This window comes from Zophobas morio, unplaced genomic scaffold (assembly GCF_036711695.1).
Source record: "Zophobas morio isolate AGI-343-1 ecotype UQ-CSIRO unplaced genomic scaffold, CSIRO_AGI_Zmor_V1 ptg000332l, whole genome shotgun sequence".
NCBI classification, from domain to species: Eukaryota; Metazoa; Arthropoda; class Insecta; order Coleoptera; family Tenebrionidae; genus Zophobas; species Zophobas morio.
In genome coordinates, this window is record NW_026972436.1 from 1 (window position 1) to 72,089 (window position 72,089).

The following is a 72,089-nucleotide window of genomic DNA, read 5'->3' on the forward strand; positions in this document are numbered from 1 at the left end:
CTTTCTGCGCCCAAAGAAGTATTACTCAATTGGGGTGTTTGTTACAGTCTTAAAGGTTTACACCTTGTACCTAATTTGGCAGGCACCAGCACTTTTGTGGCTCGGAAAGGTTTATATCAAGGGGGGTTTTAGGTTTTATTACATCTTTTTATAAAGCGCCTTGTTACAATTGTTCTTGACTGTTCTGCTTAACTCTCAGTTTTTTCCTATTTGTTCTTAAAGTTTTATTTCAATATAATTACTCTTTTCATATTTTCTGCTTATCTTCATTTTTAATTCTGGTTTTCCTTAGTATTTGTATCAAGTTTCCGAATTTCTATTGCTGTACCTCCGCGCTGTTTATCCCCGTAGAACGTTATAATCTTTCTTTGGTTATAACAGTGTTTATACTTTATTTTTTAACAAAAAATTCTTGAGTGGAACTACGGCATCCCCCAAACTATCAAAAGAGAGTGGAACCGCCTTCTTAAAATACTATTAAGAGGTTATTTTTTGAAAAATTCCAGTCATTAAAGACAGACAAAATGTATGCGAGGGATTTTTTTTTTGTAAAAAAATTTGATAAACGGATTGGGGTTTATAAACGTGTGGATAGAGCATGACATTCAAGTTTTGACGCCAAATTTTGCAGAGGGCACAGTTAACACTATTCCTGTTTAAACTAAGTTGTTTTCCCTATTAACTATTTAATTTTTTATTCCAAACCGCTAAAGACAGTGTTAAAATTTTCAAGTGCAAAAAAACAATATTATATATATATATATATTTAATTATTATTATGTAAACAGTTATATAAACTCTTTTATATTAAATTCTAAGGACCGATGAAAATTATATCTTCATGCAATTTATTAGTAAGCGCAGTTTGATAGAATATGCATATATTCGCTACCCTAGAAATTTTTTTTTTGGAAAAAAAATTACTTTACAAAAAACTATAATTTCGCGTTCTGGTTATTATAAAGCCTTTTGCAAATAATTTAAAGTCAATTTACTATTTGATAGTGAATTATTTGTTATTAATCACTGATAATTGGAAAAATGTTAAATATTTTCGATGCGATTTTAAAATTGTGTCGCACCGGTTAAAAAAAATTATAAGCGAATTTGTATAACTCACCAAAAAATCACCTCTTTGCTCATATTTTATACCGATAATTTGCGGTAGAAATTGGTAATATTTTACTTTTATTGTTACTTTTTATAAAGTCATTAGTGTAATATCTATAGTAATTTTAAAATAACGAAAGTAACAATTAGTAATTTATAACAATTATGATACAATTTTATGACTTATTTATAGCAATTGATATAATAATAACAGTGATTGTAGTTTTACTAATAAATCTTACTAATAATATCTATAAAGACAGTGAAAATTTACTCAGCTAATTTAACTTTAATCTAAAGAAAAGTTTTCTTATAAATATAATTATCACTTAAAAACAATTTAGCTTCCCGAACTTTCTTAAAGGGAATGTAGATTAAGCCTAAAACACGCCAACGCAATAAATAAGTAAAAAGTCATTTTCTTGCTTGCAGTTCGTTTCTGGTCTTTTCTTATTTGTTGTAGGTTAACTGCGGTTTTATATATTTTTTCTATAAAAATAAGTTGAGCAGTGTAGCGGTTTATTTTCTATTCTGCCATTCTTTAAGGTTTTAGAATGGTTGATTATAAAGAAACTGGAACAGAGTTTATTAATTTCCTAAACTCTAGTCCTTCTCCTTTTCATGCCGGTTTTTTTTTAGTTTTTTTGCTTAAATAATTATATTTATATAAAAAATACGTTGCGAGTTTGCAGTTCAGGAAGCCAAACAACTATTAGAAAAAGCAGGATTTATTGAAATTAAAGAACATAATAAATTTATACTTAAAAGTTTAGGGTAAATTATTTCTATAGCACACTTCCCAGTATAAATACTTATTATCTTTAATATATACATAGAAAATACTTCTTGATTCGGAACGGGACTTCTATCATTGCTTTTGCCGTAAATACGAAATTATCATATAAATATAATATATTAAATCTAGCAAAGTAGTTTCCTCATCTATTACATCAATAAAAACTTTTGTTATATATATAATTTTTTTAAAAATAAGAGTAAGTGGGAATGCTTGTGGTTATATATCTTTACTTTTATTTTTTCAAACTTTATTATTATATTATAATAATAACTTTTTTGGCAAACTTTTACAAATTAATTATCTACTTTAAATAAATTTTATACTAGCGTAATATTTTGTATTCTTCTAGAGTACTAATATAGAGTTGGAAATTTTTAAAAATGATTTTTTAATAAGATAATTTTATTAATAGTTTTAAAGAATTTATTAAATTTTTTGTTTATTATATCAACTTGTTAACATTTACTTTCAAATGATTTAAACTATAAATAGAAGTTATTAGAACATTTTCTCACGTTAATATATTTTAACTTTTTTTTTTGTACTTTTAACTTTTGCTTGTTGCTACTCTTGAATAATAATTTACTCTAATTTTATAATTCATTTTTAAGTTAATTTTTTGTCAAATTTTCTTGACAATTAATTTAAATTAGTTTTTATAAATTTATTCTTTTTTTTATTTTTTTTCCGAATTACTTAGTTAGGCGGAAATTACAGTAAAGGAAGCGGATTTAACATTATTGCTGCTCACACTGATAGCCCTTGTTTAAAATTAAAACCCATTTCTAAAATTGTGAAACACAATTATTGCGCTGTTGGTATTTACCTTATAATTATGTAACTATTTACTAATTTTTTTTTTAAAATCTTTTTTTTATTTTTAGTTATTTATATGTAATAATCAATTTTCATTATTTTATTTTTCTTAATTCAAGTTTTATTCTTAACTTTTTGTAAATTAATTTAATTTTTATTTTATTTATAAGTAATTATCTTATTTTATTATTTATATTTTAATTAAGTTAATATATTTTGTTATTTTAAACTTTCTACTTTAATTTTAAAATTATTTTTTAAAAATTTGCGAATTGTTATACAACTTTCATGAAAAAATTTAAATTCTTAAAATAATAAAAAAAATAATTAAACTTTTATATTTATGTATTATCTAAATTTATTCTCTTAAACTTTTAATATAATTTTATAAATTAATTTTTTTATATTTATTAATCATTAATATCTATGAATTACTCAACTTTAAATTTTTTAACTTTATATTAAAATTTTTAAATTTTTAAAAAAAAATTATGAATAATTATTAGTTTTTGATATCTATTTAGTACATAACTTTTTCCTTCAACTTTTTATAAAAAAATATAAAAAATGTTTAATACTTTTTGAAATTTACTTGTTTAACAGATTTTTTCTTAAATTTTTTTGTTCTTATATATTAATAAACTTTAGTATTTTTGACAGTTTATAAATTTAATATTCCCTAAAAAAAATTGTAATCTTCACTATCAAATTTATTAGAAACTTTTATTATTTTTGCTTTTTATATAAATTATTTTTATTATTTATATTAATCACTTAATTTTTATTAATTTTTCAAATTTATAGAGAAATAGTAAGTCCTTTTTATGAATTATTGAGTTTTTTTAAATTTTCTAACTATTATTTTTGTTAATTAGTATTTAATATATTTTTTTTCTACTTTTTATTTTTTTTATTAAATTTTAGTTATACCTATAATCTTTTTTATAGACAATATTTTTTATTAATTAACAATATAATAATTATTTTTATATATTTTTTCAATTTTTTTTTGAAAATTATTTTTTCATAAAATTTCATTTTGAATGATTTAACTTTATATTTATATTAAAAAATTTAATTCTTTTTAAATTATTTTTAAAGTAATAATTTCTTATTTTTTCTATTTAATTTTAACGATTAAAATTTTTATAGTTAAATTTTAAGATTATTTTATAAAAAACTTGAATTTTTAAATTTCTTTATTTTTTATTAATTTATTAGTTTTTTTATAAAAAAAAAATTGATATTTTTGGTATTTAACAAAATAATTTATATTTTTTTTTAATTATAAATTTTTTTAGTCTATTTTCTATTTTCTTTAACATTTACCCTTAAAACTTTTAACTTGAATTATAAAAAAATCTTTTATTCCTTTTTATTTTAATTTAGAGTAACTACTTTTTATATTACTAATTTATCGTGTTTCAATTTTTTATAATCCAAACTTCTTAATAAAAACTATTAATAATTTTTATAAAAACTTAAATTTTTACTTTCTAACTTTTTTTTTAAAAATAGTTTTTTCTAGAATTGATATTTTCAATCACAAAATAATTTTATTCCTCTTTATAATTCTTATAATTTTTTTAAAAAATTTTTTTTTAAATTTAATTAAATTCTTCTAACTTCTATTATAGAAAATCTTATTTGTTTTTTTAATTTATTATTAAAGTAGTAATTTTATAAATAAACATTTTATATTTTCATTTTTTTCATTTATTTTTTTTAAATTAAATTTTTAACAAAATCTTAAAATTATTTATATGAAAACTTTAATTTCTGCTTTTGACTTTTTTTTTTATTTTTTTCTAAAATTATTATATAATTGTAATTTTTTTTTTGATTTTTTGTAATTCTTTACTTTAAAAATTCACAACTATTATAATTAAATTTCGCTTTACCATTTTTATTTTAGCATCACTTTTTTTTAAAGATTTTTATTCTTTTACTGTTTAATATTTTTTTAATTTAATAATTAATTATTTTTGTACTAGTTAGATTTTCACTTTTATTATGCCATTTTGGTTAAACCTAACAGTTTATATATACATATATTTAACTTTTTATTATATTTACTATAATTATTATATTTTTATTATAAAAACATAAAGCCTTATTAATTTTATGAATCTTATAATTTTGTTAATATTTTTAATATTTAATATAATTATTTCGCTTCTTATTCTAATTCTGTACTGTTTAGCTAATTTTTTTTCTTACATAATTTTTTAACTTTTTTTAACTAATATTTTTAAATTTTAAATTTTTTAATAATTTTGTGACTGGAATTTATAATACAATTTTATAAATCCTTTAATCCTTTATATTAATATTTTTATTTATTATTGTTTTATTAACTAATTACTTTTAATGAATAACGAATTTTAAAACATCTATAAATTTAAAATTTTTTAATAAATTTCGTGATATAATTTTTTATATACAATTTTATACATCTTTACTTTTCCTATTAATATTTTGCCTTATTATTGTTATATTTTCATATAAATTTTTGATGAATTATTTTTATAAATACTAAATTTTGATTTGTTTATAAATATGGAAATTTTTTAAATAAAGTAATTTTATGATTATAATTTCTTTAATAAATTTAGTTTCTAAATATTTTTAATAGAGTTTTATTAATATTTTTTTATATAAATATTTTAATTTATATAAATTTACAATGAATATTGAATTTTTGAATTGTCTATAAATTAATACTTTTTATTAAATTTCAATTTAAGATTATTAAAATTTAATTTTTTTAGTAAATTTTGTGTTATAATTTTTTTTTTCGGTACAATTTATTTAAAATATAATTTTCCATGATTTATTTTTATTGAATCAAAATTTAGTTGTTTATAACTTTTAAATTTTTTTTAACTATATTTTTTTGGTAAAATGCTTGATATTAATTTTTTAACATAATATTACAAATATTTCTACTTTTTAAATAAGTATTTTAGTTTATATTAAACATATATATTTATCGATATTTACTGTTATTAATATTTTATTTCTAAAATACTTAAACTTTTTAAATTTTCTTGTAAATCTTTTTCATTAATTGAAATTTTTTTAAATTATTTTTTATTGATTTAACTTTTTTAATACAATTTTATAAATCTTTTATATATATTATTTGATTTTATTTTTGTTTATATATAAATTTATAACGATTTATTTTAAATGAATAATAAATTTTTGGATTGTTTAAAATTTTTTAAAGTATTTTTATAAGTTCTTTTCAAGAAAAAATTTTTATATCTTATTGTGGTTTAATCTTTTACGATACAATCCATAAATCTTTTACTTTTATATATTATTTTATTATTTTTTTATTTATATTTTAATCTAACGGAAAATAAATTTGGAAAAATATTTCAAAATTTTTATATATATTTTTTTAAATACTTTTAGTTATTTATCTGAAAACTTTACTTTTTAAAAGATATTGAGTTCATTTTTTCTCTACTTTTAATTTTTTTACTTTATTGGTTTTACTTTTATCTATAGTTTAACTAATTTTATTATTTTCTATATAATCCCTTATAATAAATTTAAAAATTTTAAGTACAATAGCGTTAGTTTTATTTTTTTATGGTATACTTTTCATTATTATTACTATTTTGTTATCTGTTATTTATTGTTGTCAATAATAACTTTTATATTTAATAAGTTAATACTGTTTTTGACATCTTTTTTCTCTTTATTCTTTCTATATATTTCTATTTTTACAATAAATATTATTTACTTTATTATCAATAAATTTTGCTTTATATATTTTACTATTAATCTTTAAAATTTTATTTTAATAAAATCTTTTTTATAAAAAGTTTTATATTAATTTATAAATTTAGTAATATTATATATTTCTGTTGTATTATTAACATTATAAAAGAATATTATTTATATAATATTTATACATTTTACGTCATTTTTATTAGAAAATTGAAATTTTTTTATTCAACTAATTTTAATGATATTAAATTCTTTTCTTTACTTTTTTATTAAATTTTTTTATATTTTGTAAATATTTAAAATTTTTTGTTTTAGTTTTTTACTTTTTGTTTTTAAAACTTATAAACTTTATTTATTTTTTTATATTAAAAAACTTTTTCTGTTCTATTTTATTTGTGGTTATCTATTCTATCACTTTTCTATAAATTTACTGATTTTACATTAACGGCGTTTTTTATTAGTTTAAATGAATTTTATAATTATTTTCATCAAAAAATATTCTCGCACCATTTTTCTTCCTTTTTTTTTAAACAAAATGTTTGTACACCATTTTGAGGTTTTTTTTAAACTTTATTTAGCGATACAAATAAATTATTATTTTTATTTATTTCATTGTTACTAAATTTCGTTATTGTAGTGAAAAACGAAACTAATAAATTTTATTTGATTATTTTTTTTATTATTTTATAAATATTTCATAATTTTTTCTGATATGAATTTCTTTCCGTTCTAAAGTTTTCATCTATTATTTATTTGTTATAGGCGTTCAGACTTATGGAGGTGGTTTATGGCACACGTGGTTCGACCGAGATTTGAAGGTTTCATTGAAATAAGTTTTTATAATTATTTTTTCAGCTTTTTAGATATTTTTTGCTTTATAATTTCACTATTTTTAGCGCTTTTTATAAATAAGTTTCATTACATTTATTAAAAAAAACTTTATTTTTTTCATTATTATTGATAAAAGTTTATTAATTTTGTTTTGAAATTTTTTAACTTCCACAAAAGTATAACAAATTATTATTGTATTACTAACTTTTTTTAGCTTCATTAGCTTTATATAGTTTTATATATAACTTCAAGGGCCCTGTAAACTTTTATTTTATTTAAATTTAAAAGTTTTTATGAATTTTTATTTTTTTAAATAAAATTTTGAAATAAAAATGTTTTTTCAAAAAATAATTTTTATTTATTATTACTATAATTATTTTTTTTTGTTGTTGTTGGGCTATTTTCTAGTGGTGTGACCATTATTTTTTATTTACTTATTCCCTGTTTATCATTTTTTGTGTCCTTTTTAATTGGCTAATTTGGTTTTTATTACATTATGATTAGGTGTATGGTTTATAATGTAAAAATTCTTTATTTTATTTTTTATTTTTATTTTACTTTATATATATTGCTTTTATCTTATTGGTATTCACGGAGTTACTTTAGCCTATTGGTTTCTATTTGTGCTTCATTATTTTTTTTTCACTGCCACTTTTTTATAGTTACAACGATTTTAAGGAGACGCTTTTATCAGTGCAGCCCCTCATTTTTTTGAATTTTTTTTAGTGGGGCTCGCCGTAGTATATATATAATATACTAGTAAATAGTTCTCTTTTCTAAGAGTACCTATCGCATACATATACTACAAGCACCATTATTCACCGGCGAATCAACAGGAATATGCTAATACTATGCTATTCATATAATTTTAGCGCCATTCTATAGGTTTCCTCTTTCAATTATTACAAAGTCGACTGACCGTGCCGTTCTGTTGCATATATATTGTGTCAAATTGTCTAAAAAGGCGACTATATTATGCATTTGGTAGCTGACAGAAACATGTGTAAGGCCCTCGCTTTCCACGTGCTAGAGAAGATCACGTGGTTTAAACGTCTAGAACTTGTGAGCAAGCACGTGAAGAGTAGTCATATGGCGCGTTATTAGCAGGACACGTGTGCAAATTTAGTAAGTGAGTGATAACGTAAGCAGTTATGTGTCACGTGTTTGAATCGGAAAGGAAACGACAGTATATATATTTTTTCCGGGAAAGTCAAATGACTGGTATTAGTCACATGGATTTTGTATATTTGTCGCATTACATCTTTTCTTCAATCCACGTGGTAAACATGAGCCTCGTGATTTCTATATATGTAGTATATTGCACTTAACCTTTTTTATATAAAAGGCCCCTATAAGTATCGCCTGACCACCTCCTTTATACTACTCACGTGTCACAACGCACTGACTGTTTAATCTGCTCTAGGTGGCCGGAAGGGTTATGTGCGAGGGCAGTTCTTGGTCCATCCGACAAGCACTTGTCCATATCGACCGACCGGTTTTTCGAATTCCTACTCTCGCTATTCATATGCAGCGCAGCGTTAATCAGGTCATTTCCGTTTTTATTACCATTATAAAGTTTTCTTTTTTAATGAATATTTTATATTGTTATTATTAGTATTTATAAGTAAAAGTTTAGATTATTTGTATATTTTTATATTAAACGTTTTTTATAATTTTTTTAAATATACTAATGAATTTATAAAATAAGTTTTTGTATATTTTTAAACTCAATAATTTTTTTCATGAACTTCCCAATAACTTAAAGTTATTATTAACTGCTATTAAAGGATTTTTTATAATTTTATATTTTCTTTATATTTTTTACGCATAAAACTTTTTTAACTATAATTATTAATAGAATAAAATATAATGATAATATTTAATAATACTATTAATAATAGAAAACTTTAGTGAAAGTTGTTTATTTTTGTTAATATTTTCCACGCATAAAACTTTTTGAAATATAATTATCGATAGAAAAAAATTTAGTGAAAATTTTTGCAACATTTATTATTATATTAAACTTTAGTGAGAATATTATTATTTTTTACTTATAAAACTTTTTGCAATATTGTTATTAAAAAACTCAAGTTTTTTATACTTATAATAATATTTATTTATTTTCTAATCGTAAATTATATGGAAAAATAATTATAAGAAAGAAATTTAGTGAAAATTATTTTTTTCAATATTTTTAATAATAGAAAACTTTAGTGAAAAAAATTTTTTTTCATTAAATTTTTTGCAATTTTCTAATTAAAAAATTTTTAGTGAAGGATTTTTCTGATTAGTCATATTTTTTTATGATTAGGATGGATTTAAATTCAACCTTGAAAATCATATTATTCCCATTTTTGGAACTTCTTATAAATGGTTTTTCTATTGGCTAATATATATTTATGAAGAATTCTCTATTTTTTTGTTAAACAGTTTTTTAAAAAAAAGTTAATTAGGCGTATTTAGTTTTTCATTGGTATATTAGCTAAGTTTATTAGTATATATAAACATTTATTTGTTAAAAAGTTAATTGTAAAAAATTAAATGTATATTCACTAAAATTTTACTTGCTTATTGTATTGACCAATGGCGTTCTTCTTTTTTTTTGAGAATGATGTATTGCTTAAAAGTTATTTAATCACTGTTAACTTTTTTACAAATTAAGTAATTAACATTTATAATATTTATGAAATGCATTAAACATATATTTCTACAAATATTGACCTCATAAAAAACATGCATCATTAAAATTATTGAACATTGCAAATATATAAATTTACTGATAGAAGGTTTTTATAATAACCAATCGTAAACTTTCGCTATTACAGCAGCAAAACTAATGAAAGTTTTATAAATATTTTGTTTTATAATGAACGCTTTAACATCAAAAATAATGACACGTAAAAAAAAAATTATCTGCCAGTAAATTAAAAGTTTTAGAAATTTTATGTATTTTTATTCATTACGGTTATGGTATGCAGAAAAGATCATTAAAAACTTTTAATGAAGTAAAATATATCAAAAAATTACCTTAAAATTTTTCTTATATGAATTGCAAAAAATATAACTTTGTACGCACCAATACCAAATGACCGTATAAATACACCAACTGAATTTAAAAGTTGTAATACTTTTAATGAAACAAATAAGTAATTATTAAATAAATGCACAAGTTGACTATTTTTGCTCAAATAACAACCAATAAAATTAATAAGGATGACTTCATTGAAATCACCAATCCCTCACAATAAACTTTTCTAAGGACAATAATTTTATAGTGTAGGGCTTCAAGTTTACTAAATAAGCAATAGAAAAAAAAAATTATGCTTATTATATCATTACAAATTACCAATGAAAGCTTTTTTACATGTAAAATTTATATATAAAGAAATAATTATTTAATATTAATAAGAAGTGCAAACGCAAACAAATAAGCAAAAAAAATTATTAATTTAATTAAAAAATCATGAATGCGTTATAAATATCCACTTTTTTTAATGATTTATACTTAACAATTATCTTGTAGAATAGAAATCTTATACCAATCAGAATAGTTATTGTATACCCAACATAGGAACTTTTGAAACTTTTACAAATAAATTATTAAAATCTTACAAAAAAAACTTTTATATTTACATTATTTTTAATGAATATAAAAAACGTGCAAGCTTAATAATATTATATAAAAATTTATAGATTTATGCTTTGGAGTATATTAACAAAAAACAATATTCGTTATTTTCCCTTAAAATCTTGAACTACACAAAACACTAATTTTACTGAAATGAATTATTTTTTAGTACCAAAAAATTATATCGTCCTGTATTTTTTGGTAAAAGCGTGACGCACATTAAAATAATGAGCCCTAAAATTTTTATTTAGTTTATAAAGTTTTTGCTTTTTACAACTAATAATTAATGATTTTTATATCTTTTTAGGTTTTTTCTTTTTTTATTTATATTTTACTATTTTTTTAACTGTTTCTATTTTATATCTGAATATTTTTACTTATATAACTTTTTTTTACTAACCTTTTTTTTTATAGTTTTTTCTTTTTTTTTTTTATACTTTTCCTCTTTTATATTTTTATATTTTATAAACTTTTACTTTTTTATTTATAGTTTAATATATGTAAAACTTTTTATCTACAGCGGAGATAATAAAGATCTTCTTCCTCAAGAAGAATTATCAAAAAGTTATCAGCAGGTAAATTCTCAGTATACAGAATAATAAAATAATAATATAAATAGTAAATGTAATAAATGTTACAAGAACGAATATTGTAAGATATTATTTTTTATTACTTTTACTAATTATTATTATCTTACTTAAAAGTTTTATTTATTATTACTAATAATACACTTTTTTATACAAACACAAAATAATAAAATCAGTAAAAAATATAAAATTTTTATAAGAAAAAGGATTAACTTTATTATTTTATTAATATTTTTTTACTTAATATTATTAACCAGGAAAAGTTTTATTATTAAAAAAAAACGTAGTGATATTATATATAAACTTTTTTTATGCATTCGGATCGTTTCTTGATCCGGATGGCGCGGGTGAATAATAGTGCTTGTACTATATGTATGTAATAGTATTTGTACAGTACAGGCACTTTTTATGAATAGTTTATTAGCTAGTTTATGCCTAGGATGGCCGCGATGACAAAAATGAAAATAAAAGAATATAATATATAATAAAAAAACAATAAGGTAAATTTTAATTACAAATAATAATACTAATTAAAATTATTAGTAATAATATAAATAGTTAACATTGTATAGAGAAAACTTATTATTAAAATTTATACTAAAAAGTTTTAATATTTTGAAAGTTTTTGATATTTTTAGTGTTAATTATTATTTTTTATTTTTTTTTATGATTTGCTTTATTTTTTTTTTATTTTCATTTTAATTTTTTTAATATAATTATTGTCATACATAAAGTTATATTTATTTTATGTTTATTATGTTATAATATCATTTTATTAAAATATCTTTAATTTTATTCATTACTTAGTATAATTTTTTTTATTATATTTTATTTATTATATATATTATTTTTATTTAAATTAATATTTTTTGTTTTACTTATTATTTTTTAGTATAATTTTATATTTTTCTTATTATTTTTTAAATAATCATTTTTTATTTTGTTTTTATATTATTTATTATATTTTTTTATTTTATTATCGTTTTATTATCATTATTATACTTTCTTCTACTACTATTATTTTCTTTTTTATTTATATTATGTTAATTTTTTCATTATTTTTTTTACTTTTATAACTATTTTTAATAGAACTTTAAACATTCTGCAACGCTCCTTTCCTGCATTGCCGAGGCTCTAAACTGTGACGGTTTCTATTTATATATTTTTTATAATATAAACTTTGTTATATATAAAACTATTAATAAAGTTATTTGTATTAATATATTTTTATTTACTCAATAATAATTCTTATTCTATTTCTTATTTTTTTTATATATAAAACTTTTATAATATTTTATGTTTATATATTATATAATAATAACTTTATTATTAGAAACATTTTTATATTTATATTTTTTATTACTAAACCTTAAAACTTTTTTATTATAATTATTTTTTTTGGTTTTTATTATAATTTATATATATTTTTTTGTTTTCATAAAAAATTTGAGCAATATTTAATAGTCCAATCATTTTTTTCTATTTTGTTTATTATAATGAATAATTTTAATAAATTTTACACGTGAAAACTAAATTTCTTAGAGTTGCTCAGCACGTGTACCCGCACGATCTTTTTAAACTTTATAACCTTGTTAAGGAAGCTCCATTATATATACATATTTTTGGAGGTAAACTCGTATTAAAAATCGCATCTAACACGTGCCCTTGCCGTCATTAAAATTTTTTTTAAAGCAATGTTTTTACATGAGTAACTTTTTTGGTGGCTGCAGTATATTTTCTTAATATTCTATTGGTATTTTAGTTCATAAGAGCTCCACTAAATTCGCTGTTTATAAAGTTTTCCAAAATTTATTAAAAAAATGTCTCCAAGCACTTTGCTATAACAATTTTGCACTTTGTTGGGGTGAAATTTTATAGTAACAATATATCAACGGAAGCCGTTGATTCGTGCGCATTCTTAATATGTTGTGTATTTTTTTTCGCGCCTCTTCAACGTTAATAATCTTTTGGGGAGTCTGTTTTATTTTTAGTGAGAAAAGTCGACTTTTTTTTTCTTTACCCCAAAAGTAATTATTATTGTTGGCTTGAAAAAACTTTAAAAAAAATTAATGACTTTTATAAAAAATTTAAAAAAAAAAAATTATACATCCCACCAATATAAACTTTTAGCTCAACATGAGAGCTTATTGGATGACGCTGAATGGAGAGTAATAAATTAATGAATATATTATAATATTTCAGCCCAACAATTATTTTCTACAACCATAAATTTTGTATTATATATACTTTTATTAAGACAATATATATATAATATTATTAGATCATAAGAAAAATAAAAAAATAATTAATACAAAAAACTTTTTCTATCTTCATATATTTTTTCTTCTCTATTTCACCTGACTTTTAAAAACTGTAATAAAAGATTAACTTTAATATATTATCATATTTAAAAAATTTTTATATTTTCTTTAACTTTTAAAAAAAAACAATAAAATATATAATTATTTATTCTTTCTTATAAATATATTAACTTGTTAAAAAAGGTAATTAAAATATATTTTTTTTCCTATTAAAAGTTTTTTAAATTTTTTTATGTAGTGAAGAATATTATATATTTTTTTCTTCTATGTTTTCCAACTTTTGAAAACATGTTATAATAAAAGCTTTTTTTCTCGAATTTTTTTTGTAGTAAAGAATATTTTTTCATTTATTATACAATTTTAAAAAGTTTGAAATATGTATAATAAAATAATTTTTTATTTACTAATTAACTTTTTTTTTAAGTGTCATGAATTCTATGTAGTAAAGAATATTATCTTTTTCGTAATTTTTTTTTAACTAATTAAAAAAAAATCTTATAATATATTAGTTTTATTTTATAGACCATTCATTATTTCTTAAAAGTTTCCCGAATTTTTATGTTTTTATTTATATTGATTTATATTTATATTACCATTTCCATTAATTATATTTTTGTGTTTACTATTTTATATATTATATGTATTCTTTATTATTTACATGTAACAGTCTTTTATATATTTATACTTTTTTTTATAAATTTATTTAAAGATAATTTTTTTATTAAATAGTTTATTATATTTATATTATTTTTTTATTAATATTAAGTGAAATTCTAAACATTTAATAAATGTAATAAAATATAAAATTTTTATATTATATTTTTTTAAAAATGTTTCCCGAATTTTTATGTAGTGGAGAATATTCTCGACTTTGAACTTTGTCTCGCTGATCATCAACCCGCTACAATTGGTGGCCTTAAAGATGAATTTATATTTTCAGCTCGTCTCGATAATCTTACTGGTTGTTATACCTCTTTAAAGGTCTTCATTTTTTTAATGCTTATCACTTTTATTTGTTACTACCTTTTTTTTTTGTTTTGTTCGGTATTTTAGAACTTGAAATTAATTTTTTTCATAATACTTTTTGTTTATAATTTTTTTTATTATATTTTTGTTAATATATTTTTATATAATTTTTTTATTATTAAAATTTTATAATTTTTTATTCTTTATTTGTTTTTTTTATATTTCTTTTTAATAAATTTTATTATAAAAACTTTAAAAAATACATTTATTGTATTTATTTTGTAAATAAAATTAACTTTATAATTTTTATTTATTAATTATTATTTTTTATTAAAAATGTGCAACTTGATATTTTTCTCATTATTTTTAATGTATTATTTTTCTTCTTTTAATGAAATTTTTTTAGTATTATTATGCGTTTCTTTATATATATTTTACTGGTTTATATTTTTTTATATAGTTTTATATTATTTTTTATTGGCTAATATATTTTTAATACTAATAAGCATGACTTTTTCGTGAGTATTTTTTATATATATTTTTATTTGTACTACATACTTATTCATTATTATTAATAATGAAATTTTTTTTAAAATATTTGTTTATTATTATTTAAATTGTGTTTTTTTATATAATTATGAAACCTTTTTTCTTTAAATTGTATTTCTTATTTTACGTATTTACCATTTTTATATTTTTTATTTAAAATATATCTGTGAAATATTGTTGTTATTATTATTTTTATATTAAATTGGAATATAAATATTTTTTTATATTCCATATAAAATATTTTTACTTTTTATAATTTATTTGTTATTTGTAACATTTTAAGTACAATAATTTTTATTACTTTATTACTTTTTAATATTTTTCTTTTTATTGTTTCTATATTTATTTTTAATTATATAATAAAACTTCTTTTTAGGCTTTACTTAATGCTTCTCGAGAAGAAAATTTAAAAAACGAGTCTAATGTTTATTTACTTGCGCTTTTTGATAACGAAGTTTCGTTATTTTTTTTATTGTTCATTATTTTTCATGTCTTTCTCTTACTGTTTATAAAGTTTTGAAATTTTTTTATAAAAATTTCTTAAACACTTACTTTTGTTATTATTTTTACTGCATTTTTTTTAATATTCTTGTAAAATTTCATTAAAATTATGATGTTATTTTTATATTTTTTACTTTTATTTGAATTTTTTTATTTATTTACAATAATGTTCCATTCTATTTCCAAAGTCTTATTCTTAACTTTTATTTATTTATTTAATATATATACTCCACTATATTTCATGTAACGAATAAATTTTTTATTCGCTTATGACGTTTTGATTTTATTATCTTTTTCGTTACACTTTTTATTAAATATATTATTGTAATTTAGTTTTATTATTTTTTATATACAAACTTTTCTATTTGTTACTTTTCATTATTCACTAAAGCTTTTTTATTTTTTTGGCATTCCTATTTTTATTTATTATTTTTCTTGCTAAAAAATTGTATTTACACAATTCTTTTATTGATAGTAATAGTTATGAATTTATTAATTTTTATATTCATTATAAGTTATTTATAATAATTTTTATGAATAAATATTTATTAGTTATTTTTATATATATATTTTTATAGTTTAATTTTATTTATAATAAAAAAAATTGTAATAATCTTTATTATTATATAATTTACTTTCTACTTTCTTTTTGGTTAAAAAGTTTAATTAATAATTTCTCAAAATAATTTTTTTTTATTTCTGGTTACAATTTTTTATACAACTTTTTAGAAAAAAAATTAATAAATATTACTATTTATATAAACTTTTTCATTTTACTTTTTGTGTTCCTAACTTTTTCAGGAAAAAAATGTTTACTAATGTTTTAATTATTACTTTTTTTGTTTTCTTTAAACTTTTTTATAAATATAATAATATTGAATTTTTTATAGTAAGATGTAAATATTTTTATTGTTAATTTTCTTATTAACCTCTTTTGTTTTCCTTATTTTTCCAAAAAAAAATATTTACTTTTTTCAATGAAAATTTTAATATTACTATTATTAACTTTTCAATTTTTTTAAAAATAACAATATTTACTTTTTTATGAAGACTTCAATCTCATCAATTTTTTTAACAATATTTACTTTTTGCAGGAAAATATTAATATTATTGTAAACATTATTTACTATTTTTGAATAAAATTTAGTGAAAAACAGAAAAAATTTATAAAAAGATAATATTATTAACAATTTCATAAAATATAATAAAATATAATTACTTTTAATAAAATTTAGTAAAAACGTAAAAATAAATAATTTTTTTTTCTTTATGATGATTTCAATATTATTAATGAATGCTGAAAGAGCTACAATACCTCTTTTTTTAACCCTTCTTAAGAAAATCTCGTGGGCTTTGGGGGTTTTAGTTTTTGTCACTTGGTGCGCTGTGGATATAAGAACAATTATCGCAGTCTTGTGACCTCGCCTACTTTTATATATATATATATATTGTTTTCTTTATATTTTCTTTAAAATAATATTTACTTTTTTCATTAAAATGTTAATATTATAATTATTAAACTTTTTTTTTTATTTTTTCGTTATCTTTAAATTTTTTTTATGAAAAATGTTTGTATTTTTATTACTTTCTTGTTAATTTTATTTGTCTACTTTAAATTTTTTTAAAAATATATATATTCTTTTTTCCTATGAAAATGTTAATATTATTATTATTCTTTCTTTTTCTTTTTTTTTAAACTTTTTTTATATAAACAAGTTAATATTAATATTAACTTTATTTTTTTTTACATTTTAAAAAATTTTGTGTGCTTGTTTTTATGAAAATGTTAACATTATTATTAACTTTTTTAATTATTTTTTTTTGCTTTAAACTTTATAAAAAAAAATTATATATACTTTTTTTAATGAAAATGTTTATATTATTAACCTTTTAGTAAATTTACTTTGTTTTCCTTAATTTTTTTCTAAAAAATTTTAAGATCGTTAACTTATTTATATATTTTTTTGTTTTCATAATTTTTTTTCCTTATGAAACTGTTAATATTATTATTAATAACTTTTTTTTAAAGGAAAAATAAATGTAATATTTTTTATGACTATTAACTTTTTTTTTTTGTTAAACTTTTTTTTTTTAAAATAATATTTAGTTTATTTTTTTATTAGTATTAACTTTTCTTATAATTTTTTTTAAAAAAATAATAATGCCATATTTTTTTATGAAAGTATTTTTATATTTTATCGTTATTATTCTTTTGTTTAATTTTTAATTCTATTGACAAAAATATAGAAAATATATATTCTTTTTGTCTCGTGTCTGCTGAATATCATTAATTTTTTTTCCAAAGTCCCAACAACTTTACTTTTTTAGAATAAAGATTTATTATTTATATTTAAAAAAATTCTTTTTTATTTTTAGAAATTATTATTTTTTTTTCAATTTCTGCTATTTTTAAACTTCATTCGTTAATTTTAATTTTTCTAATGAAATTTACTTTTACTTTTAATTTTATACAAACGACTTGCTTTATATAATTATTTTTAAAAAAAATTTATTCATTATTTTTATTTCCTATTTTTTTATTCTATAATTGTTAAGACTTTCTTATCTTTATTTCATTATTGTTATTGTACTAATATGACAACTTGGCTTTTAATACATTTTCTTTCTATTAAAGTCTTCAATTTTCTTAAATGTTTTATGAAATTTACTTTATTTTATATACTTTTTCATGAAAAATATTTTTTTCCCATTATTTTTATTTATTCTTTTTTCATTCTTTATTTTTCAAGACTTTCTTATATTTATATCATTATTTTTATTGGTATTAATATGGCAATCTTTCCTGAATAGGAAATCGGATCAAATTCAGGTGATTAATATTAGCTGTAATTTTAGAACTTTTTTTTAAAAAATTTTGTATTGGTACTACTCGATTCCGAAAAATATAGGTTATTATTATTGCCTAAGAGGTAATAATAAAGAATTTGATTGGTTTATTATTAGTTATTGGGGTATAGTTTTCTTAGACCAATTAAATTAGTGAATTTTATTAATTATTTTTAGTGAATATTTTATTATAATAATTACCAATAAAACTATATCTTTTCTTATATCCTTTTACCATTCAATTTATATAGTAAACATGTTTATAATTATTAATTATTAGATAGAATATTATTTTTTAATGAAATTATTTTTATGCTTCCTCTTAACTTTTTAATTTTATAGTGATGTCCACTATTATTTACTCTTCTTGAAATGTATTAATAATTTCCAATGGAACTATAATATTTATATGTATTTCTGCACAATCCTTTTATTATCTATTATTATGAATCTACTGATTTTAATAAAACATTTATAATTACTTTTTTAATTTGTAAAAGTCCCGCTTTTATTTATAATACATTTTTTAATAGCGTACGGCGCTGCCTCCAACTTTTTACAACAAACAATTAATCGTATTGGAGGATTTTTGAATTCAGAAGAAGTAGTGAAACTTTAATTCTATATGTTAACCCTTAAATAATTTTTTTCTTCTATTTCCTTCCAAAAGTTGGGGATGTCGATTGCGCGCTCTTTTCTACTCAGTGCGGATATGGCCCACGCTGTAAGCTCTTTTGCAAATATAAAATTTTCACTCTATATTTTGAGTTTTTGGTTCTTAAAGGCTACGCGGTAATTTTATTGTCTCGTTGAACGAAATCATGAAATTTTGTAGTATTTTTTAATTTTAATTATTTTTTCAGTTCTTTTAATATTTTATTATTGATCAAAAATTTTTACTTTATATGTTTTCACGAATTATAGTGAATTATAAAAAATTATACATAAATATTTAAGAAATTTATTTATAATTATTATTATAATAATGTGCTTTACTGTGGTGCAATGAAAATCATAAATTACCAAATTAGTTATTATTGAGCCAAAAATTGCTCTCGCTATAACAAAATAATGTGCACAATAATTGTCACGCATTGGAGTGGAAGTAAATGGAAGCCTTCCTATTGGTTTTTAAGTTTATAGTCTTTTTTCCACTTCAATTGTTATTATTATTACAAATTTTACGATTTTTTTGAATATTATAAATTTTATTGAGCATTTTCACTACCTTGAATGAAGTTTTTAAACAAATAAAAGATGGTTATGCCCATTTTTTGGGTTCTTTGCTTTTCATTATTTTTAAGGCTATTTAATTTATATTGGGTAGCATGTTTTTCCCGTCTTTTTATAAGTTACAAATATTTATAATAAAAAAAGTTTTAAAAGGAAATTGAAATATTCCAACTTTTGGGTGTAAAATAATTTTGTGAATATTATTTTCACTTTGAATAAATTAAAATATTTAATTTATTTTTTATGATAAGTTTTTTTAATACGTTTTTATTTATTTCCCATGCTGCAAGTCACTACACGTTAAGCAATACTCCCGTTTTGCATAAAAAATATACAACAATCTATTACTATATATTTCTTAGAATTTTTACAAAAAAAGTCTTTATTTTTTTACTTCTGATCTAATTGTAGCTTCTTTGTATGTAATAGTTGTTTGGTAGTTAGGAAAGCTTTTATATACGTATATTAGTATATTTTTCCCACGCGTTTCAGCATTTTTTATTATACTATTATAATAATTTTTACTTATTATAATCATTTTTTTTATTACTTTTCAATATATTAATTTTTGCTTTCTTTATTATTAAGTACTTAAACTTCGTCATTTTTTCTTTTTTATTATTCTTTTTTTTATTGAAAGCTTCATCCCCAACATCCGGAAGCCCATGAAGCCAATCATCAGCCTCTTCTCCATCACGGTCCTGTCATAAAATTCAATTCGAATCAACGCTATGCAACCACTGCAGAGACAGCGGCGCTTATTAGAAATATTGCGCATAAACGGAACATTACAATTCAGGTATAATTATTTTATTTTTCTTAGATTAATCTTATTAAATAGCGTGGTTTAGTACTTTCTTTTAATAATGTATAATCCCTACTCATAAATTTTTATATTAAAAATATTAATAAGAGCTCATTGGTGTGATAAAATATGCGTACATTGGTTTAATCATCATTAAAAAAAAATTTGGGAAGATTTCATTACAGTGGCACAATTTATAATAATATATAATCCAGTTATAAAAAAACCTATGAGTGACTTATTTTTCCTTGTTGTTTATAACTGGCAGCATGAGTCAACGAAGAGAATTTTTTTTACTGCATTTAAAAAGTTTTTAATGTACGAAGTTATATAAAATGTCGTTGATTTTCAGGCGAACGTGGCTAATCTCGTAAGCAAACAGCATTCGGAATTTACATATATCATAATTGAAAGTTAGAATAGCCAATGTAGTTTCACGGTTTAGATTTTGAGCCATTCAGAAAGCCCACAATAGCATCATTTAATCATAAAGGGTTTATACCGTCTACGTTTTGCACTCATTTTTTTAAAAGTTAGTAAAACATTTTCTTTTAGGTCAGTTCGAATTTTGTTTCTTCTTTTACTGTGAAAATCAGTGATAAGAATAAATTTTATATTATAAACATGAGGGTTGCTCACTTGAGGGCACTTTGCCTGTGCCACGTGACCGAGTAAGTAGCGCTCGAATGCTCTTCGTGGGAATTGAAAGCTATAAATGTTATCATTATGATACAGAAAAAACATATGTGAACCAGTAATTGGTTAATACCTTTTTTTAAGTGAACTTTAAGTAAACACTATTAAAACTATTAAAAAATTTAAGTGAAGGAAGCAAATTTTTTACTCAACATTGTTCTTATTAATTTTTTTTTTTACCCTACGTAAACTACTTCTATTTTTTATAAAGGAGAACAAAAAAAGTAACAGTAGTCCCATATAAAGATGATTTGCTTTTATTGGTTTTAAATTGTAAATAAATACCATCAAATTTTGGTTATAGCATATTCAATCTACAATATATTACTTCATTGGCTAAAAATGCATTTAGTTTTCGGTTTTAAACCTGTAAAACGAAAATTATGATATAGGAAAACATTAGTCACTTGTTTTGTAGTTGATCAGTGGTTTTCACTGGTTTATTAATGAAATAGAATAAATTTATTTAAATTTATTTAAAAAAATACATAAATCAAGTGATTTTCCGCATATAGATGGAGGCCTTTTTTTTGGGCTCCTGTCCCGCGAGCTTTATAAACAAGTATACCGCTAAGTTTAAAAATTGTGCTAATTCTTTTTTTATTATTATTAATTTTGCTTACTTCATAGGCAGAATATATTGTAAACAAAATAATAAACGGTTTTTATTTTTGGGGCTATTATAAACCTTTTTTCTTGCAAAGTTTAAATATTTTATTCAACTATTTTATTTTTGCTTGTTAAAAATATTTATAATAATGTTTAAAGGATTTTTGCGTAAGAAATGACTCCCCGTGTGGAAGTACTATTGGTCCAATTCTAGCTACAAACCTTGGAATCAGAACAGTAGATATCGGGTAAAATAAAGCATCTACATAGAAGTACATTATCTTAAAGGTTACACAAACGAACAGTTCACATAAGAGTATATTTTACTGTCCTAATTACTATTAAATATTTTTATTCAAGGTTTATTTATAAAAAGTTCTGCGTAGTAGCTAACGGTAAATAACATAAAATTTATAACTAATGGTTTATAAACGTTGTGCAACTAAACTTTATTTAATATAATTTTTTTTTAATAAAGGAACCCGCAGCTGAGCATGCACTCAATAAGAGAAATGTGTGGTTTGGATGATATCACTAACGCAATTAACTTATTTACTGCTTTCTTCGAAGAATTTAGTGGCCTTGAAGAAATTCTTAAGTAAATATCAAATATTATTTAATTTCTTTATCTTTATGCCTAGAAATATGTAGATATCTATTATAAAGCTGTGGCAGCATAAGAACTTTTGAATTTTAAGTTAAAATTGACGTTATTTAAGTGCGATCTTTTGCATTTTCTGCAAATACAAGTCTGTTGAGAGAGAACTCGAATTATTAACCCTTTATCTGAAACTTATTTAAATAAGTTAAGGGTAAAAACTAAGAGACAATCTTATGCGTAGAAAAGGAAAGTTAATATAAACGACTCCAATTTGCTTGTATTGCAACAAGCGTAATACTAATTCGTGGTTAAAAATATCGTTAAAGGGTTTAAATCTCTTATAACGAATTGGTCCTTCACCCTGTTGAGTTTAAAGTTTAACTCTTATGATTACAGACTAAAAATAAAAGTAGACATTTTTGTTTGTATATGAAGTTTAAAAACGGAAAGACCGCATATAAGAGCTTCGCTAAAGGGGCCTTTACTGCCGTCCTTAGACGTAAAAACGTGTAGAGATATACGAAAACATCTTAAAATTACCTATTCAACTTAGTAATGCTATACTGTTATAAAGCTCATTGTTTAATTCTTGAAGTGAGATCAACTTCAGCACCTTAGTAAACTACCTTTTTGCAATTTTTTTTTTATCTCTTATGTTTTTATTAACATACACCTTTACTTGAAATTAAAGTGTTAATTATGTCAAGGTAGCAAGACCCGCCAATATTGGAGAGCAAAGTCAGTATGGAAGACAGGAAAATATTAAATTTTCTTTTTTTATATATGATAAATTTTATTATCTTAACTAAAAAAAATAATTTTTTGGACAGCACGTGGGTGTAACAAAGACTTTTCAAGTATATATCCGTGGTAAATATAAAAACTTCGTAGATCGAGAGCGTTAATGAACGAAAACAAGCTAATAAAAAAATAAATAACTGTGTAGCCCACTGCGAATATTAAACACTAATTAGCTAAATAAAGCACTTTTAAACAGATAAAAAGATACAAGTTTTTAATTTTATAGATCGGCCTCTAAATTTGCGTGTCTTAGTATAAAAAGTTGTTAAATCAGGATGTCATTATAACCTTTGCCTAAGATTGAGTTGACTAACTAGTTTTTATTTAGAACTTCGCAAAAAAGCAAACTTTTTCTTCAAAAACGGGAAACACAAGACATTGAACACGAATATAAATAATATAATACATCAAGTATAAAATACTAGTCATAAAACAAAATACACAGAGCATACCAACACAAAACACAAACACCTAAATTTTTACAGGAAAAATGATCCGTAAGTAAACCAATCAACTACCTGTGAAACCACCAATAAAATTACAAGAACAGAGAAATTAACTTATTTCCGCATACAAAATAATTTGACACACATTTACTTCACCAAAACTTTTTAAGCATACCGACCCTTGAAATTCTTTTTTGGGTTGCTCATAAAATTTGTGACGAATTGATAGAATTCGTGAAATCAATTAGGAACCAAATAACGAGTAAAATTTTATAGAAACCAATCTCTGGTACAGTTAAATTTCTATTACAATTACGAAAGCATTTTTTGACCTATTGAGAAAGTTTAAATACAGACGAAAACCGGTCTATAAGTGTTCTTTGCTTTAAATATTTTTTATATATCTTGTGTTTTATATATTTTCTACATGATCTTACTTGTTTATACACATAATATCCATAGCTATATTCTAACCCTTACATTTAATATACCTTTATATATATACATACACAAATTTCGATATACTGCTCATTTAAGAACCAAAAGTAAAACTTATTTCTTGCGAGAATACCAGAGGAATTGTAACTCTGCCTATGCATCTTGACTTAAACAACGATTATGTAAATCATAAAAAAAAGTGTTTTTGGATACAACTAAAACGTTTAAGTAAGTAACCACGAGAACATAAAGAATGAGTAAAGCGTAATGTTACAATGTTAAATTCTTAAGGGTGAGGTTACCAAAAAACGTTAAAACATTTTTTTTATATATGTATGGGATCATTGTTAAGTTTTCTTAAAGCATTCTTAACAGATAAACGAGAGTAGTATAACCTTCACGCTATCTGCCCCCCGTCTGACAGGGTGGACGGCTCTTAAGTTTTATTATTATAAGGCGTCAAACACCATCCTCCTTGCTATCCTTCCCGCGGGTCTTTACGATGTGCTTAATCTCTACTTTAACGGCTGTCTTTTATAGCATGTATTTCCTTAAGGCCTCTAGAGATGTGCGTTCCGCACCCTTTCCTCCGAGTTCTGTTTGCGGAGGTGCCTTTGGTCCTTTGCCACCCTCTGCGCAGATAATATGGCGACTTACCATCTCTAAGTTTTTCAAACCTACTTAGCAGGAAACTGTATCTAAACGCACTTTCCTACTGGCGTCGATTTTTAAGGGGTTACTTTCGACGCTTGAAGGTATGTCGTCATGTAATTCAATTTATCATGACATACACATTTACCAGGTGGGTAAAAGCTCGCCAACCAGAGGGTCTTCGCCTCAAGTGCCATAGGGCGCCGTGGTTTGTGCTTGGCGATGCTCTGTATTAGAATCTTAAGAGGCGGCCTTGAGTAGATACGCCAATGTTCTTAATCCAAGCCACGACAACAACTCTCAATCCAGTTATGATAGTTTTACCTTTTTAACCGGTTACTCTACATCGAGAGTTTTAGCTGGAGTCGTTAACCCTAATGACTTTTTAGGTAGTCCTCAAAGGCTTATTTTCACGAGACTTAACTAGTCAATAAAACACTACTCTAATAATATGAAACTGGCGTCGGCCGCCTGGTGCGTGCCTACATTTGCATTGCCCTATGTAATAGATGGTTGTGTTAGTCATTGCCTCAAGTTTATAAATTTTTAAACTAAACAAACATAAGGGCTTAAAAGGACAGTAAATTTTTGTTTTACCTTAATAAAATTTAAATATTATGGATTTCTTACTGTACAAGTCTCCCTTAAGGGTCTTTTGTTTCAAGTTGTTTCGTGCGGCGTTTTTAACACTCAGCTCAATCATAAAATTTTTAAAGGATGTGGGCATAGCTTATAAAAAATTTAGATAAAACTTTCTGCCGTAAAATTATTTAGGGGGTAAAATGCCTTTTAAACAGTCTAATTTTTCTCTAATTTCGCCTGTCTAAAGAAGGGAACCAATATCAATATTGTGGCAATAGGTTATGCGCTAGCATATGTATAGCCATTCTGACCTAATTAGTTTTAGAAAATTAGTCTCTTTTTCGGATTCGATATCTTTTAAAGCTTACCTTTAAAGAGGCGAAAACCGAATTAAGCTATAAAAAAATTTAAAAAATAGCTACTTATTAATATCTAGACTCTTTTGCTTAACTTTATAATATCATAAGGATGAGGCTATATACAATATAATTAAAGGAAAAAAAAAGAATTTTATTCTAGTAACAGTGTTTAGCCGATATTTTAGAGCCTACTTAGCTTATTATATACTTAAACTTTTAATTTTAATATACCTCTGTTATTGGGGGCTATCTACCACGAAGTTGAGATAACTAAGCCTTTTATTTTGTCATATATTAAAATTTTTATTTAAATAAAGTATACATTAACTAAAAAATGTAATAAACTGTTAAAGTGGTAAAATATACTTATAAAAGTGTGCCAGTTAAGAAGCGAAAGGTTTTTAAATCTTTTACGCAACCAGAACACTTACAACAATATTTTTACAACTTCTATAATAAGAACTAAGAAGGTAAATGCTACGATTTATACGTATCCTTTTTTAATCAGTTCTTTAAGATTTATAGCAAACGAGTAAAATTAATTAAATATATATATTAGAGTGCAAAATTTATTCCATCTCCAGGATAGCTTAAATTAGCCAAATTGCGTCTCATAGAGTGAGACTGGTGATTCTAATGGTAATAGATATAAATTGTAGAGCAACTATAATTATTTATATAGTTTAAACTAACTTTTATCAAACTATTAGGCTTTAGTATAAGAAACGTTAAAGTTCCTATTAAAGGTAGATTATTATGATTGTGAAATTAATAATATATAAAGTTTTATTCCATATAGCAACTTATAATTTTAAAAATTAACACCAAACCGTGTTTTATCAATTACCTCCTGACATCTTTTATTAAACAGTTGTGTATAAAATATGAAAAGTATAACATGATAGGTAGCTTACACTAATAGTAACACACCATTTAAAAAAAATATATTTTATCAAAGCCTAAAATACTTTCACGTATTCTAATATTATTTTTTAAGCGCTTAATGAAGTTGTTCTCATTAATAAAGTGATAAAAGTTACAACGCTTAAGTTAAAAAACTACATAAGAAGCTTTGTAATATTTTTATTGCTACACATCGCGAGCCCGTGTTAGTTGTGAAAAAAAGTGTAGAATTAGTTTTTATACTGGTACAGAAGTCACATGAATTTTTTTATGGTAGAGACTTAAGCAAAAAAGAACTTTTATTAATAATACAATGTTGTTTGCCTAATTAATAAGTTCTACTCTAAAAAATCATTGAAATAGTGATATATAAAAGCGTTCTTCATAAAAGTATATAAATAAAAAAAATAGCTTCCAACCTTAAATTAGGAAGTAGAGATTTTATTAATTTCATAATATACATGGATAATGTATTGACATAAAACGTCGCTAAAACAGACACATTTAATCTTTTAACTTAAATTCAGAAAATTAAAGTAAAAAAATATATAATTAATAGGAATACATCATCTTCACGAATTCATTATAATCAATATGTCCATCACCGTTAGTATCGGCCTCCTTAATAATTTCGTCAATTTCATCATCCGTCAACTTCTCTCCTGAATTAGTGGTAAATTAGCAATTTAAATTAATACTCACTTCTAGGATTGAAAGTTATGAACTTTACCTAATACCGTCATTACATGACGAAGTTCTTCTGTACTAATCAAACCATTCCCATCTTCGTCGAATACTCGAAACGCTGCACTTATTTCATCTTCAGTTTCATAGTCCCTCAACTTTTTGCTCATCATTTCTATAAACTCTGGAAAATCTATTGTTCCGTTTCCATCAGTATCAACTTCGTTTATTATATCTTGAAGTTCATCGGTAGTGGCGTTATGACCAAGAGAACGTAAAACGGTCCCTAAATTATTAAATTAAATTTAAATTATATTTATTTCATATACTTTCATGGTGGGAGCAGGCTAATAATTAATTTTTACCAAGTTCTTCTGAAGTAATGGTGCCATCATTATCCTTATCAAAAAGTAAAAAAGTAGCTTTAAAATCCTCAATTTGCTCTTCTGAAAACATTCCGTAATAGTTTTACAAGATTTTTTAAACCAGTTATATACTTTTATAATCCCGTTTATTGCTCAGAAAATACACTATAAAAATATCTCTTCCCTGAATTGTTCACTCTGTTCAAATAAGATGGTAAACTAAATATAGAAGTAAAAATTAACAGCAAATACATAACACGTATAAAATCGTCGTAGAAGACAACTATTTAACCAAATGAAACCCCTATTTGCATGCTTGAAGAAAAAATCCCCCAATTAGAAATGTATATTATAAGCAAGTAACCAATAAAAACTTTTTTATTTGTTTTGTTTGTGTAGTATACAACCTGCAGCCAGGCGTAATATAAAGTTTACTTCGATAAGTCTTATTATAGACTTCATGCGTACATTTTAAATTTATTGAGCTAGTGTGAGATTAGTATTTAAGCTAGCACTTTTCCGTTTTTAATATTTTTAGATACAATTTATTATCCTTTTCATCACCATTAGGGTTAGAGATAAATATTGCAGAACATGTCATCAACGAGCTGTTTGGCTTTAAGCAAACATGTTAAGACACTTTAGCACCGAAAACCACAACAACAGCAGTATTTTTTAAGCTGACAACCAAGAATATTTAAAAGACAACCAGCGTTGTCGGGATGCCCTACTAATAAGTTTTTCTAATTGCTAAGCTAGCTTGTTTGGTCAATAAAAGTCTTTTTTACAACGATTTGATCCAAAAAAGAAACAGTTAATATAATTTAACAAACAACTCTGACGCAGAGTGTAATGTTGTAAGGGTAAACCAAATAAATAATTACATAAAATTAGTTAATAAATGAAACTTTAAAACTAAATATTTAGGGTGTCTATATTTTTTTTTAGAAAATACTCATAACTTTAATAACTTCTAAAACATTTTTTATGTATATTAATTTCAATCAAACATCGTATTAAATTCTTAGATCTAAATTTTTTAGTTTATTATAGAGTTGGTAATACTGCATTACCAATGGGAGAAATTATTATAGCTGAAGATCGTTTGTAATATTAAAGGACAAACTCAGTACCTAAACTTAATTCGAACTCTCCGTGCTTTACTTGGACTCTAAGTTAGTTAACTGTTCCACTATAATCATGTGCGGGTTTAAAAATTGGGACGGCTAGTAACCAGCATTAAAGCGTACAAAATATATAACACAAGTTATTCCAATGTAAAATGTTGTAAGCTCTACCTGCCGTGCTTTAAACATGTGTCCATATCTTGCAAAAGAAGAGCTACCCGTGGAAATTTTATTATCCTTCACATGTGTAATAGTGTTACATCTGACTCAGGACACCAAAAAATTTATTTGTTTTTATCTAGAATATTGATAGCAGTATCATAAGGATTGTACATCTGTAACTGTTGTTTATTAAAAGAGTGGAAGCCTTCCTAAGCAGGGAGGTAGGCGTGGTATAAAAGACTTTATAATTAGAGAAATTCTGTTGCTATAACTCGAAAATTTGTTTATAATAAATTTAAGCCTTAGTAATAAGTCAAGGATAGGGGACAAAGGAACAGTAGTCGAATATTAGTCAATTACAATGACAGAACCATATTAACTTACCTCACGGTCTATCATAACTGACAGATTGATAAGACCTGATCTAGTTTCTTGTTTACGAAAACCTTGCTTTTCGAGTTATAACACTTAACTGATGTTAGTAATATATCGTCTCCTTTAGCAAAAACACCAACATTTTAGTGGAAAAACAAATAAAACTAGAATTTGTCTATATTATAATTCTATACAAGATAAACGTTTCGAGAGTAATATTAAAAAGTTTTTTGACCTTTGCCAACCTTTTTAATACCATAAAATAACAAGATTTTTAACGATTTTATAGTATAACAATTAAAAATTTTAACTTGTATAGTTAAAATTAATACTAAATAACTAGAAACAATTAAACTAATAAAATTTTAATAAAGTACAATCATATTAAAACCAATAAACTTTTTATAGAATCTTTAAACTTATAGATCGAATCAAAATTACTTTTTTAAGCATCCCTACTTCATGAAATGGAACCATTTACCTCTAATTGAAACAGGGCAATATAATTTTACACCAATATATGGTAGCTAATAAAGTAAGCAAACCAAATAACAAGAAAGAGACAAAATGTAGCAACATACAGAAAGTAAAGAGTAAAAAAAAATTTTAAAAAGGTTATAACTACGGTCAAACTGACTGGTTAATACATACGTCTTGTCTTCGCAACTTCCTTTTATTTCTCGGGCTTTTTTTTGTTTTTGTCAACTTGAAATTACTTTTGGGAAATACAGACTGCAGATATTTTTTTTAACGGAAGGAGTAAGCTTATTCACAAATCTATTTTTTAACTAGCAGCGCAGTTTATAACTAAAGATTTTTTAACTACTATTAAATCCTACTGTAAATATTTTTACTAAAAGTGCGAAAATTTATCTAAAATTAGGAGCTAAGCGAGGGCACTGCGATCTTGGCCGTGGAAATATTGTACAACAGACATGGTAATTCGCTTAAAAGATTTGCTTATAACATTTATTTACTTTGAGAGTAGTTACTACCAACTAAAGGATGAGGAGCAACCACAAAAACATTAAAAAATTGAATAGCTCATTTATTTTAGATGGGGTAAATAGCTTAAACTCTTTACTAAAAAGCAGTTATAAATACGTTTGAATAAAGTTAAGAACTTTTATTTAATGGCTTCATCTACATCACATAAAACATATACTTAGTTCACTTAATCGTGGTGGAGTACGTCTCTTTTAACTCGGGAAACGCAATCACCTATCATGGAGAGATTTTGCGGAGGAGTAACTTTTCATGGTCAGTGTTATTTGCCCCTTAACATTTCCTCAGAGCTATAAACAATTTATAAAAAATCTTAATATATAACTCTACTAAGATGCAAAGTATTAGTTGGGAAAGGAGATATTATGTTCCGCTTAACTATAGTTAATTAGTTTAAATACGATTAATTTAAACCATTTGTAAAAGAATTAATTACCAATCTATTTTACAGTGGGACTTTGTACAGCGTATTCGGTAATTTTAGTGCTTAAGACTTTTAATCTCAAAACATTGCTTGTTGAAAAAGTTTTAAGCAGTTCTAATGTTTATATACAATATTGTTAGAAGAACTGTTTAGAATAAGTCTTTTACATACAAATTTTTATGTATAAGACGTAGCTTGCTAATAAAGAATTAAAAAATTATTTTTATTACCTTTCTGGATTAAGAGATCCATATCGCTACCAAAGTTCCATGACGTTTATAGTTTTTGAAAACACAAAATTCATACTCAAGATATTTTACTTTTGCAATTACCGTTTTGCAATGCGCAATTAGGTAAATTACAATAGAGTAAAAGAGAGTAAGGCAAATCATGGCAAGCGCCTAACAGTTTCTACTAGCATATAATAGTGTATTAAGTAAAAGAATAGTCACCTCAGTTAGGAAAAGAACGTTTTATATTGAGAATTGAGATTAAAAGTTTATTGATTTTCGTTATTTACTATTTTAAGTTGTAAGGTTTGATAAATAGGGTATTAAATATAACAATTTTGTACCAGATCTGAGTATATTTTTTTTATAATAAAATATTGAGTGCGTCTATAAGTTAAATAAAAAAAGCAAGTTTCACCTTTTAAGCCATCATAATCAAAGCAGCTAAAACTATAAACCTAGAAAGCTTGCTTTCTGGAGATTAATAAAAACTGCTTGTACTGTCAAAAATTTTTGTCTCGTTAATGAACTTAGAAAGTCATACACATACCGGCAGTATTACAAAACATATATTTTATTATTATTAAACTATAAAATACTTTACTGGGTTACTTAAAAGCTTATTTTTATTTTTTTATCAGCACAAGTTGATACTTTGGATTTTATACCTTCAGTTAAAGAACTTCCTCATAATTTTGATCATCATAATAAACTTCTGCTTGATGCCAGCAATCCATTATTGTGGAATATTAAAAAATATGAGGTTACTTATTTTTTTTACTTATTGTATAAACTATTTTTATAAAAGTTAATAAATTCTTTATAATAAAGACGGACTTAAAAAACGAACGTAAAAAGCAGTATATTTCCGTTAGAAGTCTGACTTTTACGCCTGAAGGGAACTACTTAATAGGAGGTATAAGCGAAGATGCCTAAATAATTATTTTAAGAAACAAAAAACTTGACAACTAACTTTGTAAATTTTCTTATACTGAATTTATCTTACTAATTGTAGAAAAAATAATTGACTTAAGTTTATTAATACTAATATTTATTCTCAGTAACTTTTAACTTTTTAGCTATTTTTTTAATTTTATAAAAAAATACAGGAGGGAGAAGTAGTTAAAAAAAAATTCTTATTTTTTTTTTACTTTTTTTATAACTAATAAAATTTACAGGGACAATTTCTGGTTCTCTTTATATTTGGAACGCACTATTAATGCTCGTATTGTTTTTGTTCTTTTAGTATTTATATAATTTCAATTAAATTATCTTTTTAGAATATTTTGGTTACTATTTAAATTATGGAAATTAAATTATATATTTATTTGAGCTAAATAAATTGTTTTACTAATTTTAAATATACAGAAAAAACTTTTTAAATTCTAGTTCTTATTAATTTATTTTAAATTGAAGACTTCCTCATTAATATAGTTTAAATTACTTTTTTAAATTATATATTTATTAGCTAATTTTTTTTTTATAATAGTACTTAATTTTTTAAAAAATTATTATTAAAAAATTTTATTTTATAATTTTTTTTTACATTTGGTTAAAATAAAATTAAGCTAAAATCTTCTTAAACGGCTTGACTTTTTTTTTTTCATATAAAAGAGTGAAAATGACGATCTTCGTGCGGAACACACTAAACCATTTCGGGTAATTGAAAACATTTCATCTTCAGCAATTCATTATTTTCTCGTAGCGGAAGATCTTTTATTTTGGTTATTACTATTACTACTATTATTATTTTTAAAATTTATTCAAATTCTTTAGCGGTACTGATACTGATCTCCGCTGTTTTTCCTGGAATGAAATTTTAAATAGTAAAAATGGTTATCTTTTCTTATTATTTTATTTATTTATTCTTAGTATTATTTTTAATAAAGCTAAACCGGAGTTTACTATAAATGTTCCGTCGTCATCTTTAAATTCTATAAATTTTGAAATAAACCAAATACGCCACTTTGTACTTTATTACAATTATTATTATTATTATTATTATTATTATTATTATTATTATTATTATTATTATTATTATTATTATTATTATTATTATTATTATTATTATTATTAGTAATGTTAGTAATATTATTATTATATAAGAACGGCCTGCTCTACCTCGCCACCGGAGACTCACGTGTGCACATATTTAGTATTCAAGAGAAAAAGTTCATAAAAAGCCTTGTGGGCCACTCCGGTTTTTTACTCTTATTGTTATTATTACTGTTGTTGTTACTATTATTATTATTATCATTATTATTATTACTCTTCAGGGTATGTATTGTGTTTGGAACTTTATAACAACTGTAAAATTGTTTCTGGTGACAGCGAAGGCTTCATTAAAATATGGAGTATTTATAATAATAATAATAATAATAATAATAATAATAATAATAATAATAATAATAATAATAATAATAATAATAATAATAATAATAATAATAATAATAATAATAATAATAATAATAATAATAATAATAATAATAATAATAATAATAATAATAATAACGATAAATTTTTAGATATGTGTGACCTTTTTTGTGAGTCAACTTTGGTTCCAACATTTTCTAAGGAAATGAAGTATATTATTATTGTTATTATTATTAACATTTTTTATACTTCCCACCTTTGTAGAATTAATAAAAGTAAAAAATATATTTTTATTTAGTTAAAAAAAAATTGCTCTATTTCCGATTATGTGTATTTGCTTATTAATTATTTTTTTTTAGAAAAATAATATAATAAACAGTAAAATGATTACCCAGTCCGTGTGCTTATATGACTTATATTTAAATATTCACCAATCAAAATTGCTTTGGCTTATTTTTATTTTTATTCAATATTTATGATAAATGTAACAATTATCGACTTATTAATTTAATATTTATTTATATTTTAATTTATTTATTATTATTATTATAATTATTATTTCGATTTATTGTTTAATTAAACTATATAATAATATTTATTATATCTATTATCGGTTATAACTATTATCAATTTATTATTATTAATTTATATTTCAATATTTATTTATTGTTATTATAATAATTATTAAATATTATTATTTAAAATAATACTGTCATATTTCTTTTTTATACTAAATATATGAATTATATATTGAAAAAAGTAATAAAAGTTAATAAAGTTAATAAAAGTTTGATATAATAAATATCACTAGATAAAAAAAAATTTGTATTTTGACAAATAATAAACCTTGAAAGGAATAACATGAGTTTTGACTGGTTTGTGCGGAACATTATTTTTTTATTTGGGAGTGAAAAATGTTCACGTGTTTTTACGTGTTAACTATTAATAATCGAAAATAAACCAAAAATAAGCAAAAAAATTGTATAATAATTAAAATAATAATAATCAATTTTCTTTTATTACACTATTGCGTTTTTTTTATAATAACTACTTAAATACTTAATATTATTAATTTATTTTTTTAGCTTTTTAGTTTTTTTTGTTTTACACAGTAATAAGTAAAATTTATTACTTCTAAATTATAGTATATTTCTTTTAAGCTTTGGCTATTTATGCGTATGATGATTATTTTTATTATAAATTAAATTTTTAAACTTTATTTTAATTTTTTTATAAAAAAAACTAAAACTAATATTTTGCCCTTTTTTTAGCGGAATATTTCCTCCAATCAGTGATATGTGCATCGATACTTCTGCCACATGGTTGGTTGTTTTGAGGTATTGTTATTTTATTGGTCAATTCTGTATTATCACGGGTTTATGTAGTATTTGGAATTTTTTATAAAGTTAAACTTTTACAGTTATTATTAAATACTTTCTAAAAAAAAATTTTTATAAAAGTTTTTAGCTAATAATAATTTTTATTTTTATAAGTTTAATATAATTATGTTATAAACCAACAAAAATATATATAAAAACGTATAAAAAAAATTGTGAAAAGTTTGTATTAGTAACTTTTTACAAAATTATAATAAGAAATATAAAAACTTATACAAGTTTATAATAATAACTTTTATATAAAAAAAGTTTAAAAGTTTGTATTAGTAACTTTTCATAACAATAATAGAAATATCTAAGCTTCAAAGAAGTATGTATGAATAACTTTTTAACACATAATAATTAAGAAGTATAAAAACTTAGAAAAGTTTATAATAAGAACTCTTAAATTTTAAAAAGGTTCCGAAAAGTTCTTATTAGTAACTTTTTTAACACATAGTATAAAGAAATATAAAAATTTAGAAAAGTATATATTATAAACTTTTTCATAACAAAATAAAGTTTTAATAGATTTGCGTTAATAACTTTTTCAACACAATAATAAAATATAATAATTTAAAGTAAAGTTTATATTAAGAGCTTTTACCTCACAAAAAAAAAGTTATATAAGTTCGTATCACTAAAAGTTTATTATACTTTTTTATAGTGGAAAGCACATTGTGCTGTGGCATCTCCCTTCGCAGACTCAGACTTTTTGCCTTCGCTCTCACGTGCTCCTCCGCTGTATTTGTTGGGTGGAAAATACGGTATTCTCCTTGAACGTTTTTGTAAAAAATTTGATATTTTTTTGTTAAAGTTTTGTTTTATAGTAAGTTTTTCTTATAAATATTTTTGATATTCTTTCTTTATTAAATAATAAGTAATTAGCGCTCGTAACTATTAATATTATTATTGGGTAATTGTGATTATTTTAGTATGTTTTTATAATGAATTTGTAAACTTATATTTATGAAAATGTATATAATATTCAGTAAAAATTAGCAAAGTCACAACTTTTGTTTAATTCAGTATATTTTTGGCGCCTTGATATTCACAACTTTTAAGGAGGGCCATCATGGGTTGCAAGGATTTTATAAACTAATGCAAATACAAACGTATTAACCATTAAGAATTGGTTAAGGGTTGGTGGGTCTGTTATTCATTTTAACCAATAAATTATTAATGTTATTTAGACCATCCAATCAAAAAAATTTATTATAAACCAATAAAATCACTTTAACGTCTTTTGAATTCTCTGATTGGCTATTTGTTTTTTGTCATAAACAACTAAAATTTATATAATTTCGAATATAAATTTCATTAAAATATTTGAGGAAATTTTATTTGACCAATAGGAATCCAACAAATCCTATGAATTTAACAATTATTTACCAATGAGAAGCTTGTTTTTTAGATATTTTCTTATTGGCTATTTAACTTTTAATTGCCAATGAAAAGTTATTTCTAACCTTTTTTATTGCTTTTTATGGTTTATATAAATGACCTTAGATCGTTGTTGGCGGAAATTCGAACATTTTATATTGCTACGAATTAGACGGAAGGTTTTCATTAAATTATTATTAATATGAACTTTTATTTTGATTAAATTTTATAGTAAAATTATCACGAAGTTATAATTATTATAATTGTTTGTTATTATTTATTTCAGACTGATAAGCATGGCGGAAACTGCCATTCCCAGCATCTATAGGCTTGCCCATCACGAGCAGTTGGGCAGAGTAAGATGGCCTTCCATTTTTGTTAATTTTTCCTAATATAGAATTTCCTTATTAGGTCTTAGTCTGCGCTGGCAAAGGCCACCGATTGGGTGTCTTCATTTCTTTAAACTATCAGTCGTATGAATTGTCGTTGTATTAATAATACTAATAAAAATTTAAAACGATCCGTCGCCTTATGGTTATTATTATATATAATGAAAGAATTATAAAGTCTAAAGCTTAAATATTTTTCAAGACATCACAAAATTTTGTTAGGGTTTTGTAGATATCGTTATGGAAATTCTAAAAAAAAAAAATTTAGCTTTGGTATTAGTGTGGGTTTACTTTATAGGCGCAACAGTGCCGAAAAGTTTGAAAGTAATAGCACTTACTCATTAATAAAAACACATTGTTTAACTAAAAAAAAAAAACCTCATATACTTTTCTTTTTAGGAAGATCCAATATTGTTTTAAATTCTTTAAAAACATAAGAACTGGAAGTAGATTATATTATAATAAAGTTATATAGCTGAACCCTTTTTAAGCGAATATAATAACACTACCTTTGCTAGTACATTACTTTTACTATATATTTTTTATTTATTAACCAATTAAAAGGCTGTATACCACCAATTTTAATTTTATTTTCCTTCTAGTGTTTTATGGTTGATTTAAGAATAAGCAAAAAAAGAATCTTTTTTTTAATTATCATTATAAATTTTCTAAGCAGCGCTCGAACACTCCTTAAAACGCAGCAGCCTTTCTTTTCCTATGTTAAACATGTTATTATAAATTAGCTTTCCTTGTGAAGATTCTTTACAAGTCTATAGCAACTGCCATTCTGCCTAAAGAGTTTCTAAATTTTTATATTTATAGATATCACAGCTATTTTTTAAACCGCATAAGTCCTTTTCGTTAACTACTTCCTCCAAACGTACTAGTTTAAGCCTAATGAGGCGCAGGCAAAGTAGGTAGGGAAAAAAAGGTTCCTGCTTGGACAGGCTTTATTAATTTTTTCCTTTTATTTCATGTTAAAATTAACTGATAAGTTGCAAGGTTATACCACGTATATATTATGTCAAGTACCGCAATAACGCGTGAATCTAACCGAGATTCATTTCCGCGAGAGTTACTGCTCATTACCCATGTTACCTTTTGCGCAATAACTTTGATATCCTTATTCTTTTTCCTAAAACCTTCTTTTAAGATAGTTTCTCCTTTCTTTCTTCGTTGATTTACTTGGGAGCGAACATACTTTGAATTTTGCCTCATAAACTTTTTTCTCTATTTGTCCGATTTCCTTTTTTTAACTTTTATTTGTAGTAAAAGGCTAATTCTATAAGGGAACAACACTATTAACTAAATGTTATAATAAAATAGAAAATAATGAAGTTGAGTTCTACTTTAGTAATGTATGTACAGAGTGACCGCAATTACAAAAGAGGACGCCCCACAGTTAAGTGTGGATAATCAGTTATAAGGATATAGAAAATTTCGAAATGTTTTTGCACAGCGTAACCTATTAGGCTAACGACAGGCAATAAATTTTAAAGTGTAAACTTGTGAAGGAAGAAACCTGAAGGAGGAAAAAGAGATAGTTAATAATTCACCGAATATAATTATTTTTGTAAAATTCTGTGTATATATAATAATTTTGGTCATGTTTTCGGTTTTATAGAGCTCCATATCACTCAAAAAATTATAGTTTTACTAGTAATTATAGTTTTACTAGTACTTCTATAATGCAAATTTCTTAATTTCACGAAAGTTTTTAAGAGTGTGAATTCAAATTGTTAGGCAACTCACCCAATTGTTAGTATGATTTTCAAAAACAGAAAGTTTTGAAATAATCTGTGGCCCCAACTATTCAATACTAGGAAAGTATGTAAACTAAGTTTGGCAGCACTAAATTAGAAAATATCGCAAGATTCTTTGTACACTGGCAATTAGGGTTTGATAATACGAACACTATTCCCGTCGGTGTCAACTCACATTTTTCTGGTTTGATTGGTTACGTGTACAATTCTGAATGTTTTTTCACTTTTCCGTGAAGATAATAGATACAGACCAGGAACTCCTTAATAAAATAGCACAGAGATTACTCTTCTTTTGCCCTTCCAGCACTTGCACTTTTTTGGTATTTATGTACAAACATTAATTATATAACCGTGCTTTTGCGCTAAGAAGTTGACAGAAATATGATAGTACGGATAAAATTTTATAAGTTGGTCTATAACAGTTCAAAATGGTAACTGACTTTTCAATATGGTCAAACCATTTCAACAGTATTTCTAAAAATACTAACTTGAACTGAGAAGTATAGCGTGACAAAATGTAAATCTATTCAGCTCATTTTTATATTTAGTTGGAACATTTTTTGATCATGAAAGTATATAGCTATTTATAGACCAATAACGATATATTTCACGATATAACCGAACTCATGCATCACACGCGGAAAGAATGTTAAAGAATACTAATCAGTTCTCTACAAATTCCAAAAAGTTCCACAAAAATGATTGATGGGATCGTGTTTATCATGTATAGTATAAATAATTCCTAGTCAACCACTCTCTACCGAAACCTAAAGTCATTTTTGAATGGAGGACTTGGCCTTCTTCAGTAAGCCGAATAAGCTTATTGGGCACCTGAAGTCCTTGCTAGTATGCAGGTAAGACAATGCGTGCATAGTTAAACTGTCTCTTTGTCAGCAGCACATATGCTTATAGTTGATGATGGCATATGTGTGGATTCAAATGGTTTATGGGGCTCATTTGTAATAGCTAGAAGTAAGCTCGAATAGCAAAGTGCATTAACATCAAATGAAGAGATAAGAGGTGTGCACAAGGCAGTGTCCTCATCGCTTTCGAACATAGTTTCGCCGTTCCGCAGAGGAGGTCGTCTTGCAATGCCTGATTGACATAAAATTTCTGAGGGAAACTTAAAATAATTATTTATTATAATTATTTCATTGCGCCTTTAACTTATTAAATTTAAACTAGTAACAGGGGTGTGCAATCGGCTTTTTACTAGTGTATCGTACAGTCGTTTATAACTGGTTGTCCTCAACGCACTACAATCCATTTCTACCTCGTTGAAGAACCGATGGTCGCAGATAAGCGTCATCAGCTTCGTATGGCAAAAAAATGGGTCAATGCGCAACTCTGCTTGCCGTCTTTAGGATGGCAGAAGCTGCAGTCACGCCCCAAGCGATGTTAAGTAATACAGATTTTGCTAGAAGTTGCGTAATGAAAGGGGATATCAGAATCAGTTATTGTTTCTCAGTTAGCAGAAAGAATGTCTTCGATAAATCTTTACCGTCATAACTGATTCGAATCCAATTTGTCAAATGACTCTTACCCTACAAATACGAAAAAGTCCAGAACATCCAATGTTTTCTTTTTTCATGCCGAATTTATTAGACGCTTATAAACCGCCGTTATGAGCAAAGATGAAACCTGGTTCATTTATTTAGTTCTTCTTGCAGTTACATAATATGTCTCTATTACCTTTATATGGTTATTAGAGAAATATCGTACAAACTTTGACTTTTTTGTACGTATTTAAGGATTTCTAATCTTTTTATATATGGGTAAGGGGTAATAACTTAACAGATCGAAAAAGTGCTTTATAAATATATCTCTAGTTTGGTTAACAATATATTTAATAACTTAGCTCGTTATTTTTCCATACATTTAAATTTTAAAACATTAATTTTAAGCGTTAAATTTTATATCCTTTTATAAAGTTTTCCTTGGTATATTCGTCTAATTCACTGATAATTTCGTTGATATACTTTCGCAATCTCAAAGATTATAATTTTTCTAAATTTAGATCAATACTGAATGTTCTTCAGCATATAATTAAAAAAAATATTTCATATATTTCCTCTTTAGCAATAAAAATAAAGTTAAATTATCCAAGTTTTACTTAATTTATATATATATACTCCAAAAATATAGGTAACCAATGTAATTACTGCCAAAAAAAATTAAAAACAGAAATCTTTGACACACCCACATTCAAACTGTATTGCCCATACTAAGAGTGAAAGCACAAAGTTAACGACGATGCGACAGACAGTTATATAATAAGGGAAGTATCTATTAAATCTGTTTTTCAGTAAACTTTAAAATTTTGTATTTCAGGTTAGTTTCAATAGCGTTTCTGTGGGTGTGGGCATTGGAATTCTAATCGCGCTATAATCAAAAAATTTTATTTATGTGTACACTATTTAGATAAGCATTCTTTCATACTTTCAGGGGTTTATCCTAAATAACAGCTTTTTATTAAACTTCTAAAAGGCGGCGGCCGAGACTAAGTTAACGGTTCTGAGGATCTTAAATGGTTACATATTTAGTGTATTACCACAGCATAAGCTCCTGCACGATGTTCGTCTGAGGTATAAATGCCTGGCTATAATTTCTAATTATAAAAGAAGTCTGCGCTAATTAATTTTTAATTATTAAAAAGAGCGTACAACTACAAAAATCCGTTTGGTGCAAAACACCGTAATATTAGATTTTAACCACAAATTATTACTGCAACGCTAAATATTTTTGTCTTTCCATAACGGCAGGGGTAAGAATAAATGTTTGAAAGTAATTTTGATGTAAAAGCAATATTATCTCTTCGTATGCCGGCCGAAATAATTGTGCGAACTATTAAAAAGAAGATTAAAACGCAATAAAAGTTAAATATTTAAAGTTCTACTTCAGATATTTTAATTGAAAAAGCCTCCAAAGGTAACTTTTTATAGTTATCACGACAATTATTCACCGTATAGGATGTTAAATTGAGTTCATGAGAAGCATCTATTCGGATATATAATAAGGGTGAAGCGGATATTATATTTTATCTAGTACCTGAGGCGATGAATTTATTATAAAACTTTATTACTTTTTCCATCAACACAGTTGGAGAATACTGTATTAAACTGTTGTACTCCAAGATAAACTGAAGGTTCTCCTCAGAATGAAATTCTATTCAAAAAGTTATGCACATGAAATGTAAGCTTTCAGAATATAAATGATACATTTACTACCCTCAAGGTAACTTAGAAATAATGAACATAGCTGCTTATCCTTTATTATTTGTTCCACATTATATAACTTATTTTGGGCCAAAAAGTTTACCTGTAATGATAACAAAATTATATAATTATTCTTAAATAAGAAACGATTAGTATAAAGAATTACATTATCAAATAAGTTGCTATGTATACTCCGTAAGTATATTTTCAATAAGGGGAGGCTGTAAGAGTCGACCACATAACAACTTATAAAGTAAGTTATACGGAACAAAAAGAGGCTTTCCTGCAAAAGTTAGAACTATATCTCGAGGAAAATTAATGTTAAAAAAGCTTTTATACGTAGAGGTATAACTGGTATGTCTTAGTAGCATTTAGTACTCTAGCGACTAGGGGAACCCAAAGTATTCCAAATAATAAAATACTTCTTAAGTTGTAATAACTATCAACGAAAAATTCCCAGCAGTTTATCGTCTCGAAAATATAAAACGCATTTTCTATAATATAAGTTATATTACTTTTGCTTACCATTATGGTATATTTATAATTACCTGCTATAAAAAATAGTCCGGCCACAAATAACGACACATAAGAATTCGCAAGAGTTAATAAATTTGCAAAAGGGATGTATGGGTAGGAAAAAAGGAAAAAGAAGAGTACACTTAATGCAATCTTAATATGGTATGAAGTTTGTTAATATTTAATAAACAAGGATAAATTAGAAGTGCACTTACAATCAAAATATGATAAGTCCACGGGAGAAAGTAAGAAAAACTTCCAGGTGGTCGGTTAAACAACATATACATCAACCTTTGACGGCAGTTTATTGCTGAGAGAGTAGAAAAAAAAAAGATCCACGAAAAGCTAGTTAATATTCTTGCCGGTAGAGTATATTTTACATTTATTCCTGTGGCCGCTGCAATAGTGTAACAGAGTTACTAACACAAAGTTATATTGCACTACTATTGTATATACATTGAGCAACCTATGGCTAAAACTAAGAACGAGGTAATATTGACGGAGATAAAAAACTGAAATAGAAAAGCGCTATGTCTTGAAGCTATTTCAACTTCATGCCTAAACCAAAAGACCAAAGCGGAGAAGACAATAACTATCAACATGTTTATAATCGTTACAGGCAGCTAAAAGAATTTAAATAGGTATAAGCATTAAATTTTTTTTTCGGTTTAATTTACTGTAACAATACCATATACTGGTAGTTTGCAAACTCGTGTAAGTCTATGATATCATATACAGCTAACTTTAATGTTTTGGTGTACTGCTCGGGTGGCTGGAAGTTACAGAGTTGGGCTTGTAGTACAGATATTAATATAATTAATACGCCGGTTATCAAGATAAGGACTTGAAGAGATACATAAATAGTTTCCAAAGAAATAGTTTGCATAATTATTTAGTTCTGACGAATTTTTTTCAATGTAGTTATTAAATTCAAAGATATAAAGAAAGTTATTCGTGCTAAGGACTCTATAATAATGATGAAAGAAAATACTATTAATAAGCATTATATTCAAATGGTTGTTTTTTATTAACCTAGTAAAATATCTGTCTGACTGTAGTAAAATAAGACTATATATTTTTAGCCACTCAAAGTCATTTCCGACTTTTTCAAGCAATGTTTTCCTGAGGAAAGTTTCAACGCCCTCTGCCTAATAAATACACACATATATATAAAATGTCTTTTATATTCATATTATTTTTTTATAACCTAGAACTTTATGCTTCATAAACCTAAATAGAAAACTCAATACTAAAATATTTATCCTTTGCTATATAAATTAAATTATTGATTACACTCGTGTATGCTTGTAGCTCCAATTCATTAACGATAGCATTGATTTTAGAAACTGATACCAAAGTATAATGAGAAGAAAAATCATAATATAAATAAATAGCGGGTGAAAACTTATTTCTTGATATGTATAATATTCTAATTTTTTTTATAAAAAATAGTTGTTTAAACTATTAAGCACTTGACAATATATTGTAGGGGGCAACGCAATTATTGTAAACTTGTCTAATGAGAAACCACCTAATTAACTAATTTATATTATTCCACAAAAATAAAGGTTTTAAATCCATTAGTCAACTGTTTTACAAAAAAATATCACCAAAAACTTTCTCAATTAAGGTTATAGTTAAGACCACATTGTAGGAAGAATCTAACTATTTTGCTAGATAAGTGGAAGGAATCAGTATAAGGGAAAGATTAGGCAATTTTATTTTAAGTTGCCGATTTTTACTTTTTCCAAATTTATATATTACTTAGTGTTCTTATTAAAAAAATTAATATTATTTTAACTCTTCGCTATTAACTAAACTTCTTTTTCAGAAAGGTTTATGCAATCGTTTCAAAAAAAAAAATTTTGCCAAAGCATTAAAATTAATGCTTAGTGAGAGAAAAATAGTTATTAAGTACCAATTTCGCTGTCCTTTGCGGAGAACAAAATTATGAATGGAGCTGCTCCAAAGAAATTTAAAAATAATTGTGCCAATTCATTATCTTGAACAGCCTTAAATATTGATTCTACGAGAAAGAAAATTAAAAAATAAGAAAGAAATTAAAAGTGTCAATATATAAGAAGTTAGTAAGGGAGAAGAAAGTTATTACAAGTTAAAGGGGATGTAAAAGTTCTAAAAATAATATTGTAAAGATACAACCGGCAGCAGCTTTGAATTGTAAACTGCTGATCCGAGAAGCTGAAAGTGCACACGTTTCCAGCAGTCTATTCGTACTCTTGAATACAAAGCGTTAAAATAAAATCAAAAATTATTGCTAAACTATTTGATTAAATAAATTTAATAAAAACTGAAAGAATTACTTTTTTAGCTAAGGCTTCATAAGATAAATGAGTTGACTGAATAGATAGCGTTTTTAAAAATGGAGGCAAATAAAAAGCTATCAATATATAGAAAATATAATATTGTGTAATAATAAAGTAATAATAATGAACTTTTTTTATACTACGAAAAGCGGTACTAATGGATAGAGTAGTATTGAGTACTTGGAAGTATTTGCAACAGTTAAAATAATAATACTCCGAAATTCTTTAAGTAAAATATTAATAACTTGCTATTTATTTGCCTAAAGCACTAATAGCCCTTTCGATGTTTACAAACTAATACACTGAGAGGCAACGAAGAGTTTTTATTAATAAAGAGGGTATGTTTTGGAGTTTACTAACGACCAGCCAACGTATTCCTTTAGAAGTACAACCGATTATAATACTTTTATACAACATGCTGAGGTTTTCACTTAAGGAAGTACAACTATAACTATAATTATTTAGTACTCATTTTTTTGCTTTTACTTTTATATATTTTTTTACTCACTGGAAAAGAAAACTACTTTTTAAAAACCGCAATAAAATTATTTTTTAATGTGTGAACAAGCGACGTAGTTATCAGTTTGCGAAGAGAAGTCCTTTTTTGGTAAAGGTTTTAAATCAAATTATATATTATTAATTTTATCATTTTTATTGATTTTGATTTATATAATTATATTATTTAAAATTTTCATTTTATTTTAGTTTATTTGAATTAATTATAATTAGATTATTTTTAATTCATGTTATTTAGTTTGGTTTCTATTATAATTACATTTTATTTTATTTGTGGGGCCCTTTACTTTCCAGTATGACAAATATAAGTTTTAAATTACAACACTTGCGTACTGCGCGGTAACTTAAGGTTACCTTCCTTCTGCATAGCATATAATTACTTTTATTAGTTACTTTTGGTGTTGCCAAAAAAACCATTTCACTTACCCTCTACAGGTGACTTAATTTATTTTAGTATATTTAGCTCCTTTTGCTTTTATATTGTTTTTTAATGGGGTTTTCTCTAAATCATAGGGTTTCTAATCTGTATCGCCATCTTGCCCTTTTGGAACGGCACTATTTAAGCGAACTTAGAATTAAACGTAACTTCAAGGTCTTACAGCTTGTATTACACCATATCTATATATTCTTATGAGAATAAGTTCTATTAAAAAATTTTAAAATAGAAATAAAAAAATATATATAATTTAGAATGCAAGCACAACTTTCCCTAAAAGACTGATTTTTACTAATTTTTCCCGAAGGTATCTGTCTAAAGTTAAAGTCTAACCATGTTTATATATCGTTTCAATAAGTCATAATGATTAACGTTAAACCAAAAGAATTAAAAAAATTTTGTTAGATAAAATTAGTCACCTATGAAAACAAGATATATAACGGCAGCAGTGAACCATCCAAGTTTCTTTCTATCGCTACCAATCGAATGCGCTAGAGAATCTATATTTCTTTGTAAAAAAAAAAAAATTAAAGTTTATGTATTTATGCGTTACTATAGTTAATTATTTATGAATAGTAAGAAATTATAAAAATGTTGATGACACAAATTTTAAATTTTTTTTAACCTGTTTATCTTTTCGTATTGTATCATAATTAAAAATTATTACTTGGCTAGTTTTTAAGAGTTATCCTGGAGTTTCAGAAAAAAAGGTTAAGAACCAATCTAAGAGTTAATTAGGTAGTAATTATACCAGCTAAATCAGTACATTTAATTAAATAAAATATATATATATATATTCATCCAACAAGTTATATGGCAATTTTCCATGGTAATATATTTTTGAAAGCTTTGATATTGCTTTTAATGTGGTCATTATAATTCTTTTAGTAAAATTAATTTAGGGTTGATCTGTACTTTACATTAAGAGAAATAGCGTAGTTGATACCCGAAAACCGTTAGGGTTGTTTTTTCCCCTAACATTTATATATATCTAAGTACGACGTTAGAGTATCTCGGGTTCAATATTTCTGGTCATGGACTTTAAGGTTAAATTTAAAAATAACGTTGTGGTATTACATCGTGCTTTTCGTCTACAACTGTTGTGGTTGTGCATAAAAGATGCATTCCATATATAGTCACTCCTCGCCTTTTAAAATTGCATATTATTTAACATAGTAACCTTATTTTTTGCTTTCGAGGTGGTTATTGTTAGACTTCTTGGCTTCTTTATTTTTATCATTGACCCTTTTTAGGTATTATAATGAAAAAATTATAAAAATTAAGAGATTGTGAGAGCAACAAGACACTTCTTAAATGTAAGAAAAATATAAGAACAGAAAAGCAGAAAATTAGAATAAAAGTATAACAGCATCTTTCTTTATTTTTATGAAATATAGAGTAAATATAAACAAAGTTAACCAATAAATTTTTAATGCAATTTATGTGTTAGAAATACTTAATATAAAAGAATTAGAGTCCCTAAATTAAAAGAAATTGTCAGTTTATGGTAAGCCAATTTTGCATATTATATATTTGGTAATCCTGAATAAGTCTACTGCCGGCTTTATGAAGCTTGATCTAGGAAGACTTTTTCAGGAAAGGAGCCTTCACACCTTGTTAAACTAACTAAGTTTCTATACATAATGTTTAGACTTTTTCACGCGGTGTATAAAGGTACTACTATAGGGGAATTAAGTTTTTCTAAACTTAACGAGACTACAAAGTTAATTATTATTATACTAATATACTCCTTTATTTTACATGTATATATACATAAAGATTCTGATATACGTTTGTACATTATTATTTATTTTACCTAATTTCATTTTATAATATTTTTTTTATAATTCTGAGGGACGTATTCTATCCTAACCAAACAAAGAGTACAACATTATCCAGTAGCGCTGCCAACTCGGGGTTGTTTCAAATTACTCTTTACTTGGCTAGAAAGGAATTCGTGAGGATTACAATTTATAAGCTCTTCCTTCAGCAAACCACTCGCCCTTCGAGCTTGACGCTCTTCTTGTACATGACTCCAGCCTTTCATGGGGGCTCTATCTGTGCTGAAGATCTCGGGTGGAGAGGGGCAGGGGCTCTCCTACCAGACGCATAGGCCGAGGACGGTGGCCAGAATGGACGCGCTAGAATTCGCCATTTGATGGTAGGTAAGTCTTTCGGCGTCAGAACACTTGCCTGTCACGCTCGAATTGGGTGTTGAAAAGGAACCTTTAATGAAACCTGTTAAGTCTTATACGAATAGGGGTAGTTGCTTAAGAGGCAACTCCGCCATTCTCAATACTGCCGGGTCTGTTGTCGATTCGAGGGTACTACGATAAGAGCTCAAAAATGCAACGAGATGTAAAACTATGTACCGCCCTAACCACTTTCATAAGAGCTAAAGGCAAGACTCTAATATGCTAGCGCCGGCTCTCATCTAGTTGCCATGGCTTTTCAAGTCGTTCAAAATGGACCGCCTGCATTAGCACAATAAAGAAATGCTAAGTACGCATCTAAATTGACCAAGACAAAAAACTGAGCAATTAAGGTTTCATAGTTCACAGAACCAGTTTTTACTGTTGCAAGTTGTGCTACCCAAATGTTTTTTTTTATGCCTTAGATGTAGGCATTTGATATACCAAATTTTAAAACAGCCTGACTGGTAGCGTAAGTACCATGAAAAATTCAGGGTTAGTATATAACAGGTCTAAAACGTGTTGAGACTGAATTTTCAATTATATTTTTTTATATAAAGGCTCAGAAATGTCAAGAAAACTAGTCAGCAACTCTGAAGGTACTATATGTAGGCGGGGCCTAGCGTCCGTCAGTGCATTATAGTTGGAAGTATATCATAGCAGACAGTTTTTAAGTTTAATGGGAGCGAAGACTAATTTACCCTAACAAGCTGTAAAAAACTAGTTTTACAAGCGCAAACTCTCCTCCATTTTTAAACTTTATATGCCAAAATCTATGCCCCTTCGCCGTATTAAAATTTAGTTGAAATGGAAAATGCGACATTGCTTTTAAGCTCAATGCTCTAATAACTGAGTTATAATGTCAATACGTTTGTTTCTATAAAAACTATACTAGCGCTCTCTAATGCACTTTTTTCATAGCATACTAACTGCTTAAATACGGTTGGATTATCTACAAAGGAAAGATTAATATATTTCGAACTTGATTTTAACCCAGATTTACGACGCTTTTTGCAAGTTATTAAGAGTTTAAATACTTAGTATTTGTCAGTCTGTAAAAGAAAATAATTATAAATGTTGTGCCTGTTTTCTAGTACACTCATTTAACGAACGTAGAAAAGAGTGTTATGAATGCGAAACCTCCTTTTATTAAATTTCTTCCCAGCAACGTTAGTATTCTATAAATTTTGCATAGCTTTACTATAAAACCAGTAAAATCAGAAAGGATTCTACTGTAGTGCAGCGCCAGTCCTAATCCTCATTTAGATTACACCAATGGACTTTTCCATTAATAGAGCCGAGAAAGCAAAGTTAGTATATGGCAAAATTATTGGTTCAAACTAAATGCGTGTAGGCTCTTTATTAATTGTCTTATTAATAAATAAAATTATAGAAAAAGCAAAACAGGTTCCGCGTTTGCTGTACTTACATTCTTATTATATCCAACTTGGTCACTTTTCTTTTATTATGAATACTTAAGAATAGGAATGATAGTAATATACTAAGAAATATGAATCTATAGTAAGGAGAAGAGAAAAAACTTTGATATGATAACCGCGCAAGAAGAAAACAATAACCTTTCAATCATTACTGGGAATGGTTTGCGCCGATGTAAGGTACATTTCAGTTGGTTTTTTATTACTATTATATAAAAATAATTTTATCAGTAAGTTATCGATAGTTTCTATTTGAAGTAAAAGTTGCGCTGTGTTTAGCAAAAGGATTATAGAAGGGGTTTTCTATTTTTTATATATTGAAGTGCTTCCATTTCCTTAAACTATACTAGAAAGAAAAATATTTATTTACTTTTACTTGTCTATTGTATTTTTTAGTATTTTTTAATGAGTTCGAAAGCCCCTTTTAAGTGCTAGCTATATTATTTTTTTTAACTCTTCTAACGATACCGTTCCTCCTTTTTTGGATATCACTTCAGGTTTTATCCTTAACAATAGCGAAATTATATTTTGCGGATGTCGATCCTAATATTTGGCGTAACACTGGTTGGTGCGGCTATCTTTCTTTGGTTCAAGATTATGATAGAAGATGCTATTGCTTACGTTTAGTCGACTTTAAGGTTCTACTTTTAAAGAATTGCCTTTATTTTTTTTAACTCCCAAATTTAATATTTTTTCTAAACTTATTAAGGATAAACGACTTGTTTGGGAACAGGAACTTTACTTGGAAATGCAACTTAAGCAGTTAAAGGAAAATTTTTACGTCTTTGCTGGGGATGTAATATTTATTATATTTTTCCTTAATATGACACTTTTTCTTTTTTTTTTAATTAAATTAATTTAACTATTATAGACGTTTATGTGTGGATTATCTTTTTGTTATGAAATCGATCCTTCGGAAATGGTTCAAAAAGTTTGCAAACTTTTGGAAAGGAGGAGTTAGTAATTTTTTTCTTTGCTTTATATGAATTTGCTTTTGAATTTATCTTTAAGGGGCGAAGCTTCGAGGGGAATCAGTAGTGGAAACCGAAATTCCAGCTTCACGCCAATTTACTACCGCCCCTAAAAAAAGTCCTGCACAGGAGCAACCACCGCCCGCCACTACCGTTAAAAGTAAAACTGATTCCGGAAAAAGAGGATTTTTTTCCTTGAAAAAAAAGAAACCCAAGACCGCTGCTGAGCACGCCACTGCTCCCTTGATCATCTCGGGGCCTTACGAATTCCGGTTTTGCTCTTGCTGGGTTCCTTTAACCTTTGATTAGTACCCTCTAAAACTTCGACTCGTAGACACGTAGCCCACGTCGGACCAACAAGCATTAGTTTTCAATCTTTACCGGAAAACTGGAAACAAGCGCTTTCACTTGTCGGTTTAACTCAGAATGATCTTCAAGTGCGTCTTATATTATTAGCATTCCTCTTTCACGTCTGATTTCTCACGCAAACTTTTCTTAAAGAACGAAAACGTAGCCGCTGCGCTCTCGGATGCTATGGCCAAGCACGGTAGCTGACGGGTTATAAAGATCTCTCGAGTAATTAAAAAACTTATTTGTGCCGCTTTTCAGGAGACACTCAAGCTACTCAGCCGGCTGCTCCCACCCCCGCGCATGCCGCTCCTACTAGTACTTTGGAGTCACGTAGAAGTATTCTTTTTACTTGATATTAGTTATATATTTATTATTCAATTTTTCAGCAGCATCTCGCACACCCAGCCCCAGTCCCGCGCCTTCAGATTTGGGTCTCTATTTCTTTATTATAATTGTAATTACTATATGACTCAATGCCAATCTTTCTAGATCGAGGTTCTGTAGAGGGCTTTCCTGCGCCTCCACCGCCACCGCCTCCTCCTCCACCGCCATCGCTGCCCTCTGCAAAACACGATTCGGAAGCAGACGTCCCTGCCCCTAGAGAGCCAGACTCTGAAAGGGGTTTCTACCTCTTCTTTTTTTTTTCACTTCCCTTCAAACAGCTTTACGCTCTTTTTATGTATAAATCGCGTAGATTTACTAAGTGAGATTCGCACGGGGTTCAAGCTAAAAAAAGTGGAAGACAACGTATACTTTATTATAATATCTGTCACATGCTAACTATCAGACTTCTACTCGTCTGTCCGCCTTGAAGCCCCCGCCTAGCCCTCAGCCGCAGCAAAACGAAGAAGTCAAGGACATGGCCTCTCTCTTCCTCCGCGTGTTGGACGAGAGAAAGGTTGCCTTGGGCGGCTCATCTGGAGAGGAAGACGAGGACGATAACGCTTCTGATTGGTCGGACTGATGAGGTTTTATATTTGGAGAATTCGCCTTCTTTTCTTATTTTCTCCTTTTTCCTTTTGCTTCTAGCTTTAGATTCTTCCGGATATAAAACTTTAGGTGTGTGCGGACTTTTTTATGTATATAAAAAAAAAAATTTAATAAAATCGTTAATCTACTATTTTTTTGGTTTTTGTTGGCTTCCGTCTTGGAGTTTCTTACCACTGCTAAGCCTAATTTAAAAGAGATTGAACGCTTTACAGTTTGTACTTTAGTATGACTTTTATGAATAGTCTAATTGCAATACTTCCTCACTTCTTTTGAGACTAACCGACTTCAGCGAAGTTGTTAAAAAATTATGGTCCACGTGTACTGGAATTTTACTTAATCACTACTTCTTAATAGACCATTGAGAAGGTTAAACTTGCTGTTTGTGAATGCGTGCCGGTGTACGTAATAGTTCTGATTATATAATTATAGATCTACTTATAGAGGAATAAGTTAAACGTTATAAATATTTTTGAAAACCGTATTTAGAATAATGCTTGTCATTATTTTCACCAATAAGTAACAGGTAATGAATTTACAAAAAGTTTTTGACCTATATCTCAAAAGCTACCATATATAGGGGTAGTAGATCACGGTCGTTCTAAGGCTCCAAAAACAGCTTTAAGTTTAGGAGAGAGTGCGGGACAGTCTAATAAAAACCTGTTCTACTTCTTTTACTGTCATTGTTTATACAGCGCTATAGATTAATCAAGATCTACGCAATAGAAGAGATCAAACTAACAATAGTGTGTAGTCATCTAAATTACACCAAGAAAAAGTATTGGTGTTACCACGTGGTATAAGCACGTAATCTTTCAGACCGAGGTGCCACGTGTCTACACATGCGCTCTATACCACGTGACTGTCATAGCACGTGTTTTCATGTTTGTCTTATTTTGTACATTTTCAATTTATTCCTCGAAGGTATTAATATCCCTCCATTCCAGGACAATTAATTGATTTTACCACTGAAGCAAATAACCTTAAAAGTAAGGGTTATAACAGTGTTAATATAAAAAAATATTAAGGTGACTAGTAAATGTACTTACCCACAATTATATATTCAATCATGACTTTCTCTACTTTTTTGCGTAATCAGTTTACTTTATTTAAATATGGTCTTACTAAATATAATTTTTTTTTAATTATTTGATATTATTTATATAAAGATGACCCTCTTGAAACAAAATAACCACGAAGGCGCCCACAAAAATTTTGATATCGAAGAAAAAAAAATTTTTTTTAAGATTAATTTATATCTATAGTTTTACTTCAATAAGAAGGATTAGAAACAGGATAATTTTGTATTTTCCGGTCACTTAACCAATATAGTTGCCAAAAATAAAGAATTTCGTAGTTCTAGTACTTGAGTACTTATAGAAAGATCTTATTTCAAACAAAGAGTTAAGTAATTTTTTATGTTTAAATGTATTTTGATACTAACACTGCAGCTCGAGTTATTATGAAAAGAGTTAGTACGCCACAGAGAAAACAGATAAGATCTCTACGTACCGTCTAGCCAAGTCTGGTAAAATTTAAGCTGATATACAGAGAAGTGCCCTACGCAAAAATGGGTTATCTATGCTTTTTTTCCCCTAATATTAACTCAATCCTTATCAGTTGTGCTTTCGGTTTTAAAAACTTTCAGTCGTGAGGGTTACGCAGGAAAACTCTGGTCATTAACATGTGTCAGGCAACGTTAAGTAATTTATAAAAATCCAACCACTCCAGGTTTCTTTAGAGTAAGGCTCAATTAATATGGAACTACAACCGCATACTAACAGGCTAAATACGTAGAAACGGTGGTAAAAAGGCATTGACACTTGAATTTGAGGGCGCAATTTGATTCTCATCAATTTAGCCTTTCTTCTCGGTCTTCAAAGGTTGCGTATATAACAACTCTCGTATTAATTCTGATACATGCTTCGTTTGTTTTTTGTTTACTGGGGTCAATCACTTTATTAAAATCAATGCTCTCCGTTAGTTATTAATAAGGCTTTTTACAAACTTGCACTCCTGACGGTTGGGCCTACTTCAGCAATAAAATATTTAACATTAAAGTCTTAGCTAAAGGTGCAACTAGAATATCCCTGGTAGCAAGGCTTCTCTGCTATTAACTTAATTGTAATAGACCACAGAAAGTTTTTTTAACCCTATCGAAAGCAAAGATAAGCTAAGGTCATTTTTTAAATATAGTGAAATGAAAATAGTAGTACCTTTATTAGGATTTGTTACAAGTTATGCCACCTAAAGATATATAACATCGTAAATAAGCGCTTATTGAAATTATGCATTATAAAAAAATAATAATATAGGAAGAAACACTAAAATAACACTACATCCAAGTCTTATTTAGCGAAATGCTTATTATTTAAATTTACATGAGGAAGAGCCCATCATTAAAGTAAAATAAAATCCTAGGACAATAAATATTATTAGGTATTTTAAGTAGCTTCATTTTTTTGTGGAGTTCTAATATCAGTACCTCACTCATATAACCGAGTTATGCGAGATTTTGAATTCAAATAAAAAAAAATTTGAAAGAAGGCAGTGACACTTTACTAAGATTTATACTTTTTTTCCAATACTGAACGCCGAGGAGCTTTTTCAGCTTTAATGTAGACTAAAATAAAAATTATGACAATAAATAATTGTCAATAAAATTTGAAAGAAAATTTTTTACTTTAGAAGTTTTTTACGGGTTCCTGTATCATAATTTTAAGAGCTTGCAGTTAGTTAACTATTTCCTTTTTCTTGTAGCTGTTTGAATAATTTTATATTACTAACTGTTCATAATTTTCTTGTTTCTTTTCTAAATTTGGCGATTATTTCTGTTCAAATATTTTATATTTCCTGAGTTTTTAGAGGGCGAATAAATTTTCTTTTTTCTCTATTTGTTAAATACACAATTCAGGTTGACATAAAGACGCGTTTTAAAGGAACGCTTTTTTTAAAAAATACCCTTAAGGTTTCCGTTATTTATCATACTTAAAAACATATTGAACGTGCTCTACCATGTTGCTTTTCCTCAAAGTTGTTTTCAGCCGTTTTCCTGCAACCTAGATCGAGTAGTGGGAGCCCGAGCCCGGTGTCTTCGCAATCCTTAAGACAGTGATGTTTCCTCGGGAATGTAACACTGGTGGTGCACTTGTACTAACGCTGAACGTTTTTTATAATATTGGGAGTAAGCGAGACACAATATGTCCCATTTAGCTCTTTGCAGTTATGGTTTATAGGCCCTCCGGTTCATAGTCGTTTGAGCGTCGTGCTCGTTCTTTCCAATTGGCTAAACTAAAATAGTTTGTGATATAGTTGAAAGAACTATAGCGAAGGCATACCCACCATCAGGGAGCCGTGGGAGAGTAATGTTAACTTTTAGCTATAGAGCTGTTGTGCGTTTTTACAGAAAGAACTGAAGCTGTTACTCAATTAAGGATTAATAGACTAAAAATAAGCATCTAATATTTATATATTAATTATCTAAGAATTTTTAAATAAAGAGCAGAGCTGCGTCCTGAGAGTTTGATCGTTCAACTCTTTTACCGGTCAATATAAATAAAAGAACTTTCGAGGGTATACAAATTTTATTAAATATGACATAACAAGCGTAAAAACTCATTATGTCTTAGTATTCATTTTATTAGAAGTAATCTTTCCCCTTTCCACGGCCCGCGCATCTTCCCCAAATTTAAGAGATTGTTTGGTTTCGGTTATGTACTTAATTGTTGGCGAGACACATACGATTAGTATAAACTTTGAATTTCCGCCTAATTTTAGTAAGCAAAGTAAAAAAAAATATTATACTACAAAGTTATCTGTAAAATAAGAACTAATTAAGTATAATGAAATAGACTAGAAAACTAAGTAATTAACATTAAAATTCAACTTTTAGGGAAAGGATCTTCATAAATTTAAGAGCAATCTTATTATACATACATATCTCAAATGAGTTTACTATTAATTATTAAATTCTGGTTAATGGGGTGTACTACGTGGTGTATAAATAATAAAAAGGCATGAAGTTTTGTAATATATACGTAACAGGAATATTTTAACAACTTCGCCTTTATTTATTAAGCATTTATAATTCCGTTAATTTACTTTAAGTTAACAAACAATATAAATATTAATAGATATCTGATATAAAAAATCTCAACAATATAAAAGTAAAACTTCCAATTCCTTGTATATTTTTACTAAATTTCCTAACAAGTATTTTTTAAAAAAATTTTATACTTATTGCGGTGATAAAATAAATTGTGAGAGACACCTATAACTTTTCGGTATTTACTATACTTTAAAATTTTTTATGGTTGAAATGTTTAATATCATGCTATCTTAGAAGCTAAGTATTTTCAACAATAAAATTTGTATAAAATAAATAAGTTACGATGCTTGATCGCTCTACCACAGAAACCTCTCGCAGTTAATGGTAATAATTATAACTTTATTTAAATAATAAGCAACCAAGCGAATCCGATAGATAACGGGTCAGCTTAGAGTTTCTGTAGGGCACATGTTTTTCCTTTTTACGGAGAGTTTGCAAAACATCCAGCAAAGAAGACAGCGATTTGTTTATGAACTTCGCCTTATTATTGTTAATTATTATAACTAACATTATAGAAATAAACTAATATAGTTTTCCTTCTTAAAGTTTATTAACTTTTCTGTCGTTAGTAATAATATTATATTAAAAAAACCTCTTCCAGGTTTTTTCCTTGAACTTTAGATAACGCCACACATTCACTCCCTTCGTTAATATAATGAAAATATTAACCACTAAATACATATCAGCAAAAAATACCCGCTAAATCCACCAACTGAAGTTTTGAAGTTACTTCAATGCCAGTGTCATAAACGGTGCAGATATTTCTATACAAAAATTAGACTTGAGCCAAATTAAGTTTTGATACTTTCACGGTAACTATTCAACTAGTCAGATGATGATTAATAAAAAATGTTCAATAGAAATAAGGGTTTACAAGAAGCTTTTAATTGCAATAAAGTGCCACGCTTGTGATTTAAAATTTTTTAAAAAAACTGAATATTATTGGAGAAGAAAATTAATTCATTTTTTTATTATAATTTATTAGCTTATATAATATACAACCTTTTTAATGGAAGCTAAAAACCAAAATTTTAAAAAAATTATTAATTTTTTTTAATGTCTTTTATAAAAATAAAAGAAAATATAATATAAATACATTAAAATTTTGAAATTTTGAAAAGTAGATAATATTGTTGAGTCACAATTTCTAAATTTTTTTGGTTAGCGTAGTAATAAAGAAAAAGTTTTGGAGTATTGGGCAAGCTAACGAGGTTTTTAATGAAAAAACCTGAAACTAAAAATTTCTAAAACAAAGAAACCTATTAAAATACAGCATTTCTATTGTATGTTCATACAAGAAACCACTCAAAAAGAGTAATCTTACATAGAGTAATTAGTCTTACTTTCATACTATTTAAAAGAATTAAAATTAAATATTTATATTATATTTCTAATTACAAAGTGACTATAAAATGAGAACGGCTCGAATCCGCGTGTACATTTGTTTTATATTTTATTCTTTTTTGAGCTGCACTAGAAATAAGCGCAAGAAGTTCCACGTGGCTACAAACTTTTTTATGTGTAAGAGTTGGAATCTGTTGTACCAAAAAAAATAAAGTAAAATAACTATAAAAGAGCGATATAAAAGAAAAACATAATAATGCAAAAAAATACATATAAAAAATAAATAACAAAAGCACGTGGAAACCAACGTGGATAGCACCACTGGAATCTTCCCGAATTTCCAAGCGTGGCTCATTGGCGCTTTTATCTTTAAGTAAATCGTGTAACTCTTCGCAGTAAATTTCCAGCACCGAACAATGCAGAGTTGTGTTGCAGTATCTTTTTTATGAAAGTTTTATAGTAAACAAAAGTAGACTTTAAAATTATGAAAATAATAAGTTGGCCTCAAAAGAACCATTAAAGCATTCTTTCCTATCAAGCTCGGAATCACGACTATTTTTATACTTATAAATGTGTTTTTTTAGATCAATAAAAAGTCTCTATCACAGTAGAAGCGCATTGTGATTGGAGAGAGTGAAGAAGCGAAAGTTTGGTATTTTACCCAGTAATAAAACTTGGGGGAGCGAACGTTTACGATTCTTATTATATCAAAAATTTGTAATATGCCCCAACAACTTTATTATTGCTAAACAAAACAGTTCACGGAAGGAAGGTGACCAATAGGAACGCAAAAATATATAAAAAAGGTTTAAAATATATGTAAAGTACAACTTTTTAGTGTCAATGATATCAAAGAGTTCGCTTGAAACAAAAGGAATGATTCCATTCTGTTAATTGATTGGAGAACAAATTATATTCGTAAAGCCAATCAATTATATTATTGTATAAATGGATACTATAAAAAATGTTGGGAAAAAAAAAATAGCGTATCATTAAAAAATTATCAAAACAGATATATGAAGTAAAATTAGAACTAAATATTTGCCAACGATGAATTTTCTCATTGGTGCAAAAACAGCCAATGAGATGTGCTTATCGCTATTATTGTTATAAGAAACACCCCCAACAACTATACACCAGTTTTGGTGGAACGCCCATCATCGTATAAGTTTTCCCAGATCCTGTTTGCCCATAGGCCAATATGCATACGTTGTAGCTAAATATAGTGGATTATAAATATTGTATAAAAGGAAATAAAAATTAAAAATATTAAAAAAAATTTGTAGTAATAATAATGAGACGGTTAAAATAAAAAATAATAATAAGCAACCCGCTAATTGCATTGGTCACGTACGGAGCAATGTCGGCGTGAATGACCTCCTGCGAATCAGAAGCGGAATAAACCTATAAAAAACCAATCAGTTTACTCTGCCAAATTATAGCAAATCAAATTGCGGAAATGAACCTTATCAAATTCATAGTTTTTCTTGTATATTTCGCCTAAAAATAGTACACAAAATAGAGAACCAATAAATGAACTTTTTAACGAATAAAGAGTCAATAATTTTACGTATATGCTTTTAGTTATATTTTCTTTTATCCAGTAAGAAAATTTTTAATAAGGATATTTCACAGAACATTGTTTCTTTCTTTTTTTTTAATTATGAAAAATTTAAAACAAATAGTTTTTTTATTTTTACTGTTTTTTTTTATTTAAACTTGTTATAACATTTTTATTATTTAAGAAATTATTTATTATAAACTTTAATATATTTATAATTCTTTATTTCTGAGTTTACTTTTTATACTTAAACTTATTATAGATAATAAGTTTTAAGCTTTATATAAAAATATTACTTTACTATTTTTTTTGTCTTTATTTAATTTTTTATAATATGAAGAATTTTACATTCATAAAAATATTTTTTTTAAAAAGTTAAATTTCCCTTTTTTAAGTATTTACCTCGTAATGGACTAATATTTTTATATTTAACATACTTTTATTATTTATCATTCATTATAAAAATATTACTATTAAAATATTAACTTTTCTTATTCATTTTATAATTGAATTTATTAAATTAATTAATAAATCTATTTCTTTATATAATTTTTAATATTTATTTATTATATTATTATTTACTCGTAATAATATTGCTATCAGTATTTATTTGACTTATTATTAGTATATATTTTCATTAATTTTATCATTATTTTTTCTTTTTCTATCACTATTTTTGCCTTTTAACTAGAGTTACGCCCAAGCGGTCGCGCCTCCACGTTGGTTTTGTTATTACTTTTTTGTAGTTTATTTATAAATAATATTTTTTACTTAAAGTATTACAAAAAAAAAGTTTCTGATATTATTTTCGTAATAATATTTATTAACTTTTCTATATTAGTAGTTTTAAACTGTACTAATAAAAACTTTATAACTTTTCTAAAAAATATGTATTATATTTTTTATTACTTTTCTTATAAACTTGCACTGTTATTATTATTTTATGTTAATTAGAAGTTTGTTTCTTTAATTATTATATAAAAGTTTCCCCTCTTATAATAATTTTTATATTAATATATTATAATTGGTATTTTTTTAGAAACTTTCTAAAAACTTTTATTATAATAATTAAATTTAAAAAGTTTTCTTATATGAACTTCATAGTTTTTTTCATTTAACACATTTTATTATTTAATTTTTTTTTATTTTTTTTTTTATTAAAAATAAAAACGTTATTTTTTTAAAAAACTTATTATATTTGTTATTATTAATCATATACTTTCTTTATACTATAAATAATCCCCTCCTCCTTTTTTATTAATATTAATATACTTAATTATACTTTTTAATGTTAATTTTTTATTATTATTTTTTAACGATTTTTAAAATTAATAAATATTTACTGAAAAGTTTATATATTATTAAAAACTTATTTTTTTTTCTATTTTTGAAGTTTTTTATTTTTAGTTAAATACTAGTTAATTTTTTTCTAAGTTTTTATAATAATCTATAATTAATTATACTTGTGAAACTTCATATGAACATCTTTAAATAAAGTTTTCACTATAAAAGTTATTATTATTATTTATATTTTGTCTTTCAAAAGATTATAAAAACCTTTTTAACTAAAAAATATGTTTTATGATAAGTTCTATATATTATTTTTCATAAAAGCTTATATCGTTTTCATTATAATACTAATAAAAGTTGTCGGAATAAACTTTTATTACTTATAATCTTTTTAATATAACTTTATTATTAGTTTTTATTTTTATTTACTTCTCAATCTTTACTTTATAATAAAATATTATTATTAAAAATATATTTTTATAAACTTAAAAGATTTTTATTTTTTATTAACTTTATTTAATAAAATTTTTCAAATAATTTAAAAGTATTATTATTATGCTACAAAGTTCGCAAATTTTTATTATTTATTCGCAATAAAAAAAAATTTTTAAGTTTTTATTAAAATTATTTCACTCTATTTCCTTTATAATTTTTAGTATTTAATTGCTTTATAAAAAAATTACAATTTACTATTTTTACATTTTAATTTATTTATTTTTTTTATTTCATTATAAAACTTTAATTATTATTTGTTTATAAAATATTCGTAATGTTTGTTAATTTTTATTGTATTTTTTTAAAAACTTTCTATCAAATATTTGTATAAATTATTCTTACAAAAGTAAATGTGACACAGTCACGTGGTATAATGACACATGTAATGTACCACGTGATCATATCACGTGATTGATTAGGGTTAGCTCTAACATATACACGATTATAAAATGTATATATATATTAAATGTTTTAATTCTTATTTATTGTATAATTTACTTCAACACTTTAAGAAATATTTTTCATTCTAATTTAATTTTTTTATTCTATTAATACTTATTTTCATAAAAATTTCTATTATAAAAAAAATTTATTTTATTTATATTTTTTGTGATATTATACTATAAACTCCCTATTAATAAATATTTTATATAACCTGTTATACTTAAAATAAAATACTTCCTTATTTTATTTTTATTTATTTTCATGTAAAATTTATATATTTTTTAAACTTATTTAATTCTAATTTTCTATAGAAGTTTTTGAAACTTTTAATAAATTTTGTTATTTATATAAAATATTTTTTTATTATATAATATTATAAAACCTTAATTATAATTTTCTTGTAAAATTTTTATTTTATTAAGTATTTACTTTATTTTTAAATATGTTTTACTATAAAAAAGTAATATAATTTAGTTATTGCATAGAAAATTTATTAAATATTTATTTTATTTTTAAATATTTTTTACTATAAAAAAGTAATACAATTTTGTTATTGCATAGAAAATTTTTTAGATTTAATAATTTCTTTCTATTTTTAATATAATTTTTCTTTAAAACTTTATAATTCTTTTATTAATAAAAATTTCTATTTACATTTTACTTTAAAAAAAGCTTTAAAAATTTATTTGCTAATAAATTTATATTTATAAAAATAGACTATTTTATTTGTACTTTATATTATAATTTACCATAAAACTTTTTTATTTGCATATAAAATTTATATTTTTTAAAATTTTTCTTAAAACACCAATATTTCGTCTTTCTTCTTAAATTTATTATTATTTTTTTTTATAAAACTTCTATTATTTTGCAAAGTTTTTTACTTTTTTTATTATATTTTTTTTATTTCAATTATTTATTGGCTTGAAAAACTTTTTCGCTCAAAATCTCTGATGAAGTTTTTTTTTGGTATTTACAAAAATTATACAGTTCAAAAACTTTTTTCTGTAAATTTTCATTATTTTTATTTTTTTTTTAGATATTACCTTTTCGCTAACTTTTGTATAATACCATCAAATTTTAAAACTTTCATTAATAAAAAGTGTTCTAAACTTTTTCTAAACTTTTTAAATGCATATAAATTTTCTTAACTTAATAAGAAAATATTATTTAAGACACTTTCTTTTATTCAAATATAATTATTCTTTATATTATTATTATAACTTTTATACTTTTTTTAACTTTATAAAGGTTTTTTATATATTAAGTATTTATATTTGTTTTCTTCTAATGTTTTAAAAATATATTAAATTATATGAAGAAACCTCGCTGATTATAAACTTCAACAGTTTCTTCATCGACTTTACTAACAACTTCTGATTATTATTAAAATATATTTTTTGTAGTAAAAATAAGTGTATACCAGTTTTTTCAGGAAAGTCAATAGATAAAACTTTTCTTATACGGCAGTGCACCTTTTATTTACATCATAACAATTATAATAATAATAGCAATAATATTTTTAGAATAAAAATAAAAAAGTCAAATAAGATATAATATAAAATACTTATAAAAAATAAAAAGAATATATAAAAGTTAGAAGCAATAAAAGTAAAGTAAAAAATATATGTAATAAAAAAGTAAACAATAAATAAATACTAATAAAAAATTTACTAGAATTAAAAAAAACTAAAAAAAAAATTAGTTTTAAGATTTTTACTATTTTCACTACCGTTTTAAAATTGTTTAATGTTGTGCGTTTTATACTTAATGTAGAATAACTTTTCAGTAACGTTATGGATTACTTTAAATTTAAACACAATAGGCTTCTATGTTTTGTCTACAGTTTGATGCTTGATGTAAAATTTAACTTTCGAGAAGATGTGAATGGTGAGTTATTTGCACGTGGTTTATTTTACCAGCCTAATGTTTTCCAAAGACTCTATATCATAAATAAGTTTATCGTCAATATAAACATCCGAGCTTCATGAGGAGCGCAACCCGCACACGGAAAACGTGTGTGCATACTGCTCCTTTTATGCTCTCGAGCGCTCAATCCGCATGTTACTTACGAGGTTTTAATCATTGGTCCAGCTGCCCCCTTGCTTGATCACTGCTTGTATCCTCTTTGGCATACTGCCAATCGCCGATTGTAGCATTTCCTATACTGGTAATACCCGCGTCCAAAGTGCGCCTTCAAAATTCCCCATGCATGCTTAAGGGGATTAAAATCAGGAGATAATGTAGGCCAGTCTAGAAGTTGGAACGACTGTAGTAAGAGCCATGATTGCACCGATAGTGCAGTGTGAAAGATATTATCCAGCAATACCAATAGCTTCTGGATAATTCATTCTTAACAATGTCCAAACACGTGTTTGCAGTGATGCTCACGGCCACTTCTTCCGTATATCCGGTCCCCTTAGATGTGACCAAATCAGATCGATCCCTCATGTTTATAGGTTCTGATCACGTAGCGATCTAATATTTTATTATCTCCGGATCATCTCCACCACCACCTTCTATGTGAATCATATCGATTGATCTCAGTCTTGTCCGGAAAACATACTTTTTATCAGCCGGACATGAACTTTCAAGAACTTTTTTTTGAACTTCTTCGCAAACTCAAATCTTAGCCGCCTGTGAGGGGTTTTTTTGGCATGGCGATGCATTGCTCTCGATCCGTTCGAACTTGAAAGTGTAGCTTTCTACGCAGATTCGATTGCACGCGATGCCACCTGTCGTGCAAGTCGAGCCACAGCCCTGTTTACCCGTGGTCAGTGCAAGGATAACCGGGGCTGTACCGGGCCTGACCCGGAAGAGTATGTCCTTACTAACGTTAGCGATCTCAGTATCAAGCTTTTCCTTATCGATTAGTAGTTCCCGCATTGATAATAAAAGTCCATATAGCCACTCAAAGCTTTAAAAAAACTCTTAATGATGGAGACACCATAAAACACAACGAGGGTAACTACGAGAAAAAACGTTTCCATCAATACGCAAACTTTTTAAAGCGATGGAGACTAAAGTACGAAAGCAATTACTGGAATACAAACTAAACTTTTTAACTAAAGCGCTATAAAATTTTTACGAAAATATTCAAAACATAAAAAAAAATTTGAAGCATATAATATTAAAATAATAATAATTATAATTATTGAAAAATAATAGCAGTAATAGATGTTTATAAAGAAACAGTTAATAAAATAAAAAGTTTATAGTAAATATATATAATAAAATAAACATTAAAATAAATATAAAAGAAATTATTATAAAAAATATAATTGATAAATAGTAAAAATACAGTAATAAAGAGTAAAGCAAGATAAGAATTATTAATATTAAATATAATAATAAAAATTATGAATATATATTTTATATTTACTTACAATCTTGTATAAATAATTATGAATAATTAATTAAACTAACAATATAAGCATTATTATAAGGTTATGTTTATAAGTAATAATAATTATATCTTTATAAGTAAATGTCAAGTTTTTATAAATAAATATTAGTAATAAAAGTAAAGAATATAAGAATTACTATAATAATATTTTATTAATATATTTACATATATAATTATGAATAATAATAAAAAGTAAAACAATTAAGGACTTATTAAAAAGTTATATTAAAAAGTTATACATAAAATAGTTTATTTTTTACTTTTTATTAATAATAATGAATAATGAAAATTATAACAAACAAAAAATTATTAATATCAATAATATAATATAAAATATTTATATAAATTTATTTAAGTGTTATTAAAAATAGAAATAATAATAAAAAGTAAAACAATAGAAGAGTCATTATATATATAAAAGAATAATAATAAAGTTATATTTATTTTAAGTTTTCTATAAAAAAAATAAAATAACAAATTTTTTATATAATAAATTTTAAGTATTCATTAAAAAGTTACAGTAATAATAATATAATATTTTTATAAATAGTAATTGAAGTATTTATAATGGGGATATATAGAAGTAATATAATTATAATAATAATATACTCTAATACATCCTCTTAACAACGAAAGTTCTTGTTGTATCCAACGTCGTCGCTCTTTTTCTGCCTAAAAAAATTTATATATAATAAAAAATATTAAAAAAATAATTTTTTTTTTAAATAAAGCAAAAAAGTTATAATAACATAAAAAACTATACAAAGAATTATATCATAATAATAAGACAAGCTTAATAATAGACTGAAAGTAAATAATAAAAAGTCATGGACATTTATAAAATATATATAAAAGTATTATTATTAGAATAAAAATATTAATAAATAATAAAGATTAATAAGTAAAACCAATGAACCAATGACGGGTGAACAGGGGGTCAAACAAGACATTAACCCACCAATAAACTCGTAAATAAGTTGCATCTTGTTAATAGTTGGATAGTGCAATCATTACATTTACTGAAAAAACTCTTTAAAGTATTTTTCAGGCATTTCAAAAGTCAAACAATAAAAGATCTTAAAAACATTTTGCCAAAAGCCTAAAGTTGACTCACATCATTAATAACCAATCATGATTAATAAATATAGAAATCAAAAGCTGAATGGCTGTCTAAAAAAAATTTTTAGAGTAGAAATTATGAACAAATAAAATGCTTCAAAAGAAAAAAGGGATAATAACAATTTATAAACTTTTTTATAATAATAAACATGAACATATGGAAGTTATAATACTTGCAAACTTTTTGTACAAACTTCTATAGTTTCCTTTAAAAAGTCAAGCTCCTAATAATAGAATATTATTAATCTTAGTAATAATAATAGTAATAATAATAATATACAGTCTCTCTTTTTTGTAAACGTGCGAATAGTTCATTAAAATTTTCCACTAATTGCTGATTTTTTTTTAAAAAACGCGTAATTTCCTCCTCGAGTACCGCCAAAATCGACCCATCCGAGCGATTGGTGATAGTATCAAAATTTTCTATCTACAATCCGATTTCAGTTTTAAATTTTGGGCAAATAAGAAACATTATATTTCAGAAAAATAAAAACGTTCTACTTCCAATAGCAATTTTTTATTTATACTACTTTTTTATTATTAAACTCATAAAAAAATTGCAATAATTTCATAATCATAATAATAAAATTTTTAACTACTAATTCTATAGAGAATAAGCCAAGCTCGCCTCACTAAAAATTGTTATATTTACCCATTATTCATTAAAAATTCAATAGGTTGAATGGATATATAAATAAAAACATAAACCAATAATATTATACTTTAAAAATTTTGAAAAAGAAGTGTTACTAGTATATAAAGTTTTTTTTAAAATTATCGTTGTAAAAATATATTATTATATAACTTTCTATAGTAAAAAGTTTTTAAAGATATATTTTTAAACAATCAAAAATAAAATATATATATTACACATAAGTAAAAAATAAAAATATTGTAAAGTGTCATATAATGTAAAAAAACATCTAAAGTTATATATAACAGTAGAAAAAAGCTAATAATATATGAATAAATGTTCTGTAAAAGATATACTGAAAGATATAGCAAAAGTACAAAAATCATCAAAAAGTAATGGAAAAAGTTTATATTTATAATAAAATTAATAACTATAAAAATTAATTAAGCAAAAAAAAAAAGAGTTAAAAAATCATAACTTTTTGTGCGCTTTCATTGGCCGAGGGAAAGCCCTTGTTGGATTCAAAAGCGGGTTGCTGTTGAAGCCTGAAAATTAGTGAGGCGATTTGTGCTTGCGCATGGCAAAAGTGCTGTTCTTCTGATGCTTTTATTATGTATAAAAAAAAGGTAGCAAAATCGTTACTAACTGAAATATAAATGTTTTATGAAAATATAAGATCCTCAGAGAGTTTTTATATGAAAGAGTGAATATGAAGAAAAACAAGAAAAAACGGCTTTATAGGGGCGTGCACTCCCAAAGTAAATTACTTAGCAGGAGTTTAGGTTTTATAAAAATAGTGGTATGTTTATAATTCGTGGCAAACGTCTTTCACGTGCATTTTGGCCTATCAACTTCATCGGTGTAGGCAGAGAAGTTCTAGTTTTAAATAAGAAAACTTGCATAACGGTATCGAAATATGAACTGGCGGTAAATAGTTAATGTTAGAAGAATAATAGCGCAGAGGAGGGTAAAAGACATAGTGATTATTTATAATAACACGTAAAACCACGCCCCCCCCCCACACCGTAGTTTATCGTAGAATACATAGTTAAACTTTCTTAATTAGCATGGCTTGCTTAGCCTTCATAGAATACATGAAGGCAGCTACGCTACCTTTAAAGTTAATGCTGTTAATTGATTTCACAAATATATATTTTTTTAATTTTATTATTTTTATGATTATTTTATTTTACCCATTATTTTTTTCTCTGGAATAAAATGGAAGCACCGAGTAAACTTCTTTATTGATATTGTTTTTCAGTACATATATGCGATATCTACACTTGTTTGAACACACGAAGGTATTTTACTTTTATTTTATAGATAATAACCCAATAAAAATCAAAACTATATTATTTCATTAATAAAATTAAAATTTATCGTTTTATTTCTTGTTGGAATTTATTTTAAAACTCACTAGTGAATTAGTAAGAACTAACCTTTCTTATGTGCTTTGCTACTGCATACACGCGTAGCACTTTGACCACTACCAATACGAAACTACCAACTTTTGTGCTTTTACTAGCAAAAATAACGCTTCTTTTTATACAAAAATTAAAAATTCCGTTATCTAAATAGGCAATAGTAAAGTTGAGAAAAGTAAACGCACAAATAAGAACGCGTAGCTGGTTTTCTTCTCTCCAGCGTTGGAAACTTACGCCTGTCTAACCCCCGCTGCGAATTATAACTTTAATGATTGATCAGTTATTCCTCCCAACCAAAGAAAGGACCAATCAATTGACAGCTAATGCGCAAAAATGGGCACCCAATAACGACTTATGAGTATCAAATAAGAAACGCTTAGGGTTTATTTGTTGTTTATACCTCCTTATCATTATAATAATGCAAAGCGATCTTACTTATATATAAAAATATACTCGCAAAGATGTTTACGTCAATATATATAAAACTATATAAACTATTTATAATTAATATAGAGACGGTTAAAAGATTTACAAAAATATATGCTAAGGCTGCTATTATACAACGAAAATAATAGAGTAATAATTATTATAGATTTATTAGAAGCATGTAAGAAAGTTTAATATAAGGTAATACATAGATATGTTTATATGTTATAAATACTTACGAGGGCGTAAAAGAGATTCTTTATTGTTCGAAAGCGCTTCGAAAGTTAAAATTTTAGAATCTTTTTGTACTCTTTATTAATAAAAAGTTGTTTTATTCATTTATAATAGTAAAGTAAAAGTTATTTACACTAAATAATGAAAAATAAAAGTACATTATTATTGAAATTAAATTACTAAAATTGATAGAATATTGTTAAAAGTCATTAAATTAATAGTATTTTAATATAAATATATATAAATTAAGTAGTAAAAAAGAAATCGTTAAGTCAAAAATAAAAAGATTAATAATTTAAAAAAAATTGTTACTTTTTATGCTCCAAAAGTTTACAAGTAAAAGTTCTTGAAATCAGTTTAATAAAAAATTATAAACATAAACTACTATAAATAAAATTTTTACCAAAGGATTTAAAATTTTTTTAAAGTAATTGTAAGGAAAATTTTACTTCGGTAGATAATAAGAAGTTAAGTCAATGTAAAATAAATCTTTATAAGAACTAAGTTATATAAATTTTTTAACAAAAAAAGGAAAGTATAAACTATAAATATTATGTCTCCAGAAAAAAATTTTAATAACTCGTATTTTTGTTATTATGTAAATTGTTGAAAACAATTTGTTTTAAACCAAAAAAATTTTTTACTTAATAACAAATATATCATAAAAAATTATAGATGTATGAAAAAAACTTTTCGGAGGCAGTAAGAAAAACGTCTTGAGACTTTAGACATGCCTTGGCCACACCAAGAAAATAAATAAAAATTTAGTCAAAAAAATTAAAATTGTTACCACAAGAGTTTTATTAATTAATTCCGCAAATTAAAAATAAAGAATAAAATAAAGATTATTTGGAAAAAGTAGAAAAAATTACTTTATTACGTTCAGTTCTAAAAAAACTAAAAATAAAAGCAAAAAATATTAAGATTATGAAAAATCGATATAAAAGTCATACATGTTTAAGATAAATTAAAGTTTGCTTCTGAATTATTTCTTGCGTTTTTGTTAAGTTTTTAACTAAATGAAGTACTTGAAAGTACCTCTAAATAAAAAAATTATTTACAATTATAAAGCAGTTTATAAATTATTAGTATTTACATATAACATAAAATGAATTAATTATAACTTGAAAATCAGGAGGAAGAGATCCCTCAAAGGTGGTGTAAAAATCAGCCAAAGGGTCACACATCTTTTACAAAGTTAACAAACTTTGAAAAGCTTATCTTTTTAAATAATAATTAACTTTTAATTTTTATAATGGTAATAGTTTGTGTCTTGCAACTGTTGGTATTTTTGAAGATAAGCAAGTAAAAAAAAAAAATCAAAGTTATATTAAGTGTAATAAAACTGTAAGGTTACCATTACCGAGGTTATTAATTTACTGTTATTAAGTTTTTGGAATCTAAGTAAAAACTTCTTTTCCTGCTAATATATTTAAATGAACTGTTTTTACTTTAACCTGTTGGGAAAAAAAAGGATTAATTTAATATAATAACGTTAGAAAACAAGAGCAACAGGATAGTATAAAGCAAAGAGAGCAGTTTTAACTGCACAAATAATTCTTTGTTAACTGCACATTCCAAAATTGGCTTGAAGACTACTTAAGCAAATTCTTCTCTTCGTTATTAATTAAATTTAGTTTTTAACCTTTTTTATTTTGTTCATTAATTTCACCAATATTAACCTTTTCGAATAAGTTTGTAAGTAATCTACCTTAGACTCTATCACACAATTTCTCTCTTAATGTTCTTTTAGTTTATACTAGCTTTGAGGCTTGCTCAAAAATAGCAATCGAATAAAGTGTTCATCTAATACTGTCGAGGCTGAGTAGTTTTTTAATAAAAAAAAGTCGCTAAACCTGAAGCGTTGTTAAATTTTCACTTACTAACTGAAAGTTTGAATATTTTTTTAAAATCTATATAGTAGTTAATAATCAGGATAATGCTTGTTGAACTTAACAAAATAATACATGAATAGCATTCATAAGTGAGTCTAAGTTATTAACCCAAGGATGTATGTCCTTAAGGTTAAATAATCTTAAAAGACATTCTTTTAAAAACCCAGATCTTTCAAATTTCCTAACTTTTAGTCATAAATAACTTTTATCTTCCGCAAAACAGGGGAGGGCCGTTAAAAATAACTTTCGAAGCCTTTATTCACCCGAAAGGCCGCGAAGTTAAAAGAAGAATTTTAAAGCAGGAACAAAAAAGATAATATTAAGTCTTTATATCGTAATAATAACGTATAAGTTCTAATAATTTAAGTGTTGATATCAAATATTTTAGAAGATAAAAATCAATAGAAAAAAATGAAAAAGTTAGCTGGGAACTACAATATTAAAATGAACACATTTGTTTTACTGTTGAACTATTGCATCACAAAAGTATATATTACTTTATCGTTTCCGACCCTTTAACTTTTTTGCTATGTGTTAGGGCTTACATAGACCTACAAAACTACACTGTTACATCGTTGTCAGACTTTTAAGATAAAAAAAAAATAAACGCACTAACTCCTAGCGATTTCTAAATTTTGTTTCTAACAGGGAGTGCTCTGTCAATACGAAGAGCCCTTTGCTTAATTTATCACTATTAGTATTTCCTAGTGCTTGGGGGGTTAAATAAACGAACCTACAAACTCGACAAAGTGGTGGCGTACAAACAAGATTTAAAATTGTGTTAAATCAATGTCATACGTATGTATACATATTCTTACTTCTAACACTAACTCGACCCCTATTATCTTAACAAATCAAAGTCTAAACGCATTGAATTGTCGTAGTTGACCTCTTCTGCCAGTAATCTATTGGTGTGCTGAGAAAATTGTTCATAGGTTATAGGAGTTGACTGCGATGTAAGACATCGCTTCAAATAAACCAAGACGCACCCGTCATGTGGCATAGCAGTTTCTTTTGTTTCACTTGAAAAAAGGGGGCTATCACAAAGGCCCATGCAGCAGATGCCTTTGTGACATAATTGGCCAGATAAATAATACATACAAGCGCCGTTTGTGGTGCTAGAGGGTTTGCCAAAGTAAAAGAATTTAGAGTTTGGATCGCGGCTTAGACTTTCGCCCCAAACATAGTCTACGTGCGAAAGTTACAAGAGCCCATTGATAAAGATGCTCTCCATACATTTCGCTTGAGGGCCCCAAGAAATAGCCTTGCCTTCAAATATCAGCGGCGGTAATAATGCAGCGTTCTCTTCCTAGTAAAAAGGGTTTACTTTTTTCTACGACATTAGTTGGCGAGATAGCACCACAAATGCTAACGCATTAAGGCCAGCAACTTTGAGGACGAGTTAGCGCCGTATTAACTACGTATGGGCCGTGGCATGTCGCGCACATTAATGGCAGGGGTGATAAAAAGATCCTTGTGGAACCACCATTGTAAGTAATTTCTGTAGCAAGTACGCATCTTCTACAATTGTATTCATGTAATAAGGATGCGGCCCTCAAAATAAGGTGTGAGTACCATAAAAAGAACAGTAGGGACAAGTATAACGCGCAGTTCGTTAAGAAAGCTTTGTGCCAAACTAGGTCTAACTCATTTTTGATATTAAAGACGGAGCTGGTTGCCTTCTTAAGCGTAGACGCTGAAGTGTCGTTGAACGCTCCCAAGCAGCACAGTATGACAGCAACAGCTACTTTGACAATTGCCGACATGATGCTGATAGTCTTGCGCTTAATGAACGTAGTAATTAATAAGCGCCCCTTGATCCAAGGTTGAATCACACTCATGCAGTATGCAATTAAATGCACTAATCAATCTTCAACAAATTGGAAGTATGTGTATGCGTTGTACAGTTGTCAAGTAATAGAGCGAAATTTCGTTCGCTAGTTCGGCGTTTCCTTGCATTATTTTCTTCCTCAAATGAAGCAGGTCTCCAAAAAAAATTGTTTGAGCAGTATTTTACAGGCAATTTTTTTAAGTTCTTGAAACATCTGGGTCAGTTGTGTTCTGTTTTGAGTGTATTTTTTTTCCATTTGTTAAGATACTTTCCGAACCAAAGGATCCCTTTTTTCTGTACCTGTGAGATTGGCACAAACTTAAACTGTAACTCTGAGTTTTGAAAACCCCTTTCCATTGCACTTTATATTTAAATTTTCAGGTTGCCTGAAAGGTCATTTTAATTAATAACCCCGTTTATGTAACCATTGGATACGTTTTTATCTAAATAAGCAA

The 72,089-nt window shown here is 25.3% G+C and overlaps 6 protein-coding genes across 9 annotated transcripts; 3 read left to right on the plus strand and 3 right to left on the minus strand.

The window, feature by feature from the left end:
* Positions 1-1,660: 1,660 nt before the first annotated feature.
* On the plus strand, positions 1,661-23,412 carry LOC135120041 (uncharacterized). Its single transcript, XM_064044397.1, has 18 exons — positions 1,661-1,737; positions 1,803-1,884; positions 1,947-1,992; positions 2,610-2,727; positions 7,232-7,287; positions 8,724-8,846; positions 9,612-9,673; positions 11,449-11,503; positions 12,605-12,662; positions 14,690-14,817; positions 15,728-15,805; positions 18,664-18,682; positions 19,233-19,303; positions 19,370-19,423; positions 20,573-20,731; positions 22,202-22,290; positions 22,521-22,640; positions 23,351-23,412. The coding sequence occupies exons 1-18, from the start codon at positions 1,665-1,667 to the stop codon at positions 23,352-23,354; spliced, it is 1,395 nt and encodes a 464-aa protein (XP_063900467.1). The 5' UTR covers positions 1,661-1,664; the 3' UTR covers positions 23,355-23,412.
* A 3,957-nt stretch (positions 23,413-27,369) lies between these two features.
* Positions 27,370-28,041, minus strand: LOC135120034 (calmodulin-A-like). Its single transcript, XM_064044391.1, has 3 exons — positions 27,873-28,041; positions 27,554-27,793; positions 27,370-27,485 (listed from the first exon to the last, which is right to left on the minus strand). Exons 1-3 carry the CDS (start codon positions 27,961-27,963, stop codon positions 27,376-27,378), a joined length of 441 nt encoding a protein of 146 aa, XP_063900461.1. The 5' UTR covers positions 27,964-28,041; the 3' UTR covers positions 27,370-27,375.
* Positions 28,042-31,701: 3,660 nt separating this feature from the next.
* Positions 31,702-36,822, plus strand: LOC135120038 (THO complex subunit 6 homolog). The gene is made up of 15 exons (XM_064044396.1): positions 31,702-31,750; positions 31,837-31,958; positions 32,027-32,111; positions 32,374-32,420; positions 32,810-32,919; positions 32,972-33,030; positions 33,085-33,164; positions 33,302-33,395; positions 33,472-33,549; positions 33,721-33,778; positions 34,840-34,905; positions 35,612-35,711; positions 36,454-36,506; positions 36,614-36,683; positions 36,739-36,822. Exons 1-15 carry the CDS (start codon positions 31,720-31,722, stop codon positions 36,820-36,822), a joined length of 1,137 nt encoding a protein of 378 aa, XP_063900466.1. The 5' UTR covers positions 31,702-31,719.
* Positions 36,823-42,342: 5,520 nt separating this feature from the next.
* On the minus strand, positions 42,343-47,533 carry LOC135120045 (uncharacterized). Its single transcript, XM_064044404.1, has 11 exons — positions 47,419-47,533; positions 44,532-44,608; positions 44,371-44,446; positions 44,129-44,236; positions 43,504-43,556; positions 43,243-43,358; positions 43,067-43,176; positions 42,899-43,002; positions 42,667-42,833; positions 42,426-42,607; positions 42,343-42,363 (listed from the first exon to the last, which is right to left on the minus strand). The coding sequence occupies exons 1-10, from the start codon at positions 47,531-47,533 to the stop codon at positions 42,556-42,558; spliced, it is 978 nt and encodes a 325-aa protein (XP_063900474.1). The 3' UTR covers positions 42,343-42,363; positions 42,426-42,555.
* Positions 47,534-49,162: 1,629 nt separating this feature from the next.
* Positions 49,163-51,540, plus strand: LOC135120042 (actin nucleation-promoting factor WASL-like). Of its 4 annotated transcripts, none has more exons than XM_064044398.1 (13): positions 49,163-49,294; positions 49,612-49,752; positions 49,824-49,910; positions 49,986-50,070; positions 50,126-50,357; positions 50,420-50,522; positions 50,587-50,632; positions 50,695-50,772; positions 50,823-50,867; positions 50,926-51,057; positions 51,131-51,183; positions 51,251-51,404; positions 51,466-51,540. In XM_064044398.1, exons 1-12 carry the CDS (start codon positions 49,226-49,228, stop codon positions 51,398-51,400), a joined length of 1,221 nt encoding a protein of 406 aa, XP_063900468.1. In that variant the 5' UTR covers positions 49,163-49,225; the 3' UTR covers positions 51,401-51,404; positions 51,466-51,540. The 4 variants fall into 4 exon arrangements, with proteins under 4 accessions (XP_063900468.1, XP_063900470.1, XP_063900471.1 ...); XM_064044400.1 differs by having other exon boundaries at positions 50,826-50,867; XM_064044401.1 differs by having other exon boundaries at positions 50,695-50,766; positions 50,826-50,867.
* A 3,501-nt stretch (positions 51,541-55,041) lies between these two features.
* Positions 55,042-65,535, minus strand: LOC135120046 (kinesin-like protein KIF25). Its single transcript, XM_064044405.1, has 15 exons — positions 65,471-65,535; positions 65,364-65,414; positions 64,681-64,743; positions 62,089-62,140; positions 61,991-62,041; positions 58,341-58,375; positions 58,206-58,279; positions 58,013-58,091; positions 57,707-57,762; positions 57,184-57,313; positions 56,930-57,066; positions 56,228-56,295; positions 56,124-56,173; positions 55,891-56,011; positions 55,042-55,190 (listed from the first exon to the last, which is right to left on the minus strand). Exons 8-15 carry the CDS (start codon positions 58,034-58,036, stop codon positions 55,042-55,044), a joined length of 735 nt encoding a protein of 244 aa, XP_063900475.1. The 5' UTR covers positions 58,037-58,091; positions 58,206-58,279; positions 58,341-58,375; positions 61,991-62,041; positions 62,089-62,140; positions 64,681-64,743; positions 65,364-65,414; positions 65,471-65,535.
* Between the last annotated feature and the right edge of the window lie 6,554 nt (positions 65,536-72,089).

Coding starts and splice junctions, on each gene's coding strand:
- LOC135120046 (XM_064044405.1), bottom strand. CDS start 58,036: ATGATGGGCGTTCCACCAAAACTG. Junction 57,763..58,012: donor TGGGCGTTCCACCAAAACTG/GTGTATAGTTGT, acceptor ATCAATTAACAG/AATGGAATCATTCCTTTTGT. Junction 55,191..55,890: donor TTATCTATCGGATTCGCTTG/GTTGCTTATTAT, acceptor TACTAAAATTAG/GCGGAAATTCAAAGTTTATA.
- LOC135120045 (XM_064044404.1), bottom strand. CDS start 47,533: ATGAAAGGCTGGAGTCATGTACAAGAAGAGCGTCAAGCTCGAAGGGCG. Junction 44,237..44,370: donor ACAATTCAAAGCTGCTGCCG/GTTGTATCTTTA, acceptor TCTTTCTCGTAG/AATCAATATTTAAGGCTGTT. Junction 43,557..44,128: donor CGCAAAGGACAGCGAAATTG/GTACTTAATAAC, acceptor CTTTGGTATCAG/TTTCTAAAATCAATGCTATC.
- LOC135120038 (XM_064044396.1), top strand. CDS start 31,720: ATGAACTTAGAAAGTCATACACATACCGGCA. Junction 32,421..32,809: donor GGAACGCACTATTAATGCTC/GTATTGTTTTTG, acceptor TTCATATAAAAG/AGTGAAAATGACGATCTTCG. Junction 33,031..33,084: donor AATTTTAAATAGTAAAAATG/GTTATCTTTTCT, acceptor TTTTTAATAAAG/CTAAACCGGAGTTTACTATA.
- LOC135120034 (XM_064044391.1), bottom strand. CDS start 27,963: ATGTTTTCAGAAGAGCAAATTGAGGATTTTAAAGCTACTTTTTTACTT. Junction 27,794..27,872: donor CATTACTTCAGAAGAACTTG/GTAAAAATTAAT, acceptor TTAATAATTTAG/GGACCGTTTTACGTTCTCTT. Junction 27,486..27,553: donor TCATGTAATGACGGTATTAG/GTAAAGTTCATA, acceptor CCACTAATTCAG/GAGAGAAGTTGACGGATGAT.
- LOC135120042 (XM_064044398.1), top strand. CDS start 49,226: ATGATAACCGCGCAAGAAGAAAACAATAACCTTTCAATCATTACTGGG. Junction 50,633..50,694: donor GGATGCTATGGCCAAGCACG/GTAGCTGACGGG, acceptor GCCGCTTTTCAG/GAGACACTCAAGCTACTCAG. Junction 50,773..50,822: donor TACTTTGGAGTCACGTAGAA/GTATTCTTTTTA, acceptor TCAATTTTTCAG/CAGCATCTCGCACACCCAGC.
- LOC135120041 (XM_064044397.1), top strand. CDS start 1,665: ATGGTTGATTATAAAGAAACTGGAACAGAGTTTATTAATTTCCTAAAC. Junction 2,728..7,231: donor ACACAATTATTGCGCTGTTG/GTATTTACCTTA, acceptor TATTTGTTATAG/GCGTTCAGACTTATGGAGGT. Junction 7,288..8,723: donor GGTTCGACCGAGATTTGAAG/GTTTCATTGAAA, acceptor AATCTGCTCTAG/GTGGCCGGAAGGGTTATGTG.